General features: G+C 41.0%; 2 protein-coding genes across 2 annotated transcripts; both read left to right on the forward strand.

The window, feature by feature from the left end:
* Positions 1-3919: 3919 nt before the first annotated feature.
* On the forward strand, positions 3920-25873 carry LOC306992701 (sialoadhesin-like). Its single transcript, XM_079601829.1, has 4 exons — positions 3920-4037; positions 11291-11326; positions 15675-15890; positions 25074-25873. The coding sequence occupies exons 1-4, from the start codon at positions 4010-4012 to the stop codon at positions 25343-25345; spliced, it is 552 nt and encodes a 183-aa protein (XP_079457955.1). The 5' UTR covers positions 3920-4009; the 3' UTR covers positions 25346-25873.
* A 9223-nt stretch (positions 25874-35096) lies between these two features.
* LOC306988045 (Fc receptor-like protein 5) lies at positions 35097-58563 on the forward strand (the record flags this gene model as incomplete). The annotated part of the gene is made up of 20 exons (XM_079592746.1): positions 35097-35181; positions 40031-40282; positions 40379-40669; positions 42198-42452; positions 42549-42839; positions 47231-47509; positions 47608-47961; positions 48037-48315; positions 48404-48667; positions 52660-52905; positions 52999-53106; positions 53326-53406; positions 53709-53759; positions 53842-53904; positions 54012-54086; positions 54170-54247; positions 54433-54486; positions 54685-54744; positions 54849-54923; positions 55150-58563. 20 exons carry the CDS (start codon positions 35097-35099, stop codon positions 55155-55157), a joined length of 3249 nt encoding a protein of 1082 aa, XP_079448872.1. The 3' UTR covers positions 55158-58563.
* Positions 58564-71756: the final 13193 nt, after the last annotated feature.

The following is a 71756-nucleotide window of genomic DNA, read 5'->3' on the forward strand; positions in this document are numbered from 1 at the left end:
GGCAGCCATATTGCGCCAGAACGCCCACCACACACCAGCTGGAGAGGAGACAGAGTGATGAATCCAATTAGTATATATATAAATATGGGGATGGTTAGGAGGGCATGATGGACAGAGGCCACTGGGAAAATTTGGCCAGGATGCCAGGGTTACCCCCCTACTCTTTCAAAGGACTGGGTTTTTTTGAGAGAACAGAGAGTCAGGACCTCGGTTTAACGTGTCATCCGAAGGACAAATGTGTCCTCCGTTTTCCGTGAAATGAAGGATACAACAGATGGGCTGTGTCCCAATTCAAGTGCTGCATCCTCCGAAGGACCCGGACTTCAAAGGCCGCACATTGTCATTGGTGCGCAATGAATTCTGGCATAGGAAAGAGACGGTTGATACCGGGGCTCCTACGCCGTTTTCAAATCACTATCACACACTCCCGATCCTTGTATCTAAACGAAAATACCACGTGATTGATTACGTTTGAAGCTTTGAACGTCATGCAGTTTCGGAAGGTCGGGACAGCTGGTTTGATAAAAATTGGCGCTTCGCGACCTCATCTGATGATGCATACAAATGGAAATGATTATCAAGGAGGCATTATTTGAATGATTCAACACTATATTCCCTATAATATAAGAAAGTATATTTGAAGGAGCATTTGAAGGAACCTTCAAACTGGGACAGCCTTCATGAATGAATGAATGAGGCATTTATATAGCGCTTTCGTATGTACTACTGTACACCTTCTACAATAATATCAGTGAATCTCTCCTCAACCACCACCAGTGTGCAGCTTCCACTGGGATGATGCGACGGCAGCCACAGAACAACGGCGCCAGTGCGCTCACCACACACCAGCTATAGGTGGAGAGGAGAGAGGGTGATAGAGCCAATTCAATGGATGGGGATTATTAGGAGGCCATGATTGATAAGGGCCAATGGGTGGAATGAGGCCAGGACTGCAGGGTTACACCCCTACTCTTTACAAGAAGTGCCATGGGAGTTGTAATGGCCACAGAGAGTCAGGACCTCGGTTTAACGTCTCATCCGAAGGACGGTGCTCTTTGACAGTATAGTGTCCTCTTCATTACACTGGGGCGTTAGGACCCACACTGACCACAGGGTGAGCAGCGCCCCCTACTGGCCTCAATAACTCCTAGGAATTCCAGCAGCAACCTGGTTTTCTCAGGAGTCTCCCATCCAGGTACTAACCAGGCTCAGCCCTGCTTGGCTTCAGTGGGCAACCAGTCTTGGGCTACAGGGTGATACGGCTGCTGGCTTCATCGAGCTGCTGTAATGCAATCGGCCTTCAAGGATGCAGCCTTTGTATTGGGACACAGCCCACATCTCGAGCTCTCTTCTTCTTCAGTTTTATGGCTGGTAGCACCAACGTCAAGGTGTATTATCGCCACCTATTATTTTTTTTTGAATGTGGACCCATTTCATAATTATTATTATTTTTTAATCTAAATTCTCTTAATCAGCTCTGTTCTCTTCAAATATCAAAATACACTCTCTAATCCACAATTAAAATTGTGTTCTTTCACTCCCACCTTTCAAAGTTACCTCCGTTTCTCATTCATTTGAATACTTCTGAGAGACAAATAGCATGCTCTACAGGCTCTTCCATTCCACAATGCTCACATGATCTTTTTGGATGTTTATTTATTCGTTTTAAAGTTTTTAAGCTTGGTATGCCCAACCCCTAATCTTGTTAAAATATTTTCCTCTTTGGTGCTTCTTTTAGCTATCCTCACTACTCCTACTTCTTATTGTATTTCATAAAGTTGACGTAGCCTACTGTGTTTCCTGTATCCAATTTTTGTTGCCACTCTTTAGTGGTTTAAGTTTTAGTTATTCCTTTTTGTTCATATTTACTATGTGCTATACTCATGATCTCTTTCTCCAAAGCCTATCCCGAGGTCTCCTTTCGAGCGCCTGTTTAAAAACCCTCTAAATCCCGGACTGGCCATGCCCTCTACTGGTAACCACCTCACCGGCTATATATATCTACAGATGTTTAATAACTGTAAAAAATAATGATAGAAACATTGACAGCTCTTTGGATAATATAAACGACCTTAATGTTCGCAAAGCGAGTTCTGCAGACGTATCTCTCTGGTGTTGTGGTTTGTAGGCGGTCCTTGTAGCGGAAGTCAAAGCATTTGTTGTTTCTAAAAGTAGCCGTTCTTGTAAAGTGGGCCTACATTTTTGGAGGCTATTGGTGGTTGAAAATGAAAATACAGAGTCAGAGCAAATCACCTCATTTACAGAGGCTTCTTTCAGCTCATCATTGAAGATGTGTTGTTAACTATAGCAGCAGCTTGGAGTGAGAATATGACAGAGAGTGTCTTTAGTTTAAGCGGCGACTAATAGTCGCTCATAGTTGTGGTTTGACTTCTGCTCTGTTTCTGTTCTGTGGGTTTAACCAGAATATAGGAAACATTTATGCCTTTTTTGCATCTTTAGTTTCATAAACCTCAAAATATCTCCATAAGAGCACAGATTCGCATAACATGCCTGTCCTTTTTATTGACTTCCCCATCAGATCCATCTGTGTGTTCAGGAAGGCGTGAATGAAGCACTTCTTGTTTCTAAAAGTAGTCCTACTTTCATGATGTTGCGGCCGATCATCAGCCCATCTGACCTGAATCCAAATCACCTTATCTGTGTCACTTTGTGTGACTGTATTATTCACTTTCATTTGTAAGCTATTGGTGTTCATTGCAACTGGGGTCTCTGATATTTTGAAAGTAGTAAAATAATGGAAATATCTTAAAATGTATCTCTTGGTTTACTTTCTCATGAATTTAAATAGCAACAATCACACTGGGCTTGAAATGATGACAATTCGCTGCAAGTCTTCTGTGTGCAATATGATGATGCGTACAATAACAGCAAAGCGGTAGAAGATTTTTACCTGATCATTTTACAGAAATAATGACAAACGCATTGGATAACTTGTTAATTATGAATATTCCTTTTATTGCAGCAATATTTCAAATACATCCACTTTTTTAGCAGCAAGCAATGCGGCAGCGATATTTACCTGTGCAGATCAGCGCTGGTCAAACTGAGGTGAACGTTGTTCGACTCGACGACTCTTTTCTCCCTGATTTCTGCCACTCTTTCCTCTGCTTTCAACACGAGGCCTTTTGCATCTTAAATTACTCTAATTACAATGACTTCTTATCATTGAGGTCAGACACAGATTTATTCTTACATGTTAATATTGCTTTATACAGATTAGCATCTATCAATTTTCCATCATAAATTGCGATGTGAAGTGTAGCTCTAGTGCATCTGTTACCAAGCTGCGATTTTATGATTGGTCAAAATAATTCTAGTAAACAGCATTATAGCTAGTTTGTGTTTCTGGTGTAGTACCAATGTACAAAAGGCCCTTAATGAGTCAAACATGTATAATTAATCTGGAAACATTACTTTGTATGTCCAGTAGGAGGCCATCACTCAAGTTCATTGCAAGAATGCATCAGCCTTTTTTTTTTTCTTCAAAAGGGGAAGAGGTTATGAAGCATATGGAAAACTTATGAGATACATACACAGGAAAACATTTTTTTTATTGGTCAGCGCCACCTATCGTTGTAATTATCCGATGGCGATCAATTGTTTTGCGATTTGCATTCGGTGTGTGTGCGTCACACTCGCTCGGTGTGGAAGGGCCTGTACACCAGTTGCCCTAAACTAGATGTCACATAGTGACTTCACTATGCACTGTCTGTAGTGTGTGGCAGTGTGAAGTGTGAGAACAATTACTGAAAAAACTTTTTTCAAGTATAGATGACCAGAGCTGAAACAACTTGCACCAAATGAGTAGCTAAATATCTTAGAGTGGATCTCTCTTTTCATTTCTTTAATTTTTTTGTCATGTACTTCTGTGTAGAGTTTAGTCTCCTCCTCCCTCATCTCTTCTTGAAGTGTGAAATGACTGTTTAAACACAGGAAGTGTGTGTTTTAAGCACACAGCGCTGTTAAAACAGTTTATTAATGTGACAGCATGGGCTCCAGTGCACTGCCTCTCATCTGTGAGTCATTTATTATATTCTATTATCTTCTTTTTTCTGTTCCTAATGCAATGTATTCAGCTGAAGATGGGATAATATCATGATTGTTGTGTAGAAGAGTCTATGAATCCACAGTCTCACTGTATTCTTCATTGTTCAAATTCATTGTGATGATATGTTGTGTGTTGATCAGAGTTGGATGATGCATTTATCTGTGTGATAATGTTTGTAAAAGATGGGGGGCAATGTGCACATGTATTTTTGCTTAGTTTTGTTGTAATATTTCAAATAGTTAAGCTAAATCAGCTTTCTGACGACTAAGATTTCTCCTAAATAGCAGTAAAAGTTATTAGTTAATAGTTTTCTCTTAAAACCTACTTTACTAAGGAATACAGAAGCTAAGAGAAAAGGCGGGATTTTGCTATGGATGATGTCATCACGCTTACTAAATGACCACAGTGATTGGCTGATGGGGGAGGGGTCTCTGTCAGTGATATAATCATAGAAATATTGTAAGAACGAGGCAGGGCCTGAGTGGGACCCATTTTCAGCCCGGGATTTTAATGTCCAAGACCAGCATGTTACACAGCTGTATAATAACCTTGATATTGTCTTGATTCCTTTTTTTATTTACAAGGGAAAGGGAGGATTGATTGCTGTTCCCTCATTTACTTTTAAGAACAGATGGATAATTCAAATGTTTTCCATTATTTTGACAGGGGGAAAAAACAACATACAAGGAAGAACATAAACCTATCATCTAAACTTTTATTTTACAACTATTATCTGTTCTGTACATGGTAGATATAGGCCTATGCGGATTCCCCTTCTCTCTCTGGGTGGGTATGCGCGTGTGTAAGAGAGAGAGAGCATGCATGCTCTCTGCCAAATGACATGAGATAAATATATTAATGCATAAACTGATCCGTTGCTTTAAAGGTGCAGTGTGTGAATTTTAGCGGCTGCTAGTGGTGAGGTTTGCGAATTGCGAACAGCCAGTCACTTACGGCCTATCCCTCCTTTCTCAAACTCGAAGGAGAAGCTACGGTGGCCGACGTAACCAGCACATTTCTCCCCACATAGCAAACCCACAACACCGCGAGGGAGAGGATTAGTAAAAGTTCAGCTGACTAATATGAGCTGTTATGCTGTAGGCTAACGTTAGTGTTTTACGGTCAATAGTACTAATCAGCTGATCGTCTCACGAACGTAACCGGCACATTTCTCCCCACATAGCAAAGCCATAACACAGCAAGGGAGAAGAACTAAGTTATATGAAACAATATAACTACATATTTTACACCAGGGAAAAGTCACTTCTCACGGTGTCTATGGCTAGCTTCTAGGTAATGCTAACATTATGAAACAACAGTTTTCATTTGCATTGTTAAAGTTGGAATACCTCGGCAGAAAACAGGACACTTCGGCGTCGCTTTGAAAGCCTTTTTCCCTCATAAGACCCTTCCATCGGTGAAAAGCCACACCGATGTTGACCCGTGATTTTTGCCTTCGTTTCTCCCTTATTTTTCTGGCTTCATCATACTTCCTCTTCTTCTAAGCAGATTTACCCTCCGTCGGCTCTTGTCCTAAACAATATCTGTGGTGTGTGCCCGCGGTTATGTAGATATAAATGACTCATTCTAAGGTAATAAAAACATAACGGTTCATTAAGTAAGGTCTTTATACACCACTGAAAACATTATGGATCTTATATTGCATTTCTGTCAATAGATCCTTAGAAATAATACACAGTGCACCTTTAAATGCAAAGTAAATGTGTGAATAGAGAGAAAGCGGACGCAGAAGTGAAGTGACTCGTCTTACGATGTGCGTAACGCTATATAGGTCTAATAATAGGCTAATATGTATAACCGCTGTGAAGAGCTGTGCACGCGACGGAATTGCGGGTGTACGAGCATCGCTTGCGCGGTCTTCGCCGCTACAATCGCCTGCGATTTGACGCTGTGTCTCTCATTGAAAAATAACTCTGACTTGCGCTTTCTGCGTCCCGTGTGAAACTGCCTTTATGTTGAGGTCCAATTTATGAGCGGCCCACCGGGAATTCTCCCGATATCCACTCTGGGCCTGGAACGAGGTATCATGTTGCCATATTCAAATAAAGATGTTAAAATATAGGCTAGGGGTCACTATTCATATCTTCAGTTAATTGTGAGCCTCTTAAATGTCTGCATCTCTAAAGATTGCTGAATTCAACCAACAAATGGTGCTTTATAAACAATTCGGGAAGAGCATGTTCAAACGGTCTATATAATCCTCTCGAGAGGAGGTATATATATATATATATATACAGCCGACTCACCTAGTTACCTCGACAGTTTTCTGCATCCCTCCATCACTCGACTCCTCACTCTCGGCTGGTTCCTTTTCCCAGTCGGGGATACGGGGCAGTACTCTGGGTTTGGGATAAACTATGAGCTCTGAGCCCTCGATCCCCTCGGACAGCACGCTAAATACACTTATTTTACTCGTTTACTCTATTCGCCTTCGATCGTTTGTGTGAAGATGTGAAAACAACTGCCACAGGTAATTGGACATTGTTTATTTATTTATTAATCATTTATTTTTGCCGTTTTTGCTTTTTATCACGATAAGACAGTGACAGGAAGCGAAGTGGGAGAGAGAAAGTGGGAGAGAGAAAGTGGGAGAGAGAAAGTGGGAGAGAGAAAGTGGGAGAGAGAAAGGGGGGATCGGGAAAGGTTCACGAGCCGGAACTCGAACTCGGGTCAAGGCTATCGGTGCAGATGATGGGACAATGACTACGTTTACATGTGCACCAATAATGCGATTATTTCTAATCCGTTTTTTTTTCTAATTTTTGCCCTCGTGTTCTTCACACCATCTGGATTAAGATACGGAGCAGAGACTGTGCAGTGATTTGTGTTGACAGAGTTTAGCGATTTGGAGAAGAGAAAACTTCAGAATAATGTCACAGAGTTCATTCATGAAGTTGTGTGTGAACAACACACGGCATCTGTGTGGACGCGAGCACAAACGCATTTTGGCCCGAGCGGTAATAATGCGATTAAAGGAGTAGTTCACTTTAAAATGAAAATTAGCCATTGATTTACTCACCCAAGCGTATATCACGACTTTCTCCTTTCAGACGAATCAAAGTTATATTAATAAACACCCTGACGCTTCCGAGCTTAATTAATAAGGTGTTTATTAATATAAATCTGATTGTATATGTCTGAAAGAAGAAAGTCATATACGCCTAGGATGGCTTGGGTGAGTAAATCAAACTAATTGATTATGTAGCTCTCTCCACAACAACACAGACACAGGTCGGTTCCTTGAAACGGCCGTTTTAATTCTTTGGCTCATCTTGTTTACGCCATGAGAACTGTATTCATAAATGAACATAGTGCAAACACATCAGCATATTATACAATATAGTCTTAAAGGAAACGAGATACACAAAAAATAATGCTTTCCACACATCAAACAAATCTACATGTGAAACAAATACCTCGTTGGCTGCTTGTCATGAAAAGAGGTCCTTGAGTCCTTAACTAAATCTTCTTTACTGTCCCTTTTTGACTTGACAACACTTCATTTAAACTTAAATTTCAACTTTCAGAGCCTACTTAGGCGTCCGCTCATCATCAGTCCATCAGGAGCGCCGTAATACTTCGTCATTTCCGCTAAAGTGACGCATTCTCGCGCCTTACGTTTAAAGAGACATAAGTGAAATTACATAACATTATATCAAATACACATTTTACATTGTACCTCTAATAGATGAATGCATGAAATGATGGATTTAATTATAAATGCATTAATTATGAAACAAACGCATAGAACATCTGTTAACAGCAATTACAGATTATTTTCAAATTGACCGCACTGATATTCTCCATCATTCAATGTATAATTTTATGTTAATTTTTAACAATGTCATTGTAGATTAAAATCTATAAATCAAAATATTTTTTGCATTTATGAAGAAAAGGCTCAGTTTCCAGAGCTCAAATGGTGTTCAGTGTCGTTGGGCAGATTTGAGGCAGATTGCCAGCCACAGCCGTTTTAGGATTGTTTGTGATTTGGTTTTAGTGACAGGAGACCTCTTGACTAAGCCTGACTTCTCACATATTTAGAAGCTGGTTTTAGCGCTAAAAACCTTTGTGAAACTCTTAGAGCAAAAATGTAGGATTCCTAAATATTAGGACTGACTATTAAAATTAATGCCCATTAACGAGTTTGCTTGCCCATAAAATCTTTAAGATATTAGGTTAAACTTATTTGGCTTGCTGTCCACTGGAGAGGGGCTCGATGAAGCAGCGTCAACTCGAGCTCTGATATAGTCATCCAGGCCAAGGGTCAAAAATCCATACAAAGGCAGTTCAAAACAAGAAACAAAACAGGCAAAAGATCTCAGAAGTGCAAGTGACATTAAACAAGGACTCCATGACAATGAATGAAACAGACAGGGTATTAATAAGCAGATACAAACAATGTGAGTGGAAATAGCTGTGTGCAAATGACCAGTAATGAGTACAGGCAAAGTCTTATGGGAAATGCAGTTCATTATGTGATGGTGACGGTATGGGGAAGAGACCTCTAGTGGACACCCAGGGAACACCAACCAGACAATGTGACACTTTTAGCCTTGGGATGTTTTGTGAATACGGCCCCTGGTGTATTTGTGTTGATGTGAGTTATTGTTGAATGATGCTGTATCTTTAAATAAACTCTCCATCAGAGACTCAGAGAGTTTGAGAACAGAGACCGAACACACAATCAGCTTCTCGATCACTTCTCTTTCTCTCTGACCATCTTAAGAAATAATTGCCAAAAGTATTTGGACACTTAAATCACTCATAGATGTGTCTGAGTTGCATTACATTTGACACAGTTTATCACACCAAGTGGAATCTTCCATCAAATGACGCTCAAGCTTTTCTCAGAACTAACTTCTCTTTTCTGAGACACTGTTCAGTTGTTAATAAGCTGATCTCAGTGTCATTTTTTATTGGATGTTTAAAGTCAGTTCAAACTGGCAGAATAACCACAGGTGTATGTGAACATTTGAACTGCATTTTTTTAAATATTCTGAATACTTTATTTTGTTAAATGTTTGGAGTGAAAACTGTGCTTGTGCTATATTCATTTATATCACTTGTTTTGATAGATTGCATGTTTTACAACAACCTAAATGATCTCAGATCAGTCGCTGATCCCGTGGAACCTCGAGCCCCCGGCAAAAACACACGATAGTCTCCATTCATTCTATCCAATCAAAAAATCAACAGATTCGGGAACCTCTCTGATTGGTGGATCTCACATAGAGTCCGAGCGCATCATAATACACACACTCAGTTATATTTAGCATTACCACATAACCTTACACACAAGATTGTGCATGTCTGTTGTTTGTTTCTTTCGCACAATGATGAATTTTAAGTAACTGCATAATCATCAGGTTTATCAGCTAGAAAGCAATGTGCAACAACACTCATGGAAATAATGTTTGTTTTTATTTGGTTTGTAATGTACTTGGAGTCAGTATGTTTCTTCACGAGACACACATAAATGTTGTGTAATGCAGAGTCATGCACAGGTCCTGTTCACTAAAAACCACAGTATAACTAAACTGAACACCAGACCTGTTATCCGACAGTTCCTTACCCGACCCGTTTGACATAAAGACCGTGACCCGAACCTCACCTGCTTTAAAATGCTGTTGTCTCTCCTAAAGCTCTGCAGTGTTAAAGTTGGTCCTCAGCTTGAAACATTGTGGAGTCGGGAAACCACCGGCAGAAACATACATCTATGTCTCAGGACCCCCTAAAAGGACCCATAAATAAGCTACTCAGACCACCCCATTTTCTGTCCATTTACATTATGAACCTCAAAAGCACTGAGTCATGCGCCGGGTTCTCTTTCTGGTTCTTGTTAAATTCCAGTTCACACTAACAAACGCTGACCAATGCGGACAATCACCAGATTACAGTATGTCACTCTTCAGACATTTAATAAATTCATTAAAGTGTTGTATATGTGAAACACACTAAGTGTTCAAATTCTTGTGTGGCCACTATAAAGTCACAATGAAGCTGATGGTGTCAACCTCAAACAGGAAGTGATGTTGTGTCTCAAACACTTTGACCTAATTTGGTTTGGACTTCTGAAGCTTGTTTTGTCCCAGTGAAGAATCAGCGATGTGAAACTTTAACGATAACACTTTATTTTAGGGTTATTTTTTACAAAAACTACCTTAATAACTATTAATAAGCAGTAAAAATATGAGTTTAGAGAGGCAAAAGTTGTAGTTAATAGTGAATATGTGTTCCCCTGTTACCACGTTAATCAAATTAATTTTAGCTTGTAATGTGTGTATGCGAGTGTCTTAAAACACACACACACAAAAAAACATATTGTCCTTTTAAACATATTGATTTATTCATGTTTTGCTAAGCTAATAATTTTTGTCTTTGTTGAGAAATGTCTTGACTGAAAACTTGAGCTATATTTACTTCAATTTGACTTTTGATAGATTGCAAATATATCATTTTTAATGTGGTTTAAGGGCTTTTTCACACTCGTTTGTTTGAGAGACTGCAAGCGGTCGACACATTCAAATACTGTGGTGTGAATATGGTTTGTTTTTTGGGTCATTTTAGGAGGAACTGAGATCATTCAGTGTTGATATATGTATTATTTCTGGCCGAGGCGAGAGCTCTTGAAGTGCTGAAGCAAACGAGGTGTGAAAATGCTCAGACCAGAAGCATGAGGTCACTTGCAGCAGGTTTTCTTTCTGGTTTTGGTTCATTTCATCTGCAGGCTACTCTATGTCCACATTATTTTACTATTTAGTCAAAATTAGTGGTGTGCACGAATATTACAAACTGTTATTATTATTCGAAAAAGAAAATACTAAGTATATACGGCCAGTAAAGCAATTAATAACATTCTCAGTGAATCCATGATAAATCCCAAGCACCAACTCACAGTTATAATTAAATGCACTGGGTGGCGCTGTGGAGCGTGTTAACAAATGGATTGTATTTGATCACATCATTGAATCTATCAGTGAATCAGTGAATCGACTCTCGTATCAGTTCACGAGTCCTGTGACGTCATTGTGTGTGATGATGTTAAATGCTGGAGAATCAGTTTTCATCTGAATGAGTATCAGAACAGAAAAACACTTTCAGTTCATGTAGAATAAACTCTAGACATGTGTCAGTGTGTGGTTTATATTGTGTTGAATGAATGGAAAAGCTTCATATCTGTGTTTCTTCTGCTTTTAGTGATGATGTCCCTCGTTCACTCTGGACTCAGTCAAGGTACTGTCCGTTACTGCAGTAAATTATAATGATGTTTTAACTAATGTGAATTGTGTTGTAGTATTTACATGATACATCAGCCTATACAACTAAATTAACAATATCTTACATATTTTGTAAACTTTTTCATTTAGTTTCATGAACATTTTTATAAAACATGGGCCTTTATTTTTATTTGAAGGCTTATGTCTGCTATGTTAGGCTAATTTTTAAAAATGTAAGTAACTAATTTAAACACATAAACTGGTTGCCGTTGTGATGAGACTTTCATGCTCGGCCAGACTCGGCTCGAAGTCGTGCATCTTCAGATGCGGAGTGCACGCTGTTACAAGAAAAGCCGCATGACACAGTCAATAATTACAATAGCAGCAAAAACTCAGTCGCAAAATTCGGCACGGTTGCTAGGGTGTTTCTAGTGGGTTTCTAAGGTGTTCTGGGTGGTTGCTAGGATATCCTGTTTTTTTTGTGGTTGGTAAGGTGTTTTGGGTGGTTGCTATAGTGTTGCTATGCGGTTAATATGGTGTTCTGGTTGTTTGCTAAGATGTTGCTAGGTGGTTGATAAGGTGTTTTAGGTAATTGCTATGGTGCTACTATGTGGTTGCTAGGGTGTTCTGGGTGGTTGCTAGGCAGTTGCTATGGTGTTTTGAGTGGTTGATATGGTGTTACTTGGCAGTTGCTATGGTGTTCTGGGCGTTTGCTAGGTGGTTTCAAAGGTATTATGGGTGGTTGCTAGGGCGTTGTTAAGCTGTTGCTAGGGTGTTCTGGGTGGTTGCTATGGTGTTGCTAGGCGGTTGTTAAGGTATTCTGGGTGGTAGTAATGTGTCGTTCATGAATCTTTAATATGACTCGGGAATACCAAGTTGTCTCAGAGAGTGATTCGTTCATTTTGACCGCGCATGTGCGCAACATCCCATAGGTCCTGTACATGAAACAGAAATGTTCATCTCTCGAGTCTCGAGTCTTCGGCCAGGTCCGAGTCTTTCGTTTTTCCTGTCAGTCCCATAGAGACTATGCAGTCAGTAACGGAAAGACTAATTATTAGTTTAATTATATTCTGCTGAAATGAACGAAATGACTCGAAAAAAGATTCATTCTTTTTGCTGAAAGAGATTCAATGATCCGAACTTCCCAGTACTACTGGCTGGCTTCTGGGCAGTTGCTAAGGCGTTTCTAGGGTGTTCTGGGTGGTTCGCTATGTGGTTGCTATGGTATTCTGGGTGGTTGCTAGGGTGCTGTAACTGGTTGCTAGGGTGTGGCTAATAATATTTTAGGTCATTGCTAAAATGTAATAGAGAGAGAGGGAGAGCCGCAGGGTTGTCAGGCCCTTTGGTGTCTGTGTGTGAAAACGTCGGTTTGGATTTGAATTTCTGAACATTCCGCAATGTTAAGTCAATGGGACTTTTTTGGCCGAGTCGGAGGCGGAGGTGAAAGGCCTAGGTAGCCTCCCAACCTAGGAAAGTAAATAATAAAACTAATTCCACAAAAAGAAAGTTAAACCAAATGATAGGTTTGAAAGACGGAGGGGAGCACGGAATAAAACACAGAGCCTATGATATGTGAGTTATCACACCAGCAAGAGTGACATTTATACAACAGTTCAATAAAGTTACTGAGTAACAGTAGATCGCCTACAATCGGTTTCTGCTCCGGCAAAGAAAACAGAACAAACAGCAGAACCGCTGCGCCTCCGAGCAACACGTGTTTTGTTCCTCAAAATATCTGCTTTTTTGACAGAATCAGACGAGTAAATGATCCAATTAGGCTGTCAATTCATAAATACAGTCGTTTGCTTGGATAAACGAATTAGGATGTTTGAACAAATCGGTTGAATAAATGATTCAACTCCTTCATTAAGATGCTGGAGACTTGCTGCCACCTACTGGCGGTGTTAGTTTCATAGTGAAAAAGTTTTTATTTTAATGACTTATTTCATTGTTTTCAATCATTCCATATTTCTTTCATTTAAATTTTTACATTTAAAACATTAATCTCAACATAAGTTATGCAATTATAATTTGCTGTGTAAATTCATACGTACATGTCATGTCTAAACAGCCTGTGCCGATCCAAAAATGGATTTTATTGATAATTGAAATTGTTTACCAATTTTTAACACCGCCATTCTCAATCTATTGCAGCGTTTCTATTTTCCTTACACTTTGAAAAACAACTATGCTGATAGAAATTTCTTGCGTACGTCTATCTCACACCGATCGTATAGGTGTCGTCTGCACCGCCTAATCTACACCTAAAGAAAACATTTACAAGAGTTGCGAGTGTGCGTTTGTATGTCGAAATTTATATTACAACATTCAAAATGCCACGAAACAAAGACAAGAAAACTTATTTCTGTAAGCGACCCTCAAAATCTGTTACTTTTGTCGCTTTGTTTGAAGAAAAACTTAAATCAGCAGGTGCTTAATAACTATTGAAGTCTATTAAACAGCCCTGAATTCGGCGATGACGTGTTTTACGCAATATTTATACCACGTTTTAATTTAAACTCAACATATTTGAATGCGATAAAGGTCTATAACTGAACTATAAAATCTTAATATTTTGTAAAAGTTGACTTAAGGCCTTACTTTCTAAATGATTTTTACGGAACTTGTTGCAAATTATTCACCCCCTCATAATCTTTAATGAAAATATTTGCCTTTGTCATCTCCCCACTTTGTCAGGAAAACTATGTTTCCTACATTAACCCGTGATGCTAGCAAGCTCCTGTCATCTCTTTGCTTGTATACAACACTTGATATGCATTAAACCGAGCTATTCGCACGAGTCATTTAAATTGTATATTATCCTAGTTTATGACTATATTTTGGGGGCGGTAAGTGTTTAATTTTGTAAAAAAGATTTCAAACGCTATTTTAGATTGTGTAATAGCCTACCATTTTTAAATGAGATCAGACATTAATACTCATTGGCCAGAGGAGAACTGGCCCCCGACTGAGCCTGGGTTCTCCCAAGGTTTTTTTCTCCCTTCTGTCCCTGATGGAGTTTTGGTTCCTTGCCGCTGTTGCCTTACCTTCTGTTGGCTTGCTTAGTTGGGGGCATTTAATATTCAACAATATTATAGATCTGCCTTAAAGGTGGACAATGATGAAATTGTTTTTTTTATTTATTTTCATGTTATCACTGTGAAGCTGCTTTGATACAATCTGTATTGTAAAAAGCGCTATATAAATAAAGGTGACTTGAAGACCGACTTCAAAACCCAAACCTTGTGTCAAAACACAAACACATATATTATACCCCAATTCAAAACCCCAAACCTTATCTCAAAACCATTCATCAAAAATAATTGGAAGATCTTCTGTCAAAAACATGATATATATATTAGGGAGGACCAAAAGATCAAACTACATATCACTTGATTGATGGCTAGCTAGGTCACTGGGTCAAACCAGCTGTCTGATTTACATGATTGATTGATAGCAGGGCAAAGGTCAACCCTTTGATCTCCTATACCGGAGGGAGTGGGAACCTCCCTAAGGTCAAAGGTTAGCCTTTGATCCCACATACCGGAAGGGGGCGGGGTGGGAAACCTGCCAAAGGTCAAAGCCATTAATCATTTTGACATAAGCACCAGCATAACACTACTGCGGCCTTTGAAAGACGCAGCCTCTGAATTGGGACGGGGCTAATGAGATTTGTTCTAGAGCGTCTCACACACACACACACACATGCGTTCAGCTTCATGTTTAGCATATTTTATGCACTTTTGAAACAAATCACTCAAAAGTCATTTTTAGACCTTATTCAGAGCTGCGCCATGACAGGTGAAAGCGAGGCTGTGAGGGATACATTTACCGTTTTCAATATCCGCTGAAAAAGCTGTATAAAGCTCATAGATCACTTATAATTTTCCACAGATCATATTTTCTGGGGTTTTTTGTCCACTGAAATTTCTTGGAAAGATATTTTTAGTGTTTCGTCAGCAGAACAATCCAAAACTTGTCCCAAAACTGACATATTAAAGTCTAACAATTTGACATGTTTTTTTGTTTGTTTTTTAACACATCTTTTCTAAGAGTGTGTAAATAACATTAATAGGACATTTCATAGCATCATAAGACAACTTAGTCTTATTGCAAATTAATTTCACTTATGTAGAGTAAATAGTGTAAATATTGGAACAACTGCAATTAGAACGTGCTTCTGATTCATTCAGGGAGCATATAAAAATATAAATATAAATATTTTATTAAGTTTTAACAATAAATGCAAACAATTTTAATGTAATCAACACAAGAAAACTAAATCTTTAATTTAATAGTATTTTTCTCAGTTTTGAGTTCATGACAGTGATCTTGATACTGCAATACTTTTTCAATGTTAACAGCTGCAGTGAATCCAGCTCCGCCTCAGCCAGTCACTCTCACATGTGACATACAGAGAACAGGCATTCAGTGGAGATACAGCTGGACTAGAGATAAATCAGTCATCTCACACACTGAGAGAGTCATCAACATCGCATCTGTGTCTGATGGTGGTCAATACAGCTGTAAAGCGACGGGATCAGACATCAGTGATGCTGGTGTTACAGTGACTGTATCCGGTGAGTCTTCATATTCAGCTCTTCTGTTTAATGATCATTTAAAATCTGTATTTGTGGTTCAGCACTTCTTATATTCTTCTGTATCAGCCACATCTGTTCTTATAAGAGAACTAAAGTAATTCACTTTTAGTCATGATTCGGAGAACTGCTTTCTGAATACAGCTCAGTATCGGTTTTCTGCTTATTTCTGTAAAGCCTCATTATGCTTTTTTGAATATTACCTTTCATGCAGTGATGTCGCTGTTTTTTAATGTAAAAGGTCTGCAAAGTTTTAAAGATCAAAGTGCAGATAAATAAAGTTATTGTCTCCTAAAGAAATTGATTCTGATTACGCAACAAAGTAACTAATTTGCATAAAGCCAGACTATGATCTTCATTATCTGCCCGTGAACAAAGTCTGATTTGACCCTCAAATACTTTAGTTCAGGGGTCAGGAACCTTTTTGACTAAAGAGCCGCTACTTTGCTCGTCCGTGTTTCACTCGAAGCGCACAGAAATCATCCTGTCAGTAGCAGATTCAGTTCTCTCTCTCGGCTTATTGTGCTTCTAATATTTCTTTAATGACTCAGTCCCGCCGACTGAAAGCTGTACTTGGATTAACAGTCATAAATACAACATTTATAGGAGAGGAAATGTCTCCACAGCAAAAGCTAAAGTATTCACGGGTGAAATATTTCGAAATGTCTCTTGCACAGCAGTAGTTTTAGTAAAATGATTTTCAGTACAAAAAAAACAAAAAGAACAGTTTCAGTCCAGTTATTTTCTCTTATATACTTTTACATTTTCAGTGCTGTTTTAAAAATAGTTATTTTCACCATTACCACAAACAAGTGACGGAGCTTCTTGAATCTGAGTGCAGGAGCTCTAACTGGTTATCATAGAAACACAAGCGGTGTGCGGATGATTTCTGCGCGCCAACAGCACTGAACACACACTTCGGCCGGTACAACTTTACTTGTTTCATTATTCTAAACTTTTCATCAACTTCGGTACATAAAAAATTATAATATTACATGTAATCGGCTGCTTTTCTGCAGAAAGCTGATCTCTAGTGATGTTTATTTTTTTTATCGATAATTTGTTGGCAAAGGGTGAGAGATCAGATCACATGATTTTTGTCAAAGAGCCAGGGGTTGCTCATGAACCATACACTGTAAAAAACGAAACCTGAAATAACAGAAAATAACTGTCTCATAAACATACAGTCGTTTTCTGTAAATAAAACACATTTTGTAACAGTTCTACGTCAGAACGCCGGCTCACTATTGGCCGACGCTGGTCACGTGATCACCACGACACATGCGTGTGATGCTGACGCAGAAGATGGCCAATAATGAAACGCCGTTCTGACGTAGAACCAGGAAGTGCTTCACCATTTACACTACGCCAACAGTGGAGGAGAGCGACGTGGAAGAGAAGAGTTGGTTGAATAAAGTCGTTATTTGTGTGTATTTTTAAGTATTAAGTATTTAAGTATTATCATTGCTTCATAACATTAAGGTTGAACCGAGTCACGTGGCCATTTTTAAGATGACTTTACCTGTCTGGGCCTTAAAAGTGGTCATTGTATTGCTAATTGAAAATCAGATAGTTATACGACCAGTAAAAGCACATTAAAGCTACAGTATGTAAGATTTTGAGCCACAAGAGGGCGCTGTTTCCAACAATAACAAAGGCAAAACTTGATGACACTATGAAGGAGAGTGGAACGATGGGAGATGTCGTTTTCAACATCCAGAGACGTATGGAATTAATGAATCATGATCACGGATGAGGTAATTTATTAGTTTTTGTATTACCTGTACGTCTGAACGCGAAATTTTATGTCATGATAATGAATTAACTATAAGGAACGCGAAATGTTATGCTATATTATCCTGTTACAGCTATTTGTCAAATGATTTGTTAGGTTGATGCTGTGTAGTTTTAGGATGTTTATAGTTAATGAAGTGTTGTTTTACGTGTTCAAACCAATCGTAGTAAAATTAAATTTGAACGGACATTTGCAAGTAATGGCTTCATATTTTTTAACAACAGATATCCGATTGTATTTAATTGCACTCCCATAATCTCGGTCACGGACTGGCCGGTGGTAACGTTACACAAATATATTAAAATAATGACGGAAATCATAATAGGCTATTATATGCGTGGGTGCGGGGACGCGGCCGACAATTTTGTATAATTTAAAATGTTTATTTATTGCATCATGATAGTGTCGTGGGAAAGTGTGCCATCATATAACGTGGGAGACCCGTGTTCGTGTCCCAGCTAGAGGAACTTTACTGATTTTGTCCCCCTTCTCTCTCTCACTCGCGAAGCTCTCTCCATCTCGAAAACGCCACACCGATATTTATCCTTGTTTTATTCCTCTGTTTGTCACAAATTCTGCGTGTCTCCCCATATGGACGCGTATGTTTTGTTGGCACTTCAATACTCGCCAAAGAGTAATCGTGATCCATGATGTACACAACAGCTATAACCACCACTTCCGCATTTGTCCACGTGATATTGCGGAAACCAAGGATATAGCGGATATTGCGTCACTGACAGGCAACATTTTTTTCCGGGACGGACAATTATTTAAAATAGGAATTTCTCTGAAATAAAAAAATCTTTGGAGACTTTTGGGATATTGTAAGTACATAACTGCAGGAAATATATCACTTTCCAAGTGATTTTTGGATCTTTTATTACAAAATTGTTACATATTGTATCTTTAAAGGGGTCATGACATGAAAAACCAAATTTGCCTTGATCTTTTGGTATATAAGAGGTCTTTGTACCATTAAAACGTCCTGCAAGTTTCATAGCTTAAGACTTCCTCCCCATTATAAACGAATCATTTATTTAATCAAGCTCTAAATACAGCTCGTTCTGGATCCATGGTAAGAAGTGACATCACGGTACGAAGTGACGTACCAGCGTTTGCATATGACCGCCTCCAGCACAAGACAACTAAGCTTAAAGCGCAAGGCAACTACGCTCCTTTCGTATCATCGCCGCGCCCGCGCGCCTCACAAGTGTTCAGTCGACGGACAGCGAGTGGGTCTGTGTACAGGGAAATTACGATGCCACAGATGTGCTGTTCCTGGATGTGGACAAACAACATCTTTGAATACGCTGCGAAAGATCCAGTCGTCAGGGAAAAATGGATGCACTTTATTTTTTGCGAATGTCTCAGTCACGGCAGTGTTAGTTTAAGCGTTTGTTCTATACATTTGAAGGATGACTGTTTTGAGAACAAATCCCAAAATGATGCTGGCTTTGCCAGAAAACTGTTGCTCAAAGATAAGTCCGTGCCGACTATTCTGGGCTCAACAACGACGACACAAACTGTAAGTAATGTATTTAAAACTTTAAACTACTTTTTAAATACGCTGAATCCGCACAGGTTCTGGCTGGGGCCGTTAATAATTGATGCATAGGCACTGACGTTAGCCAATCATAACAGTGGGCGTTAACACTGAACTCTTAAAGGGGAAACACCCCCAAAACAGACTGTGTGAATCAGAGGATGAGAAACAGGGTGGGAAAAGGTCATAAATCACTACATTTTAAAAAAAAATTGTAAAAAAAACTATATTAATACTATAATTGCACCTAAGGGAACATAATAATAAAATAAAATAAAACATGTCATGACCCCTTTAAATGACCAGGTGTACTGTACTGCACAGACGCACACACACACGACTGCTAAGAGCTACCAAACATGCTCTTAGCAATAGCATATCACACATGCCTGAGCTAATGTATGTATCACTGCATTGGCAACAACACAGTCACTGTCTTTAAAGCAGCATGCAGCTTATCATCAGTGTGTGTCGGTCTTCTCCTGGACTGAAGCACAGGCTCTACTCTTCAGCACAACGTGACCCACAAAACTCAGGAAACACTTTAAATCCCAACAGAACTTTAAACATTAACAGATCTCTCAAGATCCCAGCATCTTCACTTATTACAATCCAGTTTGACTATTTCTTTCAAACAACAGTTTTTGTTGAATTAACAAAAGTTTAGATGTAGCATGTTTTATTGAAAATAATAAAGAAAGATTTTACCATTATGGTGATCAGTGTTTGCTTTAGTTGGGCTCTTGACTTTTTTAGCATTCATTTCTCTAGCTGCTTTAACTTTGAATTTCTAAAGCACATTTATTATGGCAAAAATTGCATGAGAAAATCTGAACAGATGATCATGCAGACATGCAGTGTCTGGTTCACTGATCTCATCCTATTATATTGTTTTAATATGAAAGTTTTTAATTTCACATTGCTTATATAGCGCTAGAATACAACTGCTTAATTTCCTGCAGTTCTTTGATATTTTGAAATATTTTAAGTCATTCTGCAAAACATATTTTGACAGGATCATGGATCATGGAGACTCCCACGGACATCAAGAATCAGCATTATGATTCTCAACAATGGTGACAAAATCAACATCATATTCAGATTAACAGATCAGCACTGGGTGTAACAAAACAATTGACTGAAGTTACTGTCAAGTGTTTTAATCTGCACGGGTCCCACACTTGAAAAGGGGTTCCTTACTCCTGAATTGAACACTGGGTTCCACTCACAAGAATGAGACTTAAGTTGCCTTTTCTCAATTTATTGTAGAATCTCAGTAGTCAGTAGGTGAAAAACCTTTAAAACCACACAGAAACCAGTGTAAATATTTACAGCAATGCACAGTAATTAAACCACCACAATCTCACACTGTACATGCATCAATTTACACAGGTTTAAGTTGGTAAGCATCAACTCAATACTATTTCTTTTTACTAATACCATTTTACACCAAATCAAATAAGTTGAAAAGAAATAGCTTTTAATCACCAGACTTGCATTTTCATTAGAAGGAGATTTAACGAGGTTTACCATAAATATTCTAACTAATTAATTACACATTAAGACAGTGAATTTGACAGAATCAAAATGAGCAAATTGACTATGAATTACTTCATAATAGACTCTTAAAATGACACTTAACAATACTACACGCTTAGCTCAGCAATTTAAATCCAAATCCAAATTCACAAATACCGAATCTATAACAACTATAAATAACTTAAGTGCATAACATGCATATTTACATAAAGCCACCAAACGCAGTTGTTAGTGCTTAGCGCACCGCAGACATTTCCTCTTACCGGCAGTCTCTTCAGAAATCAACATGATCCCGTGCAGTTTAAATAAAAGTCTTTGACCCAACGTTCCACTGCGTCCACGCTGCTCACAGTACACAATGAAATGAGCGGTGCAAGCACCATTTCAAAGCCCAAGGTGCATGCCATGCTGATTGAGACCAGCTTCACCTGGCATTCATTCCCGCGTAACGAGGGGCGTGACAGCGGGCGTTTGCCGCAACAGTTACTAAAGTTTTAATTATTGCCACCATTGTTGAAATTCATACGCAATGTCTTTGTCTCTTGGTGTCTAGACAGCTCAAAACATTAAGTATAATGCATTTATATCTGATAGATTGTTATACCTTTGATGCCATGATATCACAAAGCTGTTGTAAATATGTAAAATAATGTGAAATTAACAGCTATTATACTAAAAGATTAGACTTTAAACACTGGGACAGTTGAAGCAAATCCGACACCTGTCTCCACAGGGACCCCTAGTGGTCAGAACAGTGTAAATGCAACAAAAACCCTGGCCAAACCAATCAGTTCAAATGGCGGAAAGACATAAAACATATTGTAGACAATATGCCACAGACATTTACCTCAGGCAAGTCCATCAGTGTCCACAGCTTGTTAGTCAGCTACAGAAATGAACTCGTTCGCTAAATATATGCACTATATTATACAATAGTTTTATTTTACTTAACCTGTTAGTGATGTCTTCATTATTTAATGTAGGCTATGCTTAAAATATCTGTCATGAAAATGCAGCCACTGTAAATTATTATATTTCAACAATGAATTGGAATAATTCGATTTAGAAGTTAATGCAAAAAACTGCCTTATGTGCAGTTTACATGTTTGAATACAATGTGTTATTTGAGTGTTGATTATTATATCTTAAAAATAAAAACTGAGTTTAGGCTCTGCTGATAACCTTTAATATTATAGTAATGGGCAAGTATGGGCTCCCGATTCTTTACAGCATTGGCATATATATATATATATATATATATATATATATATATATCCTTAAGATACTTTTAATTATATAACTAAATTTATTTAAAGACAGAGACACAATTTGTTCAGTAAACCATTACCATTACATCCCTAATGATGTTATATCATCACCAGTTAATATTGATGTATTTTATGTTGTAGGATAAAATGTGAAAATGTATTGACATTATTTCAGCCATTTAACAAAAAAAAACAAAAAAAAAAAAAATATATATATAAAAAAACATTGACTTCGGGATGATGAAAGTTGTGCTGAAATGCAACTCGCTTCAGTGTTTTGGTCTATACAGTGATGTCATCCCTGCACCTCTCTACAGTGTCACTGTCGCTTTGCACCATCTGGTGGTGATTTTACTAATTATTATCACCATGTGTTGAATCACATTTCTATGTTATATGAGACAACAGAAAAATACTGTATGAATAATACAGTAATTTTTCTGTGTAAAAAAAAGAATTCATGTAATTTGTCACTAATGGTATAACGGGTGTATAAGAGCTGTGTGTGTAAACCTCACTCTCCTGATGTGGATCTGGCAACACTTCATGCAGCGGCTTCTCAGTGTGCTGCAAGAGACTATATCATTGCACCTGGGCAGGGATTTTATTAAATATTTAAAATCTTCATATTTGTCATTTAAATGCCCACATATTTCAACAAAGAATGAATGATTATATGATATTATGATACAATATTAGGAGAAGAAATTCGTAACGAAACATTGAACGCAGCAGTTCTTTCAGATTCATGAGAAAAAAATATGAAATTTACAATTTGCTCCTCATTCAAGTCAACTGCTCGGTTCATGCAGAGTAACTGGAATGTTAAAGGGATAGTTCACCCAAAAATGAAAATTAGCCCATGATTAACTCACCCTGAAGCCATCCTAGGTGTACATGACATTCTTCTTTCAGACGAATACTATCAGAGTTATATTAAAAAATGTCCTGGCTCTTCCAAGCTTGATCATTTAATAATAATTAAAATTTTTGGGTGAACTAACCCTTTAATGCTGATGTAAAAGCATTACAACAACATCTCAATGAATGACAAAAAAACGTAGCACAGTGTCCTGCTCAAGTCGTGCTTAAGATGGAGGTTCGGGTTGATCCACTTCTTCCAAAATCAACGCCATCACAGGGTCTTTACAGTGTGAACAATCGCTGAGGATGGAGAAAGCCTCCGGAGCTGAAATTCAGATGGTTAATGTGTGTTTCGTTTCTGACGCACCTTGTAAGCGGTCGACCAATCACAACAGACTGGCCCATTTCACCAATCAGAGCACAGCAGACTCTGAGTTGTTTAGAGAGACTGATGCTGCGTCCCAATTCGCCTACTAATACTACGCCCTAAAAGTATGTACTCTTTTTGTGAAGAAAAAGAACATACTTTTGAGTGTGTAGCAAAAGAGTATACAAGCTTTTGGACATACTGTACTATACTTCCTCTTCTTTATCCTGTCACCGTAAACTGCCATGTCAATCATCTTGTCACATTTAAAATCCTCCATTCAATCTAATTTTGATTTCCTACCGTTTCGGAGAGAAATGTTGAAGCACGTTCATCTGCCAGTCGCGAGTCTTTTGCGGAGACTTTCCTCGTGTGTTTGCAATTTGAATATAATGATGCATTTAAAAGTTAATGTCTAAACGTGTCTTTATAAAAGTTCACAATGCTCCTGCAGATGAGATTTAATCAGCCCAATGCGTGTTACTGTCTTTCGTCGTGGCAGTAATTTGATTAAATTAAACACATTTTCTCATGTATTAACTCGTTATTTCATATGGCTCCATTTAATGAAAAGGTTTTAATGATATCTGAGCATCATTAAATGTGAGCGAATGTTTGACTATTCTTTTTAACTCTTTACTGAAAATAATGTCAGAGTCGATTAGAATAAAATCAAATGTGACCATGGACCACAAAACCAGTCACATGGGTACATTTTGTACCAAATCTAATTAATTTAAATGACAGTAATGTTTGCCTCGACATCTCGGCATGATGGGACCGTTCTGAAGCGATGTTGGAGATAGTGTGGGTTTAGTGTGTGTTAAGCTCTGCACTTTAGCATTTTTAAGACGGGACAGTCTTGCACACTATTCCTGTCGCGTGCACGCGCTCTCAAGTGGCTCAGACCGCAAGTGTGGGTATTTGGACAAGGCAAGTGTTCACGGATTTGCACTTCGGATTCTGACCGAATTGATGCGACATTTGGGACATACTAATTCTATTTTTGAATACTACTATCGACGGATATATGCGAATTGGGACGCACCGTGAATCTTTGGATGAGTCATTTTCAGACTCTGAGAAGAGATAAGGTGATATGTAATGTGTATTGTGGCGCTGACGCTGTTTATTCTCTGTTATAAATATGCTTACTTGATTCACTTATTGTTGGGGGGAGGTGTCCGGGAGGGAAATGGTTAAGGGGGAGGGGCTTAGGGAGAGGCGGGCGGTTTTTGAGATGAATCTGACAGGGGGTAGAGAAAAGTGAGAGGAGAGACATCTCTGTTTTTGGGAACAGTTAGGACACCTCCTGATACCCGTGTTTTAGGTTGTACACGTTCAGGAAATAAACCTCAGCCGTTTGGTGCTTATAAACCGGATCCTCGTCTGCTGTCTGTTTCTCTGGGAAAGTGCACGACGTCACAGTATTATGAGAAAATTAAAGTGCTTTGTGAATTTACATGCGTATAAACCTGTTGTTGGAGACTCCAAAACAAAATTAGGAATCTTAAAAATCGCATAATGGGGTACTTTAGTGTGAAATGGGAGACATCAGACATGCAATGATTTAAAGCTTCTCCTTCATGTTTTTCCTCGTACAGATGACAGTACAGTAGACTACAGTTTTTTTTTTGTTTTTTTGTTTTTTGTTGTTGTTTTTTTACTTTTGTCAAAAACACTAACTAGGTCTTTAATTTCATGGTGTTTTTCACATAAGGACATTTTGAGCTCATAACACAGATTATTATTCTGCAATACTTTTTCAATGTTTACTTCTGTTTCTTAGTACAACCTGCAGTGACGGTGACGCCAGATCAGCCTGTGTTCAGCGGAGAGAGAGTCACTCTCACATGTGACATACAGAGAGGAGGAAACATTCAGTGGAGATACAGATGGACAAGAGATGGTTCAGACATCTCACACACTGAGAGAGACATCACATCTGTGTCTGATGGTGGTAAATACAGATGTGAAGCAACGGGATCAGACTCTCACACAGACTTCAATGCTGCTGTTACACTGACTGTATCAGGTGAGTCTTCATATTCATCTGTTTAATGCACATTTAAAATCAGTAAATTGTGGTTCAACACTTTTGTTTTATATTCTTCTGAATCAGCCAAGCAGTGGCGGAGCCAGGATTTTTTCATGGGGGTGGCCAGGCAAGGGCCAGAAACCAGTCTGGGGTGGCACAGACATTTTTATTATTTTAATTTAAAAATGAGTTTGACTATAAGTATTGGACTGTTTTAGTGCCTACACAACTGAATGGTTAATTTATACTTAATTGTAATTGAGATAGTAGTGAATTAGGAATCATGGAATACTGAGTGAATTTTTATCTTTCATTATTATTATTATTCACCACCTCCAGGCATATTAATAAAGGGGCACACACTATAGCCTACCTTAAGTTCAACTTGCTCAGTTAGCTTGCTTCTGGTTCTCAAAACCCCCAATAGCTTGTTCTACATTGTTGCACCGTCATGAATGAGACATTCAGATAACTACTGTAGCTCAAAGATTAATCAACCTTCAGTGAATTTTATATAATCATTGAATTCTTCAACCAATTCTGAGTTTGTCAAAAAAAAAAAAATAATTGCAACAGTTCTATCATAGGCTACCTAAATTAAAAAGGAAAACAAAATGTCTCTTTTGAATCCCCATGTGCAAGAATGTGAACAAGGCGGAAGTCAACAGCACATAAATGCCAGAATGTAAAATTAGTTATTTTATGGGTTTAAAAATTATCCATTTTTGTCCTCTTTACAAATTAACACCAGCTAGTAGGCTACAAATGCACAGTGCTCACATTTATTTGTAGGCTACATTTAAAAATGACATCAGTTTGTGCCTTATATTGTGTTCTCACATAGCAGATTATTATTATTATTACAGACAGATGTGACGCATAACAAATATATGATGCATGGATGCAGTTTTGACACAGCTCTAATCGCCTTTTTGATTATTTCACGAGTCAATTGACGTCAAGACATTTGCGCACCGCGAGCACAGTACAACGGCTGACAGGACAGGAAAGTTAGTTTTACTGACATTTGGCCTGACAACATCTCATCTTACCGAAGATAGCCAACTGATGTAGGACAACACGCGCTTGTTGTTTCTTTGACTGCACACTAGTGACGGTCTTGCAACCCACTGTTGTATTTCCGATGAATTACACAGCCACTGCCATATGCGAATATAATGCTTTTTATTAACAGCTCTACTTGTCAACACGATCCCTATATTCCACTGCCCACATACGTGTGTGTATATCGTACATGCGCATCACTGCGGGGGGGAAACAGACGTTCTTAAAAAGCCTAGCACATTTAAAGTAACATGTTAATAATACACAAATTATATTGTTATTCTGTACAGATCATTTATCAGAATGATCTACACCCACCAGTTGAGAAACATTGACTCTATATTTACTATGCGTATATCACTGTCTGTTGTTCTGGTGAAGCGCGTTCGGCACCTGCACATTTCCGCACTCGTTTGACTTGCGCTGGCGCTGAGGTGCAGTTGGAGTGCGCGTCTCACGTTTTTTTTTTTTTTTGTGGTCTTAAAGAGACGGTTCTGCGTTTAAAAAACATAATTCTTGACAATAAAAAAAGAGACATAAACAACAGTTGTGAGAGGGGTGGCCAAAGGGGTGGCCAAGCTTAGGCAAAGGGTGGCCACGGCCACCCCTGGCCACCCCCTAGATCCGCCCCTGCAGCCAAGAGGACTGAAGTAATTCAACTTTAGTAATTATTCTGTCAGATGCACAACAGCATGAATTATATCTTTATAAGACAGATAATGTGTTATCAGCCATTTTGAGAGTGAAAACTACATTTCATAACTGAAGTGACTTTATAGTTTAGTTTATAACTCACAGGAATCACTCACATTATTGTAATATCATGTTTTGTGACTTTTCAGTTTTAAGGACGTCTCCATCTTTGAGATTTACTTTAGTCACTGTCGCTATGGTTACAGGAGATATTTACTGATATAAAAGATGAGTTTAGTGCTGAAGTCAGAGAGAATGACGTGACTCACTGATAATGATGTTAAATGAGTTCATGAAGTCTTCAGATAGTCTGATGAAGTGGATTCAGACTCAGTATCTCCTCATATGAGCTTGTAGTTGGAGATCTTCATCTCTCCTTCAGGAGCTTCATTCTGCTTTCTGTGGCGAGTCAGAAGTGTTTGTCTGAGATCGTGACGGAGCCTCGAAACAACTGACAAGACAAAACTAATGACAGTACAACAGCAAAACAACTAATATAAGGAAATATGAGATAAAATCATCTACAGTGCTATGCATAAGTTTAGACACCCATGCTAAAGTTGACTAAAAAGAGGAATAAAAAATTATCTTTTGGAAATTGAACTTAATGCCTTAATTTTAAAAAATAGGAAAAATCCAACCTTTAAGGACACCAATTTTCTTTGTGAATGAATAATGTATCGTAAATAAAAAAATGTTCTTCCTTAAATCACAGGGTGCATAAGTTTGGACAACCCTATGTTAAATTCCCATAGAGGCAGGCAGATTTTTATTTTTAAAGGCCAGTTACTTCATGGATCCAGGATACTCTGCATCCTGATAAAGTTCCCTTGGCCTCTGGAATTAAAATATCCCCACATCATCACACACCCTTCACCATACCTGGAGATTGGCATGGTTTTATTTCAGTTAGCCTAACAGCTGGTTTGATTTGCATTGAGAGATGATCTTATGGAAAGTACTCCATGCCAATCTCCAGGTATGGTGAAGGGTGTGTGATGATGTGGGGATATTTTAATTCCAAAGGCCAAAGGAACTTTATCAGGATGCAGAGTATCCTGGATCCATATAGTAACTGGCCTTTAAAAATAAAAATCTGCCTGCCTCTATGGGAATTTAACATAGGGGTGTCCAAACTTATGCACCCTGTATTTTAAGGAAGAACATTTATTTATTTACGATACATTATTCATTCACAAAGAAAATTGGTGTCCTTAAAGGTTGGATTTTTCCTATTTTTTTAAATTAAGGCATTAAGTTCAATTTCCAAAAGATGATTTTTTATTCCTCTTTTTAGTCAACTTTAGCATGGGTGTCTAAACTTATGCATAGCACTGTATAAACTATATAGTGTAATAAATGTTAGTCTGCCCCGACTCCGCTTCCACTTCAAGATATGTATTAGAATATGTTTCTCCACTAAAATAGTTTAATTATCATAGAGACGATTCCTCCTGATCTCAGTAATATGTAAATCCCACCGGAGTGAAACTCTATCACTTCTAGTGTGAAGCGGCAGCGGGACGTCACGAATAATCCTGTGTTCAGAAGATACATGAAGGATACATGCGTTCCCGTCTCAAACTATATCGAAGATGTGGGAACGGAAGGCTTTCACTTTCATTGTTATCCTCAATTTACTTTTAAGACAAAACTTCATTTACATGTAGAGCTGAAGACGAATGTAATACAGTAAATAATGTTTGATCAGAGATTATTCTGGGTTTATTCTGACTCTGATGAACACAGGGGCTTTAATGCACTTCTGCTGTCACCGCTGCAATACAACTTCATCATTGAGATCTTCAACATCCTCAAAACATTTACAAGATGTGATTATTTTACTTTGCACTGAAAGAGCAGTTTGAGTCAGTTTGTGTTTCTGTGTTTCTTCTCAGCTTTACCCACATCTACAGTGACAGTGACACCAGACAGTCCTGTATTCACTGGAGAAACAGTCGCTCTGAAGTGTGTGATAAAGCCTTACAGTGACTGGAGATATGAGTGGCATAAAGACAGTGTAAAGTTACTGACGTCTGATTATCGTTACACTGTAAACACACACACTCTCAGTATTGTTAAAGTTACTGGGTCTGATCAGGGTCAGTACTGGTGTAAAGGACAGAGAGATGGAAGACCAAACTCATCAACATCAGGATCTGCTGTTAATATCACAGTGAAGGGTGAGTTGAACATCATTGTCCTCTTAAACTCTCTCTACTATGATATATAATCGAGACACTGTTCAGACTGAACTACTGTCTTATTAAATACAGTAAACAGTGCCTATGATAAACACTTGCCAAGCGCCAAATGCGAGTAAATATCGACGAGTGTATGAAACGCTGTCAGTCGCTGTAATGTTCAGCCTTCTGTTATTCAAGTCACACATGAACCGTTATGCTGCTAGCTTATGGTAGCTGCAAGCTATCTTTTAATTTTTAGGCATCCACAACATGATGTCCAAAACATATGGGGTTATTATTGTTGCAATATTCCAAATAAATAGATTCATATTCACAAATAAATGTAAAGAGATTCACAAAAAATTATAAAATTCATAAAGAAATCAAATGAGATTTGCAAATAAATAAAATATTTACAAATGTTTTATAATTTTACAAACACAATCTGGCCAATCGTTGCACGTTCTCGCTTCAACCAATCACGTTTGGCTTTAAACTGGGCGATCTTGCTCTGAAATAACTGCTCATTCATCATTCATCTGCATGCATTTGCTCAAATAGTATGTGTACGCGTAAAGGCCCGTAAAATTGCTACAGCAAAATATGTTTAAAGTTTGGATTTTGTTTACACCATTAGACTGCTTGTCAAGCCAAGCCACAATTTTTAAGATCCTTGAAAAAAGCCAGAGAAACAGCACTTTACATCTCTGTTATGGAAACAACACGTTATGGACGCGTCACGTTATTCAAGATAGAACAGAAAAGCATCAAGTAGCTGACTAATGAATAACTGGGTTCAACCCATAAATGGCTACACTATTTAAACTCTGCTACACAGAGCTTTTAATTTGCATTGCAAGATTTTTATTTGCAGCATCGACCCCAGTATACACGCTGATGCTGAGGCTCTGAGGTTACATATTTGGTGGTCATTTGGGCTTATATTTGGTATTCTACATGACATTTATTTATGTCCTACTGCTATTTGTCACCGCGATTGTGCTTTAAAAGGCAAAATCGTATGTTCTGTAATTTCATGCATCGTGTCTAAGTTACCCCGTGCGAGGCTATCTACACTGGGCAAAGCGGATATGCAAAAACATTTGTCCTAATTGCGTGAAGTAGCCGCTACATCAGGAGTGCGGGCATCCGTTTACTATCAATGAATGCCCCCCGTCCAGTACAATATCACGAAATATGATTTTTCAAGTAACCAGCACTAGTCAATAAGTAAACTACGATCAGAGCCGTTAAGAGTACGATTATGCAGACATGTCTGCAGCTAAGCAGACGTCACATTGGGAATATGTGTTAACATTTCAAACATGCTAGTTTTACATTATTTGAAACTGCAGCGGCAGCAGTGAACAGACAGTGCCTATTTGCTTTTGACGCACTGTGTCGCGCCTCTTGCCGGTGTAGAGACTGTTCATGATGCTCAGGATCTCTGATTATCATAATTCCCTGAGTGTATCCTGATGGAAATATAAAGAGGCCTTAAACTCCAACAATCTTTTGAAAACAGAGTGTTTTTACCACACACAGTTCAGCGCTACTACTGCTCCTTTCAAGGATGCAAGAATCAGTTCCCGCCCCGAGTGTAAAGCCAAACGTGATTGGTTGAAGCTCGATGTGGCCGTTATCTGACAGGCTTGAGTACACGGTGGGTGGAGTCCACTTATTTGTGGATTTGTCTGCACGTCGACGCTAAAAGTGTTTCAAAATCCACAGATGAGTGAGGGGATTCACAAATGCACAGAAAGCGGTTCACAAATAAATGTCAGGCAGAGTTGTGTTTGTAAAATAATAAAACATTTGTAAATATTTGATTTATTTGCAAATCTCATTTTATTTATTTGTGAATTTTAATTTTTTTTGTGAAACTCTTTACATTTATTTGTGGATCTTAATCTATTCATTCGTGAATTCAATACATTTTTGTGAATCTCTTTACATTTATTTGTGAATATTAATCTATTTATTTGGAATATTGCAACAATAATAACCCCATAAAAACATAGTTCACTTGTTCGGCTGTTTTACAACATAAAACATCACACAGGATGAAAGGCTATACTGCCACCTTGTGGTTACTCAATAGAATGCCTATCATTTATCAATGCCAAAATCAAGGTATTAAACAGCTCTTTTTTTAAACTTTACTTTTAACTTTTGCTTGCAATAAAGTCTTACGAAAATGCAAAAAGGTCAACATGTTGCACGGTACAAGTACCTCATAAAGAAATAACAATAACAAGGCACTCTACTTTAAACAACAATGTAAAGCATCATACTTTTTCAATAAGTCTCTCAGGTGGTTTTCTAGGTCTAGTAGACCTTCTGATTGGTTCTGGCATTTGAGAGGCTGTGGTATGAGGCTCAGCTTGGTGTGCATTTGCTGTATCACTTTGTTTTTCAGCTTCAGCTTCACTGTGTTTGTCAGTGTCCTCATGAGTCTTTAACAGACTCCTCCTGTTTCTCCTCACTTTATGTCCATCCTCTGTTTCCACAACGTAAGATCTACGTCCGACTTCACTGAGCACGGTCGCTTTTCTGTCCCAGCAATTAGGTCCCTCGATTCTCACTGTGTCTTTTTCACAAAGAGGTTCCAGACTTTTTGTAGCTCTGTCATAGGCCATTTTTTGTCTGATTTTGAGATTTCCAGTTGTTATTGTTTCGTCCTGGTTGCAATTGCGGTCGTGTGGTGCGGAGCTTGCGACACATAAGTAGCTCAGCAGGGGACGCTCCACACTCCAGAGGAGCAGCTCTGTAGCTTTAGTAAAGCAAGGTGAGGATCAGTCTTACCGTCCTCGAAGTAGCCGATCTACTTCGAGTGAAACTAAACGAGCCAATACACATTGGCGTGCAATCATTTGCATCAGCTGCGCAGCCTCGCAGCGCGGGTATATAACGAGCAGCTGGTGATTGCACTGTAGCTTTTTGCTTCGGAGCCAACCGATGCTGTTTAATCTATCTAATATTGAGTGATCAAACAACGAGCAAGCTCTTTAGGAAGATCTCTCGTGTCTGGTGCGGGCGATACAGCGCGGCAGCGGGGTCGACTTTATTTTCTCTTTTATTTTTGTGTTACTAAGCAAAAAAAAAAAAAAAAAAGCTGTTTTCACAGCTGGTAACGGTGTGCCAAGAGCGTTAAATAGCCGTTCTTACGGCTGGTAAGACCGCCGTGAAGAGAGACAGCGCACGACAGGTTGCACATTCCTGTCTGTGTCCGCTGCGACCGTTCCCCTGCGTGCTTCAGTACCAAGAAGAGCATTCACCTGAAAGAGCTTACATGGGTGTGAGTTGCGTCTTTCTAAAGATGACATTCCACCCGTGTGTTTCTGGTTGCGGTCGTTTCCTGTCCTCACTGACGGCCACGATCACTCTCTCGCATGCCTGGGAAACATGTGAGACTGTGTTCGTGGGTGGTTCATGTTTTCACGGGAACATGACCACGTCGGCACGCCGGTTGACTCTGCTTTCTCCGGAAAGCTTGAGTCCCCACTGTTGTTGGCCAGCCGCTGCTTGTGTGTGAAAGCACAGCTGCAGGTCTGCTCGACACTCTGGGACACCAGCGTGTCGTGTGCCGTCGAGCTGCCGGGCTGCAGCGCGGGTTGTCACGGCAACCCAGCGCTCGCTCGGCGCTCTAGGTGCGCGGTCCCCATGTCTATTCTCCGTTGTAGCGCCCTCCCTGGTGGCCACCAGGAGAGGTCTACTTCAGTAGAATAGCTTGGGTGATCCTGAGAGCTGAGGGCTTCTCCTTCGGGGAACCAACCCCCTAGGGCCCCTCCCTCTCTAGCGCATCACAAGCTGTGCAGCTTCTGGATGAGATTGCTGGTCCTTCAAAAAAAAAAAAAAAAAGATGGAGGAACCTAGCGTTTCATTCAAGGCTCCAGCTGAGGGCAGATGTCGATTGCTACATCGGAGAGAGGGGCTGTTTCGTTCTGGAAATGAGGATGATGTTAAGTTCCCACTGTAATAGTGTGTGTGCTTATGCTGAATCAGATTCAGAGCGGACAGCCATGCTTTCCCGGGTCTTTCTCGGACGTGCATTGAAAACTTAGCAGTATGGAGCTATATTGGTGCCAAAAATATGGAACGCCAAAAGTGCCAAATTCTGCATAAAGTTTTCACCTCTCTCACTACCCTCGATGGTGGGGTGGTTGTGCCTCTGGCAGGCCACCTCTACCCTGCATGCGAGGCCAAGGCACTCTTATTGCACGAGGGTAGTTCTGAGCCGGGGTTGAGCTGCGCTTGTCGACTGACCGTGTTCAAGTCACAGTGCTGGCCCTCGATCAGACGAGGTCCACCTTGGTGGTCCAGAAACCCCCCTGGCTGTCCTTGTAGAGGTGTGAGAGCTCGTCAAAGTACACTTTCTCGATGCTCCATCTCATAAGGTGGCCTTTTCAGCGACACTGTTGAGAACTGGCCCAGCAGTTCTCCACAGTCAGCAGCAGACTGAAGCGGTTCCCCTGACGTACCACCAGAGTACCTCGTGGGCTGCCCCTCAGTCTACTCGTCGCCAAGGGTGTCATCCCCTGCAAAAAAGAGAAAACTCCGGCACAGCCTGCTCTACTGTGTCCGCTGCAGGAGGATGACACCACCCGTCTCAACCACTGTTTAAGTGGTCGGTGAAACAATCACTGGAGACGGGTGACCCGGAGATGGATGGAGCTGCTCTCTCCCAGTAGAGGGCTGGGAAACTAATCTTTTGAGTCAAAATTCTGTTCCACCACTGGAGTCACAGTGGTTCCCAAATTCTCTAAAAAAAAAAAAAAAAAAGGAGCAGATCCTCTATCTCTGGGTCTGAAGAGGGTCTGGAGAGTAGTGGGAGGAGAAAATCCTCACCACCCTCATCCGCCTCTTCTGTCGCCAGCGGGCAGCGCAGTGTGTGGTTCGAGAACGCAACCAAGCCGCCTCCTGCACCTCCTGCCTCGTGGAACCAGGTAAGTGCTGCACAGCACACTTAGACCACGCTACGGACCGCCTCCCCAAGAGAGCCTCCCGGGCCGCGTCCCTGTGTTCCACCTCGCTGCCCCACTCCGGGTACGCCTACGGTCCCTTTGGTCCCGCTTGTACGGTCCCTTTGGTCCCGCTTGTACGGTCTCTGCGAGCCTGGTTAGCGCTCCCCAGTCCGTCTCGCTGGCTCATTCGGACCATCAGGCTCGGCTATGCGATTCAGTTCGCCCGGCATCCCCCCAAGTTTCGGGCCATCCACTCCACTACAGTGAGAGCAGCCGATGCCCATGTCTTGCGTGCGGAGATCGCAGTCCTACTGGCGAAGGACGCGATAGAGCCGGTCCCTCCAGCCGATATGAGGTCAGGACACTACAGTCCCTACTTCATTGTACCCAAGAAAGGTGGTGGGTTACGACCGATCTTGGATCTGCGAGTTTTGAATCGGAGCCTCCACAAGCTACCGTTCAAAATGCTCACGCAGAGACGCATTTTCGGATGCATCCGTCCCCAAGATTGGTTTGCAGCGATCGACCTGAAGGACGCGTACTTTCATGTCTCGATTCTTCCTCGACACAGGCCGTTTCTGCGCTTTGCGTTCGAGGGTCGAGCATATCAGTACAAGGTCCTGCCCTTCGGGCTGTCCCTGTCTCCCCGTGTCTTCACGAAAGTCACGGAGGGGGCCCTTGTTCCCATGAGAGAACAGGGCGTTCGCCTCCTCAACTATCTCGACGACAGGCTCATACTAGCACACTCTCGAGATCAGTTATGCGAACACAGGGACCTCGTGCTCAGGCACCTCAGCCAGTTGGGCCTTCAGGTCAACTGGGAAAAGAGCAAACTCGCCCCCGTGCAGAGGATCTCTTTTCTCGGTATGGAGTTGGATTCGGTCGCACAGACAGCGCGCCTCACAGAGCAGCGCGCTCAGTCGGTGCTGAACTGCTTGAACACGTTCAAAGGCAGGACGGCGGTCCCACTGAAACTTTTTCAGAGGCTCCTGGGGCATATGGCAGCGGCAGCAGCGGTAACCCCGCTCGGGCTGCTTCATATGAGACCACTTCAGCACTGGCTTCACGGCCGAGTCCCGAGATGGGCGTGGCATCACGGCACTCACCGGGTGGCAATCACACCGGCGTGCCGCCAGACCTTCAGCCCGTGGTCAGATCCCTCGTTCCTACGGGCAGGAGTGCCCTTGGAACAGGTGTCCAGGCATGCTGTGGTATTCACAGATGCCTCTGCCACCGGCTGGGGCGCCACGTACAACGGGCATGCAGTGTCAGGGGTGTGGACGGCGCCCCAACTGCATTGGCATATCAACTGCCTCGAGTTGCTAGCAGTACATCTCGCTCTGAGCCGCCTAAAGAGGCCGCTACAGGACAGAGACGTGCTGGTCCGTACGGACAACACAGCGACCGTTCCGTACATCAACCGACAAGGTGGTCTACGCTCCCGTCGCATGTCGCAACTCGCCCGCCATCTCCTCCTCTGGAGTCAGAAGCATCTGAGGTCGCTTCGAGCCATGTATGTCCCCGGAGTGCTCAACCGTGTGGCCGACAAGCTATCACGAGCTGTGCTCCCGGGAGAATGGCGACTCCACCCCCAGGCGGTTCAGCTGATTTGGAGAGAGTTCGGGGAGGCTCAGGTAGACCTGTTTGCCTCCTCAGAAACCACCCACTGCCAGCTGTTTTACTCCCTGACCGAGGGAACACTCGGCACGGACGCACTGGCACACAGCTGGCCCCGGGGCCTCCGCAAATATGCGTTTCCCCCAGTGAGCCTACTTGCACAGACTTTGTGCAAAGTCAGGGAGGACGAGGAGCAGGTCCTTCTGGTGGCTCCCTATTGGCCCACCCGGACTTGGTTCCCGGAACTCATGCTCCTCGTGACAGTCCCTCCCTGGCCCATTCCTCTGAGGAAGGATCTTCTGACTCAGAGACGGGGCACCCTGTGGCACCCGCGTCCAGACCTCTGGAAACTCCATGTCTGGTCCCTGGACGGGATGCGGAGGTTCTAGGTGACTTACCCCCAGAGGTACTTAACACCATCACTTCTGCAAGGGCGCCGTCCACGAGACGTGTGTACGCCCTGAAGTGGAACCTGTTCGTCGAGTGGTGCTCTTCTCGCCGAGAAGACCCCCGAAGATGTTCGATAGGGTCCGTGCTTTCCTTCTTGCAGCAAGGGTTGGAGCGAAGGCTGTCTCCCTCCACCCTCAAAGTACATGCTGCTGCTATTTCAGCTTATCACGACCACATAGATGGCAAAACAGTTGGAAGGCACGACCTGGTCGTCAGGTTCCTTAGGGGGGCGAGACGATTAAATCCTCCTCGACCCCCCTCCATACCCTCTTGGGACCTTTCCCTGGTGCTTCGAGCACTTCAGGATGCTCCCTTTGAGCCGTTGCAATCAGCAGACTTGAAGCTTCTCTCCATGAAGACTTTGCTGCTGGTTGCACTGGCTTCGGTCAAGAGGGTAGGGGACCTGCAGGCATTTTCGGTCGACGAATCGTGCCTAGAGTTCGGGCCGGGTGACAACCATGTTGTACTGAGACCCCGGCCTGGCTATGTGCCCAAGGTTCCTACCACTCCCTTCAGGGACCAGGTAGTGAACCTGCAAGCGCTGCCCCTGGAGGAGGCAGACCCAGCCCTGGCTTTGCTCTGTCCCGTTCGCGCTCTGCGTATGTACGTGGACAGAACTCAAAGCGTCAGGACCTCAGACCAGCTCTTTGTCTGTTACGGAGGCCAGCAGAAGGGAAGGCTGTCTCCAAGCAGAGGATGGCCCACTGGATAGTGGATGCCATCGCCTTGGCTTACCAAGTTCAAGGCGTGCCCTGCAGGCTCGGGTTGCATGCACACTCTACGAGAGGCGTTGCATCCTCCTGGGCGCTGGCACGTGGCTCCTCGCTAACAGATATCTGTAGAGCTGCGGGCTGGGCGACACCTAACACGTTCGCTAGATACTATAGCCTACGTGTAGAGCCGGTCTCCTCCCGTGTTCTCACCCTAGACGGGTAGAAGCACTGAGAGGCCCGGCTCTGTCGGCTTGCTGCACCCTACTGTGCACCCTTATTCTCCAGTGTGAAAAACCTGTGAGTCCTCCAAACACCCTCGGGCCGGACATGGCGGAGCGTCCGGTGCCAGGCCTGTATCCGCTGAATCCTTGAGAACCGGATATAGGCTGGGTCCCATATGTGTGACCCTACGGGGATCCCATATGTGTATATTCTCCACGGCTGCTCCTAAACGGAAGCCTGTGTCTTTCCCTTGGGCTAAGTCACCCATTACTCATATGCTGTACAACCCTCGGGTTAGTCCATATGTTATCTCCACTTAACTCCTTGAGAATGTGGCTTCCGCAGCGTTCCCCTCCTTCAGTTCGGGCACGCTTTCCCAGTGTTATCCAATAATATCACTGTATGGGTTATCACGGAACAACAGTGACAGGTTCACTCTGTGTAAGCCGCCTCCTATCGTCCTTCCAGGCAAGAAGGTGTAGAGGCTTGCACAGGGCGCTGGATGGGGTGCAGCAGCTGTGGCGCTTTGGTAGGGATTCCTATTGGTCGGTCACGACCTACGTAGTAGTGACCGACTGATAGGGAACGTCTCGGTTACGTATGTAACCCTCGTTCCCTGAAGGAGGGAACGGAGACGTAGGTCCCGTCGCCACATCTGCTGCCGCCCGCCGGGGCAGCCAGCTTATCGGCTTGGCTCCTCAGCAAAAAACTACAGTGCAATCACCAGCTGCTCGTTATATACCCGCGCTGCGAGGCTGCGCAGCTGATGCAAATGATTGCACGCCAATGTGTATTGGCTCGTTTAGTTTCACTCGAAGTAGATCGGCTCTCTAGCGAGATTCCTATTGGTCGGTCACGACCTACGTCTCCGTTCCCTCCTTCAGGGAACGAGGGTTACATACGTAACCGAGACGTTTTATAGGCTCACAAGTGTGTGTGTGTGTGTGTGTGTGTGTGTGTGTGTGTGTGTGTGCACGTGTCAGTGTAACCAATTTATATTTGTGGTGGTTCTGCATTTTGCATGATTTTTTTTTTTTACAAATTATAAGAGAGCAGTTGTTTTATAGGCTCACAAGTGTGTGTGTGTGTGTGCGTGCGAGCGTTCCCATTTTCAATATGTCAGTGTCACCAATTTATTTTTGTGGTGGTACTGCATTTTGGATGATTTTATTTTACAAATGGTAAGAGAACAGTTTTTATAGTCTCAAAAATTTATTCCTGTGTGTGTGTGTGTGTGTGTGTGTGTGTGTACACATGTTGTGAGCAATATAATTTAGCATTGTGGATGTTTTTGCATTGGTGGAAGTGTGCCACTTTATTTCTATCATTTCTGTCGATGTGTTGTGCGTTGTTTCTGATTTTGATGATGAATTTTGTCAATTTTTTCCCCGAAGACCACAAGTGTCTCAATTTTTGTCACGCTAACATAAAAACAGATATCATTCCAATTTTTTTATTTTTTTTTGTAGATCTTGAAAGTGTTGAGAGCCGTAGAAGGTTTCATACCATTTGGACAAAGGGAACATATTTTTTAATTTGAGCAAAAATCATTTGTGGGTCAATAAGACCCCACAGAACATCAGAGGGTTAAATAATATTCACAGCTGCCACTTTTGATTTAATAGTAAATGTTGATAATAACATGGACTAAGATTAATAAATGCTTTAAGAGTATTTTTCATTGTTCATGTTAAAGTAACTGGCTGTATCCCATCACTGTATCAACATCGAGTCTGCAGATTTATTTTATTTATTTATTTGGAATATTTTGCATGTTTTAAATATATCCAATGCTGCAATGAAATGCATACATGCATACAGAAAAATGACTAGTTTTTTTTATAATTATTCATAGTATATGAGATGTGGGATAAACTGATATTTTGCCTGCATTAATGTGCACATTGAAGCGCAAATAGCAACTGGTTATTCTTTTATGATAATTTCAGCCTTATGTCAGTGATTATTTTTTAGGAGATTTTAACTCCTGTCACTAGTTAAATGTGTCACCACAGGGGCGCCAATAGTACAATTTCATATAAATAAGCACATAAATATATACTTAAAATACATACATTACATAAAATATATACGTAAATAATACAAAAATAATATAAATTAATTCATATTTATCATACTTGTAATATAAATAACTCCGTTCTTTCAGGGCAACATTAAAATTCTACAATAAAAACGAAACCCTAAAGTGTCCATTTTAGGAGAAATGTAAAGTTCAAGTCTGAAAATCTCACATTAACTTCAGCTTTCAAAATTATTAGAACTTGCATTCTTTGTATTTCTTACAATTATCTGCATCTTTTTTTCTTTTTGTGTGCAGACATTTAACCATCTATAGCCAGCAATAGCAAAGTGATAGAAGTGAAGTGGCCTTAGACCTGAGCTTTGCTGAGCTTTTAACTTTTGGCTATACCTTGAAATAATGTCACATCTTATTGATTCCTGTTCAAGGATGTTTTGATCCGGTCATGGTGCATGTTCTCACTTGTTTACTTGGTTATTAAATATGTTCCTCATCTGTGTTTAAGTTTAAGATCAACTGTTTAGTTTGTGGTTTTCCTTCGATGGTCTCCTTGTTTTGCTTTTTGTTCTGTAGGCCTAAATGAAGACTTCTCAAAGTCAATATTTTTGCTATTCTATGAAGTCGTGTCACTAGTGGGAGCAGAAAGGAAACATCCCTTTAAATCAAAATAAATGTCAGTTTACAGAAAAAAGACAAGACAAGATATGAGCAATAACTCTATAAATGAACTCAACACTGCATCTCTGTTCACTTACAGATAAACCGACTCTGACAGTAAAGCCCCAGAGTTCAGTGTTCACTGGAGACAAAGTTACTCTCAGCTGTGACGTGGGAAGCTCAACTGGATGGACGTTTATCTGGTGGAAAAACTTAAAGTGGGAATCCAGAGATGCAGGAACTAAAACAATCAGTTCTGTGAGAGACTCTGATGGAGGAAAATACGACTGTAGAGCACAGCGAGGAACATACTACACACAGTTCAGTAATGCAATACAGATAACAGTGAGAGGTAAATGCTCTTTTACTTTGTAGATTTTTTTATTGAATGCTAATTTTGAGTTTTAAAAGATTCAAACATGAAGTGTGTTGTTTGCTCATTTCACAGAGAGACCCAAACCTGTAGTGAAGGTGAAGCCTTATGTTCATGTGTTCAGAGGAGAGAGAGTCAATCTCACATGTGTCATACAGGAGACAGGAGTCTGGAGGTACAGCTGGTATAAAGATCAAGATAACAGCAGAAGAACAGACCAGATCTATAACAGCGCAGGACAAGACCAGATCTATATAATCACATCTGTGGATCGGTCTCATGCTGGTCTGTACAGCTGTAGAGGAACTCAGACAGAAACCCCACAGTCCTCAGAGATCAGTGATGGAGTTACACTGACAGTATCAGGTGAGTGTGTTCATGTGTTCCTCAGACAGAATTACTTGTTTGTTTTTTTGTTTGATTGATTTGTTGGTAACACTTTACAGTAAGGTTCCATTTGTTAATTTTAGGTAATGCATATGAATACATTTATATTATTTAATAATCTTTGTTAACGGTCCCATATTGTACACCTTTCTGAAGTTTTATTTTAGGTTTTGATGTCCTTAAGAATATATATTTGCGGTATAAGTACCAACATACATTTGTTATTTAATAATCTTTGTCAAGAAACTAAAAATGCAACTATTAATTTTTAGTTCATGTTAGCTCAGGTCCATTAAATAATATTCACAGCTGCCACTTTTGATTTAATAGTAAATGTTGATAATAACATGGACTAAGATTAATAAATGCTTTAAGAGTATTTTTCATTGTTCATGTTAAAGTAACTGGCTGTATCCCATCACTGTATCAACATCGAGTCTGCAGATTTATTTTATTTATTTATTTGGAATATTTTGCATGTTTTAAATATATCCAATGCTGCAATGAAATGCATACATGCATACAGAAAAATGACTAGTTTTTTTTATAATTATTCATAGTATATGAGATGTGGGATAAACTGATATTTTGCCTGCATTAATGTGCACATTGAAGCGCAAATAGCAACTGGTTATTCTTTTATGATAATTTCAGCCTTATGTCAGTGATTATTTTTTAGGAGATTTTAACTCCTGTCACTAGTTAAATGTGTCACCACAGGGGCGCCAATAGTACAATTTCATATAAATAAGCACATAAATATATACTTAAAATACATACATTACATAAAATATATACGTAAATAATACAAAAATAATATACATTAATTCATATTTATCATACTTGTAATATTAATAACTCCGTTCTTTCAGGGCAACATTAAAATTCTACAATAAAAACGAAACCCTAAAGTGTCCATTTTAGGAGAAATGTAAAGTTCAAGTCTGAAAATCTCACATTAACTTCAGCTTTCAAAATTATTAGAACTTGCATTCTTTGTATTTCTTACATTTATCTGCATCTTTTTTTCCTTCTTTTTGTGTGCAGACATTTAACCATCTATAGCCAGCAATAGCAAAGTGATAGAATTGAAGTGGCCTTAGACCTGAGCTTTGCTGAGCTTTTAACTTTTGGCTATACCTTGAAATAATGTCACATCTTATTGATTCCTGTTCAAGGATGTTTTGATCCGGTCATGGTGCATGTTCTCACTTGTTTACTTGGTTATTAAATATGTTCCTCATCTGTGTTTAAGTTTAAGATCAACTGTTTAGTTTGTGGTTTTCCTTCGATGGTCTCCTTGTTTTGCTTTTTGTTCTGTAGGCCTAAATGAAGACTTCTCAAAGTCAATATTTTTGCTATTCTATGAAGTCGTGTCACTAGTGGGAGCAGAAAGGAAACATCCCTTTAAATCAAAATAAATGTCAGTTTACAGAAAAAAGACAAGACAAGATATGAGCAATAACTCTATAAATGAACTCAACACTGCATCTCTGTTCACTTACAGATAAACCGACTCTGACAGTAAAGCCCCAGAGTTCAGTGTTCACTGGAGACACAGTTACTCTCAGCTGTGACGTGGGAAGCTCAACTGGATGGACGTTTCTCTGGAGGAAAAACTCAAACTGGGAATCCAGTGATGATGCAGGAACTAAAACAATCAGATCTGTGAGCGTCTCTGATGGAGGAAAATACGACTGTAGAGCACAGCGAGGAACATACTACACACAGTTCAGTAATGCAATACAGATAACAGTGAGAGGTAAATGCTCTTTTACTTTGTAGATTTTTTTATTGAATGCTAATTTTGAGTTTTAAAAGATTCAAACATGAAGTGTGTTGTTTGCTCATTTCACAGAGAGACCCAAACCTGTAGTGACGGTGACGCCTGATGTTCATGTGTTCAGCGGAGAGAGAGTCACTCTCACATGTGACATACAGGAGACAGGAGTCTGGAGGTACAGCTGGTATAAAGATCAAGATTACAGCAGAAGAACAGACCAGATCTATAACAGCGCAGGACAAGACCAGATCTATATAATCACATCTGTGGATCGGTCTCATGCTGGTCTGTACAGCTGTAGAGGAACTCTGACAGAAACCCAACAGTCCTCAGAGATCAGTGATGGAGTTACACTGACAGTATCCGGTGAGTGTGTTCATCATTTCATCACTTTAGCCTGAAGACATCGAGCAGAACAGAGTTTAGTTTGTCTCACACTCAGTCAGATTATATTAGTTAAGAGTTTGCAAACATGTCTGAATGAATACAGTGACAGGATGATTATGATCACAGATCTTTTCAGAGTTCATTATCTTTATCCTCCAGACATGTTCAGTTCATTCATGAGCTGCTGCCCTTCAGATTATCTGAGGTGACTGAAACCGTCAGTGGCTACTCTTCTTTTCTTTTACTTCTGTGCCGCCACATCTGTTATGTACAATCTCTTTATGAACGGATTTAATTTGGGATTACCAGCAAGCACAGTACATCAATGTGACGTCAGGAAGATGTTGGACTCCAACTAATCCAAAGCCAGTCAGACATCATATTTTGGTTGAAAATTAAATTTGGGTTTTTAAGATTCTGTTTAAGATATGCTGATCCCACATCCTGATCAGAGCCGGCTCTCCCTATACGCGAACTAAGCGGCTGCTTAGGGCCCCGCCGCCACTAGGGGGCCCCCAAACTATGGTCCGACCATAGACCCTGCTGCGACCGTGACCTGTAACTCGACGTACATTCGCATCACATGTTAACGCAGCGGTAGAGTTACTCACGGGACACTGCACTTTTTTGCAATCACAAAAGTGTATTATTTTTGCGTTTTTTTCTGAGAGCTTAGTCGCGTACACACCGAAAACACTAAACTAAACCACACACTAAAAACCTGTCAAACGGCACCCAATTACTGGACTTTATCTAAATCGCGTCTGATTGTGCTAATAGTTATTATTCGATCTACGTCAGCAATGTTCGCAGCGGCCATGTTGTTGACATAGAACCCACGGCAACTGTCAGTCTATCAATTGACAAGCGAGGCAGGGTCGGTATTATCCATGGTATTATCGCTGTATTTTATATATATTTTTTAAAACAGCGCGATGGTGTGTTGTGTAATACACTGCTGTTCTAACAACAGCAAGAAGTTAGTTTGTATGCGATACCGACTGTCAGAAAACGTGAAGGGAAGGAGACAGTGTTGAGCCAGCGCAGGAGAGACTTGTGGCTTGATTTAATATCGACTCATTTGGATAAATATTAGGTAGGCTACACAAGATAGGCTTTCATTTTTCTCAAGAAAAAAACAACTCACCTAATGCTGTAAACATACAGAGAGAGATATGCGTTTTTTTTATTATAATAACTTTAATGATATAAGTAAAAAATATAAAATGTAATAAAGTACACATATTTAGCAAAATACTCTCTATAGCTCTTTTTTCTGTAAGTTGTACTGTATCTTTCAACATTGTTCATTTGTGTTTATTTACTAGCTAACGTTAGAGATGATCGGTTCACGTGCCGCTAGGGATCTGTCGCGTCACGTTTACAAGCGCCAAAGCGGTATTTATTGTTTGAATTTCGTGATAAAAGTGACAGAACCTGAGAGCTGAGATTTTTTAGATCATAAGTAACTGCTCTGTCTAGTCTGTCGGTCTCCGTGTCCTGATTTTTCTGTGCGTGAGAAAATGGATGTGTGGCGTGAGAGGCGTATGGAAAGTGTGCTTCACGGTGAATGCGTGAGAGTTGGCATCTCTGAATAAATATCCGGATAAGTTACGGCTGGCAATAAGGACGAATCTTTACTTTACTTTACTTACTTAATTGGGTCTACTTGATATGGGTCCACGCCAATCAAGCTTATCTTCTCTTGATACCGACGAGATGAAGTCATTAGGCTACGGCTCCCCTCAACTAAAATCTGCGTGCGGCTACGGGCAGGACAGATGTCATGTCAACAATATGGCCGCGGTTAGCTACTTCCGGTGTTTGCGAATAAGGCCTATACTGTCAAATACACACAAGGTTTACATAAAAACAGTTGGTTATGTCTAAAGTGAAAGTGATCAGTTGCATCTGTCACTGTGTGTTAGAAGCATGCTGATCTTCAAGGGACAGCAGCCTATAGCTACACATGGATATGATAGTTAAAGGGATAGTTCACCAACAAATGAAAATTCTGTTATTATTTACTCACTTTCCATGTATCAATTTCTTTCTTCTGCTGAACACAAAATAAAATATTTTGACGAATGTGTGTAACCAAACAGTTGATGGACGCCATTGACTTCCATATACAGCCAAATCATCATTTAGCCTCTTAACTACAGCCAGCCCCAATTCAGGCACTACATGCGCCACTCCCTCTATCAGTTATTTTAGAAGCATCTGTAAATATGATCATGTCCTGTCTGTGGTGTTCTGCTATATATCCTCTAACTCTCTTTTTGTCCACTTCATTTTTCTTCAAGCAGTCCTAGATCCCCTTTTAATTCCTCAAAAGTCCAAGGGGGAACCGTAGAGCTACTGTAGTGCAGATATTAAGATCACTTAACCCCATATTCTCAACTTTTTGTTTGATAGTCCACCCAAAGCTTTTTACTCCCTCAATCAATTGCTCTTGACAATTTATTGGGACCGGCTGTGCAATGTGCTCATCATTATGTCCCATAAGATTAGCCCAATACACCAGGGCAAGCTGATCTCTTCTCAAATACAAGAACATCTCCCCCACCTCCACTTGGATGGCTGCCACTGGAGAGGTTTTGACAGCGCCACTGCAAATTCTCAGGGCTTGGTTTTGCATTACATCAAGTTTATATAATAATGACTTGGAGGCTGACCCATATGCTACACATAATCAAACACTGATCTCATTAGACCAGTGTCAATTGTTCTCAATGCTGACCCAGACGCACCCCACTCAACCCAACACAAGCACATCATTACATTTAAAATTTTCTTACACTTATCCATCATCTTCTGGATATGTAAGGCCCATGTCAACTTCTTATCCGCAGCGACATTTCTCAAGAATCTCCTGTTTTAAGAGAAACACATGATCAATACATTTACATTTACATTTATTCATTTAGCAGACGCTTTTATCCAAAGCGACTTACAAATGAGAAACAACAGAAGCAATTAAACTAGCAGTAGGACAACAGTATGTAAGTGCTATGACCCTTCACAGTACAATCCAACGCAATATTATTATTACTTTTTTAAAAGTTAGAATAGAGAAGAAGGTGTTAGTACACTGTAAAAAATAAAACATAGATTTCATTTATATTTAATTAATTAAAATGAGGCAACAGATTACAAGCAATATTATTAATTAAATTTTACAAATTAGAATTGAGTAATAATTAATCAAATTAATTCCTTAAATGTTACACTGTAAAAAATAAAACATAGATTTTATTTATATTTAATTAATAAAAATGAGGCAACAGATTACAAGCAATATTATTAATTAAATTTAACAAATTAGAATTGAGTAATAATTAATCAAATTAATTCCTTAGTACTGGATCAAGTGCTGCCGAAAAAGATACGTCTTCAGCAGTTTCTTAAAGATGGCTACAGACTCAGCAGCTCTGGCTGAGTTGGGCAGATCAGTCCACCAGCAAGGAACAGTCATGGTGAAGGTCCGAGAGAGAGATTTCGTGCCTCTTTGAGATGGCACCACCAGACGCCGCTCGCTTGCAGAGCGTAAGTTTCTGGATGGCACATAAGTCTGAAGTAATGAGTTCAGGTACAGGGGAGCAGTGCCAGTGGTTGCTCTGTAGGCAAACGTCAGTGACTTGAATTTGATGCGAGCAGCAACCGGCAACGGGCAACCAGTGCAATTTTGTGAGATAAAAATTAAAGCTCCACTTTCACATGAATGTTTTAATTTGCGTGTCAGAATGTTTGAATCTATGTGCTAACAGTAACACACTATCACTGTAAAGCTGCTTTGAAACAAAAAAAAATCTGTATTGTAAAAAGCACTACATAAATAAAGGTGTTCATATATTCTGCTATAAACAGCATAAAATAATTAGAGCACCATTTACTTGCCTCAAAGTCTGGTATTATTATTATTATTTATTGCTACTTCAATATGTGAATTATTACATCAGAAAATTAACACTTTTTTTTTTAGCTTTGTCAGACTTTAAAACAACAGAGCTGGCCGCTCTGGTTTATGGCTGCTACACGTTTGACCACAAGGTGACGCTGTTTTCAAAACTCCCGATGCTTAGAATCTTGTACCGGAACAATCAGAGAAAAGTGTCAAAGCTTCAAAGAGTCATTATTTCTCCATCCCTCCTGCATCCAACTGCAAGTTCTGACGTTTGGGGATTTTTTTTTTTTTTTTAATTTTTTTTTTATGAAGTTCATATTCATATCTGTTTAATGCTACTATAAGATCCATATTTCAGCACTTATTCTCTGTTGTATGAACTGTTGCAGACAAATACTCAATTTGTGTGACACAGGTGAACTCTGACTCTGGAGGATCTGAATCTGTTGTTGTTCTCCTGCAGATCTACAGCCGAAGCCTGAACTCACATCAGATCATGCAGGAGCTGCACTGACTGGAAACACAGTGACTTTGTCCTGTCGCATGGATCCGTCCACTGGAGACTGGGACTCTTACTGGTACAAACACACACTGAACCCTGAGACAGAGAAGAAGAAGACAAACTCCTACAGCCTGAATATTGACTCAGTGTCTGATGGAGGCCAGTACTGGTGTAGAGCTGGGAGAGGGAAACCAGTCTATTACACACAATACAGTGATGCACTGTGGGTAAATGTTACAGGTGAGAGAGACTGTAGTGTGTGACGCAACAAATACAGATCAGAGACAATATCTACACAACTTCTGAAACTATAAATGCAATAATCTGTGTGTGTACAGAGAGTCCTAAAGCTGTGGTGACGGTACGACCTGATGAACGAGTGTTTAGAGGAGAAACAGTCTCTCTCAGATGTGATATAAAGTGGGCAGGAGACACTGAGTGGACGTACAGATGGGAAATAAATGGAACCAACAACTGGGATAGAAACTCTGCCAATCGATGTACAGATCAAGACTGCTGCACCGGTGGAGCTAATAAACAGAAACACAGAAATGCTGTCAGTCTGTGCTCAACACAAGAGTTAAACATCAGTAATGTTAAATACTTTCACAGCGGTAACTACAGGTGTAGAGGAGAGAGATCAGGCTCACAGAAATCAAACATCAGTGATGCTGTTACACTGACTGTATCAGGTGAGTGTGTGTGTGTTGTGATCAGCTTCTCCATCAGTTTCTCTACGGCTCTGTAACTCATGTTGTTTTGTTCAGCTGAAGCTCAGGCGTCAGTGCGAGTGTCTCCACAGCCGTGGCTGACTGAAGGAGAATCAGGGACTCTGATCTGTGAGGTTTCAGGCTCCTCTACAGGCTGGACGTTCAGCTGGTTCAGAGATCATGATCATCTGTCAGACAGCAGCAGAGGAGCTGGAGGATCTTACACTCTCAGTCCTGCCGCTCTACAGCACACAGGAGTGTATACGTGCAGAGCAGAGAGAGGACGACCAGCCTATTACACACACAACAGCAGCGCACACACACTGTGGATCACTGGTGAGGGTTTATGCTGGTGCTCATCCGGATCTGTGTGTCACTGCAGTCTCTGTGCTGTCCGTTCTGACTGAGATTTTCCTCTTTTCAGGAGTTTCTGCTTCAGTGTCTCTGGTCCTCAAGCCCAGCAGAAGTCAACACTTCTCATCTGACTCTCTCTCTCTGAGCTGTGAGGATCAGAGTAACTCTGCTGGATGGACAGTGAGAAGATACACAGACAAACACACACACACTTTTGCAAAACAAACAGGATCTTCATGTGTAATCGACTCTCTCAGCACATCTGACACTGGAGTGTACTGGTGTGAGTCTGAGTCTGGAGAGAAGCGTCGTCCTCGAAACATCACTGTACACGGTGAGTCCGGTTCATAATCATGACATTTGCACTCATTCTAATGTAAATTCTTACATACAGACTGCAATTGTACAATTTGTGGAGTGTTTCCACACGTATCTATTATTTTGATGTTAGATGAACCTGCCCTGAATTGCCACATCAAAGCAAATCAATCAAGCAATTCACGTTCATCAGACAATCTCTTCCCATATAATTTGGCAGATTAAGCTGCAAAATGGACCTGATTTTATGCCAGTGGTTAAAAATCTGATAAACAACTAACTCTTATGACAATTTTTATCTATTTTACATTTTGGCAAATTGGTGGCTAAATAGTTGCTTTCCGTTTTGGGGATTTTATTTTGGTAAGGCATATGAAGACATAAGGCGTTCAAACCGATGCAATACTGTCAACAGAAAGTTTGCTCCTGCTACTCGCCCCTCTCATGAGAGTATGACCACGTCGGCATGTTGTTCATCTATCCTTTCTCGTAAGGGTTTGAGTGTTCAGCGTGTCGTGTGTTGTCATGTTTGACACTGGTCATTCAGGGCTCCAGGGGAGGATCAGATGTCGCTCGCTGCATCGGAGAGAGGGCTGTTATGCTTTGGAAATGAAGATTGTGCTGAGCTTTTCCATGTGTGCTTTTCCATGTGTGCTCATGCTGAATCATATTTAGAGTTGACAGCAATGCTTTCCCGGACTGTAGCACAAGGGACCCGTTCTAAGTGTAGGTTTATTTACTCCAGTAGTGTTACAGCCCTTGGCTCCTTAATAATGGCAGAGAGTCTCTAACGGGTGCAATCTTTTTATTCAGATTCAGCATGAGCACCGTGAAAACTAGAAGTAAACAAATAGCAGGTTAATGAACCTTTGGCATGACATTTACAAATAAATTATCACGTCCTTTACAGTGCATCATCATGCATTTGTGTATATGTGCAATACACATTCAAAAATAACACATAAAACAATAATTTGCTCACTTAACACATGTAGCTTTCCTGGTACAAGATACACAACAAAACAATTTTCAGTAGCAGTCAATATAGACATTTTACATCTAAAGTCTTATACATGGAGCCAAATAATACACACCTCGCTCCACTCACCAAGGGTGCAAACTTTAGACTTGCTGCTTTCATGAATTAGCCGCTAGCTTCAAGGTCTCTGAACTAAACAGCACACAAATGTGTAAGATAAGACAAAGCAACGTCACAAAAACATCATGAAAACCAAATTACATAAACTAATTAATATTGCAGAGTGAACAGCACCAGGATTCCACAACCTGAGTTAACTTACATATGTTCCTGAGCATCTGAGATGAGAGAACTTAGGAGAGAGAAAAATGTTGATCAGCTATACAGGTTTCTGGCACACAGTGTCAAAACCCAGTCACATGAATGACCTGACTGTGAATGCATTACCTCTAGCGACCTCCAGTGGCCACTTACAAGTAGAGTTCCCCAGAAATGGCTAACCCTGTTGAGTTCCTCCGTCACCCCCGGCAGTCAGACGTGGTGGAGAGTCTGATGCCAGGCCCAACACCCGTATGCATTGTGGAACCTGTGTTAGGCTGGGTGTCCATATGTAGTGATCCCTGTGGCGATCCCATATGTGTATTCGGTTACAGTTTATTTCAATAGTCCACTTTAGACATTTTACTAACTATAAGTAACTTTTCAACTACATGTCAACTAACTCTCATTAGAGTATTAGTAGACTGTAGTACACTGTTAGGGTTCTGGTTAGGAGAATAAGTTGACTTGTAGTTGCCAAGTTACTTAGTGTCAGTGAATGTCTGTTGGAGGACCGACAAAATAAAGTGTTAGCAGATATTAAGCAGACAGTCTACTAATAATCTAATGACAGTTAGTTGACATGTTGCTGCAAATGTATTTATAGTTAGTAGAATGTCTAAAGCGGACTATCGAAATGAAGTGTTATCGAAATTATAGTGTTACCGTGTATTCTTCCACGGTACGGGTACCCCGTGTCTTTTCCTCGATAGAGTCCGCTCTGTCGTCTCTGCTGTTGTTCTTTGCCCCCTAGGATTAGGCTGGAACCACCCCAGAGACTGCCATATTTTGCACTACCCTGCTTGGCTAGTCCATATGTGTAACTCCCACATTTCACCTCCCTCTGGGCAGGATGTGGTTCCTGCAGGGTTCCACAGTTCCGACGTACAAGTGAACGTGACCGACTGAAAGTGAACGTCTCGTTTATGTATGTAACCCTCGTTCCCTGAAGGAGGGAATGGAGATGTATGTCCTGTCGCCACAGTTGCTGTACCTCCGCTATGCGGCCCTCACTAAACTCGGCTCCTCAGAGGATAAACAAAGATGCAACACACCTGCTGCTCGTTATTATGAATGAACCGAAATTTCGGCTGCCGAAAATTATCGGCCAAAAATGGCATTTTAGGTTTTTGGGCGAAAGAGAAAAAAGGCTGAAAATATAAGACGAAAATACACCAGCCCTCCCCTCCCCTCCCCTCCATGTTCAGCAATCAGGTTTCACTCTGGCTCGGCATGTTCTAGAACCTCTCTTCGTGTGTCGATGCGAGCGTGTCGCTGCGAGCGTGTTGCGAGCTCTGCTCAGTCGCTCATTGCCCAAACCCATGTACCATGGTCGCCGGAAAGGCAAAGTCTGCTAAAAACGTGCCGACATGAAATTTCTCTGGACTTGTTTCTGTTTGCAAAAGCCCCACTGTGCTGTTACATGTGGTGTAGCCGTGCTGGGCAACGCTGGTAAAATGACGCTGTCCTCTTGTTCACTGGTCCTCTCCTGCTATCTGCTCACATGCTCTGATAATAATAGCTTTTTAGGACTACTTTATTTTTATAATAGGTCAAAAAAATAAATCTGTTAAATCTGATTCTGCTGCATAGAACTGAACGAAGAATAATATTGATATTAATATATTGATATTTAATATTATTTTAATATAGGTCTATTTTCTGTCTAATTTTTGTGTGGTTTTATTTTATTGGCCTTAATTTTTTTGTTTAATTGAGATTAATTAAAAAGTTTAATAATAATAATAATTTTAATAATACAATTATACAAAAAAACAAAAACAAATTAAAAATAATAAATGAATAAAACATTTTTTTTAAGTCATTTTCGGTTTTGGTTTTCGGTCAAGGGCATCGAGAATTTTAGGTTTCAGACCAAAATGTTCCTTTCGGTGCATCCCTACTCGTTATAACCGCGCTGTGAGGCAAAGCAGCTGATGCAGCTCGTTTAGTTTATACTCAAAGTAGATTGGTCTCTCAAAGCGATCCACAATTTGTCGGTCAGTTCCGTCGTATGTATGTCTCCGTTCCCCTCTTCAGGGACACCGTATATCACCGTTCCTCTACACCAGTGGTTCCCAACCTTTTTTTGTCTGAGACCCCCTTTTTCCCAAGAAAATATTTTAGGGCGCCCCTTCACATTTAATGATATTATCGCTCTTGTAAGCTTGCAAGAATAATGCGTCTTTCGGAAGAACATTGTAACCGGAACTACTTCTCTCTGTGTACGTCTGTGACGAGTCACGCAGGTCCTGGGCTACTCCGCATCCGAACCAGTGTAAAATTGTCCCAATGTAAACACTTATTATAGGAGTACCAGTGGTTCAGGATAAGACAAAAACACGGTTTGGAAAATAGATTCATGATGAGCTCACTCATTATATAAATTTTGTACATTTTGAACAGAAAAAAGTTAAGGACTTTTATTTAATGCTCAAAAGTTGACACGAAAAAATATGACACAACCCCCCATAGAGCTCGCTGAGGCCCCCTTGTGGGCCGCGACCCCCCTGTTGGGAACCGATGCTCTACACGACACCAGTATAAAAAAGCTCAAGAGGGTCTAACTTACACTTTAAAAGTGACGCCACTAAAAAAGCTTGAGAGGTATAAAGTACAATTCATAATATCAATATTTTTCTTATGTCTTGTTTTGCTATATTCTTACTACAGTATTTACAGTATTAAACACGCATGTCTTGTGTTTGTAGACGGCGAGGTGATTCTGGAGAGTTCTGTTGATCCTGTGATTGAGACAGAGACTCTGACTCTACACTGTTTACATCGATCTACAAACTCCACGATCCTCAGCGCTGATTTCTATAAAGACGGATCACTGATCCAGAATCAGACGACAGGAGAGATGAGCATCACTACTGTCTCAAAGTCACATGAGGGTTTCTACTACTGTAAAACAGAGAGAGGACAGTCTCTCCACAGCTGGATCTCAGTCAGAGGTCTCTGAATAATCAGTGATGATATTATTGTAATATGATCATACAATATCACGTCACTCACGGACAGATCTGTGTGTTTGTCATGTTCTTCAGTCTCAGATTCATCTTCTCTTCTGGCCGTTGGTGTGTCTGTAGGATTGAGTGTTTGCTTGTTGTTCTTCATCTCACTGGTTCTGCTGTGGAGACACAAACACAAGAAAGGTGAGGAAAAGTTCATCACATGTTATGAATTATTAAACCACATGAACAGCAACAAATAGAAGATACAGTTTTTGAAGCCTAGACAGTCACTGCATGTTTATTAATAAATTAATATTGGTTATTATTTTTTTTATTAATAAATAAGCAGTTAATGCATGTAATCAGATAATATGTGAGTGACTCTTAAAGTGACCATAATGATCTTTGTCTCTATTGTAGATCAGCACCGTAACATTCAACAGACATCAGTCCCGAATCCATCTGGAGAATCTCAAGCGTTGAACTCTCCTCTGCAGTCTGGTCAGACGCAATAACTAATGATTTAAAGGGATAGTTCACACACAAAAATGAATTATGTCATCATTTACTCACGCTCATGTCATTACAAACCTGTATGACTTTATTTCTGCTGCTGAACACAAAAGAAGATGTTTTGAAAAATTTCTGTCTTTCTATGCATTAAAAGTGGTCCGATGTTGTTTGGAACCCAACATTATTCTAAATATATTTTTGAACTATTCCTTTAAGTTTTAAATATATTTATTTTTGTTTTGTTACTTTTTTTTTTAAAACTTTTGTCCTCAATGTTTTCTGTCCAGCAGATTCTGATCACATTTATGATGACGTGATTCCAGTGAATAAGAGAGGCAAAGGTTGAGTATTAAACTTTATATAAACACTTATAATTTAAAATCAACAAATATCATCAATGTCGACTTGACTTGTTTGTTTTAGAGCCGCTGGAAGACGTCACATATTCAGAGGTCACTGTTAAGAAAAACATATCAGTGGATAAAGGTTAAAACCCCTCTTTAATAGAGTCATTAACCAATAACATTTATGGTGTCTGTTTTTATATTGCATAAATATGAATAGATATTTTAATGAATTCACTATTTTTCTAGACGATACCATGGCGAAGTCAAATAATGTGACGTACTCAGAAGTCGGAACAAAAGGAAAGAAATGCAAAAGCAAAGGTGAGATCCTGTTTTTCCTGAAGTACAATATTATTTGTCCAGCATATTCTGAATAATCTGATGTATTTTCTGTTCTGTATTAGATATTAATACTGCAGGACCCATTGATTTGACTTACGCACAGATCCATATACAGGAGAAAAAGAAAAGCAAGAGCAAAGGTGAACGCTCAACAAACTGCATCTAAACACAACTGTGTGAATGAACCATTTTACAATCATAAACAGAACTGATAAAATCACCTTCATTTTAGAAATGTAACAACAGTCTCAACAATCACATCTGTGCTATAATGAATAAGACTGAACATAAGAGTCCGATAATGAGCTGCTGTTTTTCATGACAGGCGCTGGACTTGGTGATGTTCTGATTGAAATGAAAGCTAAGGAGAATCAAAGAGGTAATAAAGAGATGCTCAGAAATATAGATCATGGGAAAAAATATGTAAAATAATACAACATTTAATCAGAACCTGCTAATAAAACGTTCATTGTGGTTTGAGAGGTTCTGTTCTCTCTTGATATAATCATGTATTATCCGTTATTATTGTATTGCAGATGTAAAGTGTTTATTCTCTGCTTCTCTTGTTCACTATCAGGGAAGAGCAGCGAGTCTGGAGACACTTTATACTCTGAACTGAAGAACAACACAGATAGAGGTGAGAGAAACACTGTTAAAGTGAAACTATTAAACAGAATGATTCATAAAGTCATGTGGTTTATTGAGGAATTGTGAAAGTCGTATAACATTTGTGTTCTTCAGGGGATGATGCTGGAGTCGGTGATGCAACTTATGCTCAAGTTTTAAGGAAGAAAGGTCCCAAAAACAAAAAAACACGTAAGATTTTTCTTACAATGATTTTACAGTAACTGACAAGAAGTTCACAATTTGCTCTTTCATGTAGAATATAAATCAGTGTTCAGTGATTCAGTTCAGATATTTGTGAGGATCAGGTTCATTGTGATCTTAAAACTATAAATCATCAACAGCATGAGCTCAAATCAGAGGTTTTTATTGTCCACATTACTTGAATAATGAATCAAACTGCGTTCTCTTTCTAAAGGTCCCTGAGAACAGAGAAGAAAACAGACGGCAAAGAGAAACCCCAGCAGAAGAAATGAATCTGAGTCACTTGCTCATGCTTGAATGAAAGCGAACTGCCCTGTATTATCTGCACACATATTATATAATCGAATGTAAAACATGTTCTCTAGTGATGCCATTTTCTCTATTGTTGATGGCAGTCTTACATTCGATTCTTTTTTTACATATTTTTTATCTCAGAAATATATCCAGATTGCGCCCTATGCTAAATTTCTCTGTAGTTGAGAAGCTGATGAACTCATTCGTTGTCTCTCGGATAGATTACTGTAATGCCCTTTTAGCCGGAGTTTATAAATCCACATTTAATAAGCTCCAGTCAAGCCCGGATTACCCAATGGGCATTATGGGCACTTGGGGCCCAAGCGAGGGGAAGAAAGGAAAAAAAAAGGTGGGTGTCTTTTAGCAAAAAGACACCCACCACTAAATGTCTACAGTGGCGTAGGTCGCTGGGCGTGAGGAGCTTGAAAGCAGCTTTTGACCCGAGTTCGATTCCGCCTTTTGCCGAACTCGCTCTTCTCCCTTTTCCCAACACATATGAGATGTAAAATTTATACATAAAGGTCTCGAGCGTTATATTTGCCAACAAACTAAAATCGAAACCGTAATATGGCTTTGTATCTTTATAAAACAGCACAAGACTTTAATTAAGTCTGTTTGTGCTGAAGTGCACACTTTGCTCACGCGATCAGAATTGTGATCTGGTGTTTTCTCCAAAGTTAAAGCTCAAGGGTTTATTTCTTACAAGTGAAGAAATTAGGACAAGTATAATTGTCCTATACTATAGTGTAATGTACTGTAAAATATATAAATTTTCATTTATACAGTACATTTATAGGCTATATGGATTTTACGTCATAGGAATAATTATATAAATCATTATTATAATATTTGTTTGGGATCCTAAAACACCAGTGATAATGTAATGTAGACGGGGACTCTATATCATAACTAAAAATATGTTTGAGCCGTCTTTAATGTCCAGGCACAAGTCAATGCTTTTTCTTTGTTCAATCCGTACAGTTCATGGGTTGAAGCTCTTTATTCTGAGTTCTCACAGTGCACCAGATTGATGCATTTAACCTTAAATGTACAACATTTTCTCTGGGGGAACATGCCCCTGAACCCCCCTAGAAGGACAGAGGTCCACCCAACATAGTTTTACTAAATCCTGGGAAAGAACGACCATTTAGGAACTTTACTCCAGCATAGTACAACAAAGTTCATTTTTTAAAGTCAGTAAAACTGTTAATGCCAAATTAAAATGTCCTTGGATAAACTAAACATTTGGCCTGCCTAAGGGGGACCCTGCAAGACACTGTGCCCAGGGTTAATCCGGCCCTGGCTCCAGTACAAAACTCTTCCGCAAACCTATGACATCTTTAAAGCTCAACTCAGGACACATTTTTTTAAACTAGCATTTGTTGATCTTTAAACAAAGTCCAATAGAAGAGAGTGTATCTTATGGAAACGTGTACAGTTAAAGGCACACCGCAGAACTTTTGGCCACTAGGGGCGCTAGACCTGTAACTTTCACGTCGAACGCCCCTTGAGGCCACAAGCGCTGCAGCACTGTCGCAAAAGTCAAGACGACATCCAAGATCACTCTCGCGTTTTCTCTTTTTTGCCTCCTCAGAAGCAGTTTAAAACTTTTTCCTTGCCTCAGTCATGGCCAGGAGTCGAGCAGGCGGAAGAATAGTAGCAAAAGCTACTCAGCTGTTAAAAACTTGGGGGTTACTTTCGACTGTAACTTATATTTTGACAAACAAATCACAAATGTTGTAAGAATGAGCTTTTTCCAGCTTCGTCTTCTGGCTAAAGTTAAGCCTTTTCTTAACAGGCATGATCTAGAAAAGGCAATTCATGCTTTTATTAGTTCGAGGCTGGACTATTGTAATGCTCTCTATGTTGGTTTGAAGCAAACCTCCATAGCTCGGCTTCAACTGGTGCAAAATGCGGCTGCTAGGTTTTTAACTAACACATCTAGGCGGGCACATATCACGCCCGTCCTTTTTACTCTTCATTGGCTTCCTGTGCGTTTTAGAATAGAGTTCAAGATTTTTGTTTGTTTTTAAAGCCTTAAATGGCCTGGCACCTGAGTATTTAGCTGAGATCTTAGCCGTCCGTGACCATGGCAGAGTGTTGCGGTCCTCTAATCAATTGGTTTTAGAAGTGCCAAGGTCACGATATAATCGGTGGGGTGGTCAGGCGTTCGGAGTTGCTGCACCAAGACTCTGGAACAAATTACCGCCGGACATGCGTATAATTACAGAGGAGACTACCTTTAGGTCTAAACTTAAAACATACCTGTTTAGAATGGCATTCAATACCCAGTAGTGGTGTGACATTTTGTTGTCGGAGTTTTTGTTGTCATTGTGTTGTTTTTATCCTTTGATGTAAAGCACTTTGGATACCTGTAGGTTGCTGTAAAGTGCTATATAAATAAATGTTGATTGATTGATTGATTGAAAAGCGTTAGCTCCTTGAGCATATCAGAGCTTGTGGTCACGTGACGGTCGTAAAGTGATTCGTTCTCCGGCATTCTCTAGGTCACATGACCTGGCTAAAGACGGTGCGTCTTCTCCAAACTTACAGCGGTATTTCAAGAGGGCATACCCCGCTCGGAGCATTGATAGTGTCAAGCGCTGTATATTGGCCTGAGGAATCATTTAAAATAACTCATATGCTTCAACTCTTTAGGTCACAAAGTCTGCGGTGTGCCTTTAAGGTGCTCTATAGAGTTTGTAATAGTCCATCAAGGAGAATTTGAGGATGACCATGGCACAAATTAAAAAGCATTAATTCAAGAAGCCAACAATGGACGTTTGATTTGAAAGAGTGCCATGGTCAAACTTAAGTTTTCTTTGATAGCATTTGTTGATTTTTACTTTTATTTTGTATTTATTGTGCTGTGTATTACTTTTTTTTCTGTACAGCGCTTTTGAGAAGCTGCCTTTAAAGTCGCTCTTTAAAATAGTTTATTATTATTACAATTGGCCATTTATGTTTAACATGTTACCGTCTTATCAAATTGGGCATTATTTTGCAAAGACAATATGATTTTTCTTAATCTTTCATATATGCTGTTTTCTTAGTTTTATACATTTTGTTTTTTGCTGCAGTTAATCAAGTGTGAAATAAAGATATACACATTTTCTTCGCATGAGTTTGTCACGTGTGTTAAGGTCACAAGGTTTGAAAAATTATACTTAGATTGCAAGTTCTGTTCATAAGAATAACAACAAAGTAAGACCATATTTTAAACAGTTCAGTGCAGGCCATGAGTGTTTTCACTGTATTTTCTGGGAAATAAAAACAGATAGCAATCAAAAATCATTGAAATCTTAGTTTTTATTTGACTTTCCAGTGCATTATAAACTCACAGTGAACACGGTGTCGTCATTAAAATAATATTCCATTCTTGAGGATATTTACCGGTAGTATTTTTAACATCCGATCAGCAAACTATATGCAATCCCTTTAATGAATCATCAGATACTGACGAGGAAACCATGTTTCGTTTGTTGGTTTTAAAGTTCTTTAATTCCAGAGGAGAAAATAAACTGCTTCTTATGCTATATAGTGTATTGGGGGTAAAATGCATTTTCTGAGTATATTTACATTTTTTGTGTTCATTGTAAATTAAGTATCAGTATCAGTGTAAAGAGGAGAACGTTGCATTATCTCACTGTCTGGAATTTACTGGATAAGGATTCATGTGCATTCATAAAATGTATATAGAGTTATTAGATTGTCTTATTTCCCATTACTTTCCCAGGTCTATTTAAAAAAAAAAACCTGAGTTTTATTAAAAAAAGCCACCTCACATACGGTAAAGGGGTAAACAAAACAATTAAATGAAAATAGGAAATATTTAGATTTTAATTGTTTTTATTATTTCAATGCTTGTTCTGTAATTTTAAATCATCTTAAGTCATCTCGAGGCTCTCTTCGAAGTGTGCTGAGGACCCCTAGTGGACAGCCTGGTTAAGAAGCACTGGACTAAACAGCCCACATGTGGAGAAAAGACAAGAGTCCTGATCAAACACATGCTGGAAGAAATGCCATCCCGCCTCACTTTATAAAGACATGTAAAAGGACAACAGCTTGCTTTATCTTGCTTTTCAGTGTGAATATGGACCATAAAACCGGTTCAGAAAAGTATCCACAGCCTGACTGCCGTTCAGTTAATTTCACTCATTTGTGGATTGTGCAGTCCTTTTTTTATTGTGTTGTATCTCATTGAGCGTTGTATTAGCTCAAACTGTAGAGAGTGGCGCTTACAGAGATACAAGCAACTCATGGCCTCTGCATTGCATTGCATACGTTGTTCGTTCAAAGCATTGGCTTCAGTATGATAAAGAGGCATCCACACTTGCATTGCGTGTTTGTGCATTTTGAGGGTAAAGCAATGAAGGGAGGGGTGTGTGTGTGTTTGAGTTGATTTCAGATATCATCAGCGTTGAACAACGATTTTGAGAAATTGCATATTGCTCTTCAGTTGTTCAAAACTGTGTTGACTGTGTATCATTATAATGCAAACATTTCTGCGTATAAATAGCACAACAAATACATTGCGTGCTATAGATATGTATAGGAGATTGTGTTGGTCACACACCAGCATTTTATCCCAAAGCAGGAGACTATACAGGTGAGGACTGCATGCTGAATATTAAAAAAACAAATATTATGGGATTAAATACATTTTGACAAAAAACAACAAGCCGGTCGGTCTGTCTATCTCTCATGAATCGCTGTCTCTGGCGTTCCTGTGGTGTGGCAGTGCAACTGTTATTTTTCCTCAGTATTGTCTGGAGAAATGTCCGAAGGCCTGCTGTGCTGTTTCTGTTGGACTCGGGCTCTCTGTTGAAGAGCATCAAGAAAAGACAACACTTCTTAAAACATGGTAAAGAAAGGAACGTTTTATCTTGTAGAGTAAACAGTGTCGTTACAATATTTCTATCCACAATATTCGAAGAATACAACCATCAAGCAGTGAAATATTACTTAGAGAAGTTGGGTAAAATATTTGTTACATGCCTCTCTTTCCAGTCTTCAAAATAACACTGTATTGCTGACTATTTAAAATTGTAACTACTGACATTACAATTTCTGCTTTCACAAATCTAAACCTAGCGTACACCGACATGCACAGCAAAACATGGCTCAGTTATAATAGGCAAAACAATGAAAACCATGACTTTAAAACGCAATCAAACTTTTTGCTGTGTGCATGTAAACACATTAATATGAACAAGGCTGTCCTCTGGCCATTCCATAAATGTTTGATAAACCGCCGTAGCATCGATGCAGGACAGCGTCAGCTCCTCAGAAACCTGCAGTTGATGCTTCAGCTTGTGATGGAGGACATGATGAAGCACATCAGCAGAAGGACCAGGACCCTGCAGAGACACTCATATGATCAGACGTGATGGACAACTCATGCGTATGCACTTCAGAACGAACAGAGAGTGTTGAGTTCATATCTAGACAAAGAACAGCTTTGATTTGTGCATTTTGTGGTCCCTACATTAATATTATCCACCATATGTTTAACTTGAAGGGGCGGTCAAAATCCCTTGTCTCTTCAGTCAGTTATATATATATTTCATTCCATATCCTTTTGAATGCTTACATTACTTTTATACAAATCAATAATCACATATATATATGCATTATCACATAATCATTTCTATATTCTTTTGTGCTTGTGAAATTATATATTTTCTCTAGAGAGCAATGCCATTTCTCTGCCTTTCTTCCTGAGGAGCTATGTTTGGCTAACTGATAATACGAAGCTCAAGCACTCTTCGGCCTTGGCGATGTTATTTGGTGGTGTTCTGTTTGTGTGTGTTTGACTTTCTACGTAGGCATTTGGGACACAACGCTCATCCTCATCGGCGCTATCCTCTAACAGTTAGGTCAACTCTGACCTAAATCTAAGGATTGGCGACAGCTATACTGACTAATGGCGATAGGCACCTTTTATCTGCTCACATGTGTGAAATTGTTTATGGTTTTATATTCTCTTAGCCAATCAGATATATGATGATGCGATGCTTGCCCTTGCAAAATGGTATAATTGGTGTTGTAGTGAATGTGACATACATAATTCACCTTTGTCATTAAGTGTAGTTCTGTACACTGTGTTTCTGCATAAATGTTCAGGGATCGCGGTCCCTTTAAAGGTTCGGTATGCGTGATGACGTATGACGCTGGTCAGCGCCATTGCTCAGTTGTTTTGTTTACTTTCTAAATAAACGACACACTTACTTGTGTGCTCAAAGTGAGAAGTTGTCTCTTGCAAATTACTGCAATTTCCACACTGGTGACCCCGACATTAGTCTGCTGGACGCATCCAGAGACACAACGCGATCATGACCGCGAACGCTGTCACCCTCAAACTCCCCGAATTCTGGGAATCGTCTGCATCGGCATGGTTCGCCCAGACTGAAGCGCAGTTCGCGTTGCGTGAGATCACCGCGGATACAACAAAATATTACTACGTTGTGTCTGCTCTCGGAAATTCAACAGCATCCAGAGTGGTGAGCCTTCTTACAAATCCTCCCGAAAATGAGAAGTATACAGCTCTTAAAGCCCACCTGTTGAAAACGTTTGGACTGTCGGACACTGAGAGAGCCAGCAGGCTTTTCTCACTTCAAGGACTGGGTGACAGCAAACCGTCCGAGCTCATGGACCGTATGCTGGATCTTTTGGGTGAACACAGACCTGATTTTCTTTTCATCCAGCTCTTCCTGCGTCAGCTGCCTTCCCAAGTGAGAGCTGCATTAGCCAACACCACAATCACTGACTGTCGTAGACTAGCTGAAGAGGCTGATAAATTTTTCCTGGCGAGTCAGGGACATTGTGCGGCTGCGCTGTTTCCCGCGCACATCTCTTCGGTGACGGGGGACGACTCCGCACTCATGGCTGCGACTACTGCTCGTCGGCAGCAGTTTTCTGGCACCCAACAGCCCTCAGGATTGTGTTTCTATCATGCAAAGTTTGGAACCAAGGCTAACAAATGCCGTCCACCATGCAATTTCAGTGTTTCGGGAAATGCCAGGGCCGGCGCTCAGTAGTGGCCATGAGTGTCGGCCGCGTAGGCAGGCTGCTTTTCATCCGCGATAGCATCTCCGGACGCCGTTTTCTGTGCGACACGGGAGCACAAAGGAGCGTCCTGCCTGCATCCCGTTTGGACATGGTGACCGACAGCCACGGACCCCCTATGGAAGCTGCCAACGGTAGCCCCATCCGCACATATGGAACGAGGTATGTCGAATTGTGTTTCGGAGGACAGCAGTTCGGTTGGGACTTTGTCACTGCAAAGGTTGCCGTTCCCCTCCTCGGCGCTGATTTTTTGTGTGCACATGGGCTGTTGGTGGATGTAAAGAACCGCCGTCTGATTGATGCTGTCACGTTTTGTTCTTATACGTGCACGCTCAGCGAAGCAGACTCCATACGACTGTCTAGCATGCTCTCAGCTTCCGATGATTTCCACCGTCTACTTGCCAGTTTCCCAGCCCTCACTCAGCCCACTTTCTCTGCATCTACTGTAAAGCATGGTGTGGAGCACCATCTCACCACTACTGGTCCACCCGTCTACGCCCGCGCTCGGCGCCTCGACCCGACCAAGCTTGCCATTGCAAAGGCTGAGTTTGCAAACATGGAACGCCTGGGCATAGTACGCCGATCCGACAGCCCGTGGGCATCACCCCTCCACATCGTCCCTAAACCTGGCGGCGGCTGGCGCCCGTGTGGCGACTACCGGCGGCTTAATGAGGCAACGGCACCTGACCGGTACCCAGTCCCGAACATACTGGATTTTTCAGCACATCTGGCTGGCAAGGTAATTTTTTCCAAGGTGGACCTCGTCCGGGGATATCATCAGGTGCCGGTACACCCACTGGACATTCCTAAAACGGCAGTGATCACGCCGTTTGGTCTGTTTGAGTTCCTGCGCATGCCGTTCGGCCTTAAAAACGCAGCCCAATCTTTCCAGCGCCTCATGGACTCTGTTTTGCGGGACCTGCCTTTCCTTTTTGTGTACTTGGATGACATCCTGGTAGCGAGCACGTCCAAATCTCAGCACCTGGCGCACCTCCGAACCCTTTTTGAGCGGCTTAGCCACCATGGACTAATTGTCAACCCCGCCAAGTGCCAGTTCGGTCTCTCCACCATCGATTTCCTAGGTCACAGAGTCACTAAGGACGGGGCAGTTCCTCTCCCATCAAAGGTGGAGGCAGTCATACAGTTCCCACGCCCTCTCACTGTCAAATCCCTGCAGGAGTTCCTCGGCATGGTGAATTTTTATCACCGTTTCATCCCTCGAGCCGCTCAGCTCATGGGGCCCTTGCACGAGGCCTTGAAAGGCAAACCCAAACACGTTGTGGACTGGACTGAGAGCAGAGTCAAGGCTTTTGATGCCACTAAAACAGCACTAGCGAACGCCACCATGCTGGCGCATCCTTCTCATACAGCCCCCATTGCCATCACCTCGGACGCCTCGGATTACGCTGTCGGTGCTGTTTACGAGCAGTGGGTCGGCGGGGCCTGGCAGCCGCTGGCTTTCTTTAGCCGTCAGCTGCGCCCTTGTGAGCGGAAGTACAGCACTTTCGACCGGGAGCTGCTGGGTCTCTACCTCGCCATTAGACACTTTCGTTCCCTGCTGGAAGGCCGACACTTCACTGCTTTTGTGGATCACAAGCCGCTGACTTTTGCCATGGCCAAGGTGGCTGAGCCGTGGTCCGCCCGCCAGCAACGGCATTTGTCTTACATTTCAGAGTTCACCACGGACTTGCAGCACGTTGCCGGTAAGAGCAACCACGTGGCGGACTGCTTATCACGGGCTGTGGCAGGGGCGGTCCATCTTGGTTTGGATTACAACCGCATGGCCACGACTCAGTCCACAGACCCAGACGTGCAACATCTGAAAACCTCGACTACAGGGCTGCAGATCGAGGACGTGGTTTTTGGCGATGCTGGCACAACGCTCCTGTGTGACATCTCCACAGGTAGTCCTCGGCCAATCGTTCCCTTGGAGTGGAGACGACAAGTTTTTGATGCCATCCATGGTCTCTCCCACCCAGGTGTGAAAGCTTCACAGAGACTTGTTGCAGCAAAGTTTGTTTGGCACGGCCTCAAGAAGGACGTTAGGGACTGGGCTAACACCTGTGTTGAGTGCCAACGGGCCAAAGTACACCGCCACACTAAAGCCCCGTTAGAATTGTTCCCGGTTCCTGAGAGGCGTTTTGACCACGTAAACGTGGACCTGGTTGGTCCTCTGCCCTCCTCTCAAGGTTTCACATATCTGTTAACCATGGTTGACAGGACCACCCGCTGGCCTGAGGCTGTGCCTCTGACATCGGTGGCGTCTGTTGAGATGACACGGGCATTTATTGGCACCTGGATTGCCCGCTTCGGCACCCCTTCGGACATATCCTCTGACCGAGGCGCGCAGTTCACGTCTGATCTTTGGGGCTCTGTCGCACAGAGCCTCGGGGTGAAACTCCACCGCACGACTGCATATCACCCGCAGGCTAACGGACTCTGTGAACGTTTTCATAGATCGATGAAGGCTGCCCTGCGTGCCAGCCTCAAAGACAGCAACTGGGTCGACAAGCTCCCGTGGGTGATGCTGGGCATCAGGACTGCACCAAAGGAGGACCTTCAGTCCTCATCAGCGGAACTTGTTTACGGACAGCCGCTGCGTGTGCCAGGGGATTTCGTCCCTAGCACCACGGTTCCCTGGTCTGCTACTCTCCAGCGGTCTACGCTACTGGATAATGCTAGGTTTTTTGCACCTGTTCCTACTTCCCGTCACGGCCTCCCTCAGTCGCACATCCCCGCTGGGCTTCAAACAGCTGACTATGTTTTCATTCGCCACGATGCCCACAGGGGACCGCTACGTCCGCCCTACGAGGGCCCATTCAGGGTTTTGGAGACAGGGGACAAACACTTTGTGGTGGACAGGGGTGGCAAACCGGAGCGACTCTCCATTGACCGCCTTAAACCAGCTCATTTGGATGTAACCAGGCCCATTGACCTGGCTCAGCCCCCACGACGTGGACGGCCTCCTGCTCTGCCCCCACCCCGTGCTCCCATCCCACCCAAGCCTCTCACGCTCCATGACCCTCATCCGTGTAATGACAGTACACCGGCTGCAGTGGGGTCTCCTCGACCTCTGGTGCAGCGCAGTCGTTGTGGCCGGTTGATACGCCCACCTCCCCGTTGACTGTTTGTTTTTTCTGATATGGTGAATTCTGGGGGGACGTGTGTAGTGAATGTGACATACATAATTCACCTTTGTCATTAAGTGTAGTTCTGTACACTGTGTTTCTGCATAAATGTTCAGGGATCGCGGTCCCTTTAAAGGTTCGGTATGCGTGATGACGTATGACGCTGGTCAGCGCCATTGCTCAGTTGTTTTGTTTACTTTCTAAATAAACGACACACTTACTTGTGTGCTCAAAGTGAGAAGTTGTCTCTTGCAAATTACTGCAATTTCCACAGTGTATTATTTTGTGTAAGGTAGAGTTGGCTTGCTACCTCCTCGTGAGACTTTGACGCTCGCTCTACCAATGAAACTGCAAACTATTCTTCAGTAAATTTTTATCTTTTTGATTGAACCTCACAACTCCTGGTCATCTTTTCTACATATCTGGTCTCGGGTCTTATAACTGTTAACCCCTAACAGTTTTGGTGGAGGATTGGCGGGAAACCATTCTGTGGTGACATCTCTGGCAAATCAGCAAACAAGGTAGGAAGATTTGATTAATTATTAGGGCTGTCTGATTGGAAGAGATTTTGAAGGGGAACGGGAGAGCTTCACTCCGACGAGGCGAGTGAAGATTATTTATACTACGAGAGTATAAAGGGTTGCTGTTTTGGTTAAAACAGCAAAAGTGAAACGCACTCTGTGGGGGCCCAGTGGGGCAATACGGGTGTGGTACACCACCCCAGCAGAGGGCGTCCCTGGATTAGGTCCAGTGGCACCGCAAAACCTGATCAATCTCTTCCATCTCAGATAGGGGATCCCCGAAGTTAGTGATTCAGGCAGATAGGGAACAAGATGTTAGTTAGATTAATAAAATAAAATAAAAATAGTAAAATATAGGGTTGTTTGCCAGGGATGCATCAGGAACGGTCCCAAACGAATAAAATATATATAGTGTGACCCAAATTGGCATAGACCAGTATATGTGACTTGGGAAGCGAAACATACTTTGTAGTTTCATTGTGTAGAAGTCTCACTGTTGTTGCTAAACGTATTTTTCCGCCAAATTTATTGTTGTTGCTGCTACATTTTTTTTCTGTGGTGGTTTTTCATCTGTGACCAATAAGAATGACTGATAAAGAAAATAGTCCTGACCAAATGGAAGAGAGTGAACGCTGTAAACAGCTCTGCTCTGACGAGCTCAAATCAAAGAAATACGCACAGCTCATTAAGAAAATGGTCAGTCAGGGGTTTGATTCTGATTGGAAAATCACACAGCAGTTAGACTGGCTGCAAACAAAAAAGGAAGCTGATAAAGTCAAATTTTTATCCGTGTTTGCCTATTCATGGATTTGTAAGATGGGTGGTATACCAATAACTCCTGAAAAAGCAATCCCTGACATGATTAATGGGTGGTCCAGCTTGATAGGATGACAAAAATTATCGGACGAGAGATAGGATCTGATCTGTGCAGTTTGAGTGAAGGTCTAAAGGCAGTGTGTGATCAGGCTGAGAGAGCTGCGAAATGTGAGGCGGTCTCTCGTGCTCCCTCCGCCCCCACCATCTCTTCTCAGACTGTTCAGGCGGCAGCTTTAGCCGGTCAGACTGAGAACCAGTATGATGGACCCTATGCTGAGGCTCGCGGACTGTTGAATGTGGCTGTTGTAACCCCCCACCGTATAAAATGTCAGTGATTCCAGCTATGCAAGCAAAGCAAACTGAGTTAAAATCGGGGGTCAGAAATCTTGAACTTTCCCCCATGGAAAACCCACTAGTAAATGCAGAAATTGTGGTAGGGATGGCCATGTTGCTAGACACTGCCATAAAAAAAAAAATCAGGGAACTGCGAAAAAGGAAGGTCCTAAAAATGATGCTTCCAGCAGCAATAGCCCCAAAAACGCTCCCCACCAGCTGTCTCAGTCTGAGCTTGAAAAGCTGAGACAGCTGATCGGTGACGCATAGGGGTCAGCGGCCTCCGGTTCATGTAATTATGCAGACACCCGCCCATTCATAAACACGTTGTTAGGAGGCCGGCAATGCATTGCTTTGATTGACACTGGCGCAACTGTATCAATTACCGATCTCGATCTTGAAATCACTTCTGAAACTTTGTATATAGAAGGTCTAAATGGCAAACAGGTGTTTCACAAATCTGTTTCTGTCCCTCTAACCATTTCTAACTCTGAAAATGTATATTAGACTGAATTTTGGGTAGGAGAATTATTATATTGCTGTATTGCTGACTATTTAAAATTGTAACTACTGACATTACAATTTCTGCTTTCACAAATCTAAACCTAGCGTACACCGACATGCACAGCAAAACATGGCTCAGTTATTATATGCAAAACAATGAAAACCGTGACTTTAAAACGCAATCAAACTTTTTGCTGTGTGCATGTAAACACATTAATATGAACAAGGCTGTCCTCTGGCCATTCCATAAATGTTTGATAAACCGCCGTAGCATCGATGCAGGACAGCGTCAGCTCCTCAGAAACCTGCAGTTGATGCTTCAGCTTGTGATGGAGGACATGATGAAGCACATCAGCAGAAGGACCAGGACCCTGCAGAGACACTCATATGATCAGACGTGATGGACAACTCATGCGTATGCACTTCAGAACGAACAGAGAGTGTTGAGTTCATATCTAGACAAAGAACAGCTTTGATTTGTGCATTTTGTGGTCCCTACATTAATATTATCCACCATATGTTTAACATGAGAGTGAGCACGACCATTTTTAACTTGAATGTGCAAGGTTTCAGTCATTCACCTCCAGTTATTTTAACTACAGCAACAGTTCATTATGCTGCAAACTTTTAGTTGGTAGGATATTATTTTAAATTATTATCATAAACACTCTGGACTGTTGCGCAAAATGTTATATAGTTTATGACACATTGTTATTCTTAGTTATTTACTTGAGAAATAGCTTTGTGGTATTGCATAGTTTTGAAGACTTCATTGTTTTGTTATAAAATGTAGAAAATAGTCATAATAAAGGATGAGCAGGTGTCCAAAACATTCAAAAACATATTTTCCCCAAAGCATCTTGACCAGCATCATCACCCTGAGTCGCTCTCTCCGGTCCGGTCTCTTGCTGTCCGGAGAAATCCCGTCCAATGTTGAAGCCTGGGTTTATTCAATGGACTGGATCACAAAACTGGCCATCGTTTCTTGAAGACTAATGAAACATCATACTTACTGTATGTTACCTAATATCATGCTTGTCCAGGTTAGGGGTTCAATAACCTGTAGCAATACACACAATTCAGTATTTTTACTCCCCATCCAAGAGCAACGGCAACAGAGAGCAGCATCTGCGACTGTAAAGAGATGAAGGATTGTTTTAGTCAAGCATTTTATCATACATCATGCACATTTTAAATACATTATTAAATAGAATCCAGTATTAAAACATTTGAATGCACAGCAGAAAATATGGATTAGCATTAAATGCTTGTAAACCTGATAGAATATTTCTGACTTTATAATTCTCTCACCTGTGTCGGGTTTTGTCTCCTGAGTCTCTCGAGCAGAAGATCGGTCTGTGGATCCCTTCAACTACTGCTGGGAAGAAGTATTAATACAAATGATCTATTGTTCATACCATTTACCTGGTTTAATATAGGAATAGATCTGAATTTATAAGCATTTAACAAGTCAAATCAAGCATTGTGCATTATGAGTACAGTAGAAAAGATGGAGAAGTGCTTTATCTTTCTCTGTGACGGGTTCAGTGTCCAGGGTCACGGTCAACAACTCGACTCTTTCTGTCTTGAGGATCCGTTGACTGTGGATGAGGAGGAACCGACTCCAACTTCTGCTGTGAAGACATAATAATAAAGATTTTACTGGAGACATAAACATATGGAAATCTGGGCATGTTTTTTTTCAAACTTCAAGAAGTAGATACTAAAATATCAGACACTGAAAGATTGTTATACAGCAGGGCTGTGTCTGAAAGCTTACACAGCTGATCTGTTGCCTCGCCGCCCTATCAGGCAAATGCACTCAAAAATACCTCATTAAAACTGATTTCGGACAGACTTCCCTCAGCTATTCTCCTGCTGACTTCGGCTACGTTTACATGTGGACGGCTATTTTCAAAAAACGACATTTCACCCCTCTCCGTTTAAAAAGTACCGAGCACACCTGCAGTTTTCAGAAAAGTGTTTGTTTACAGGAACCCGTGTATATGGCGTGTAGAGCATGCCAAACCTGTAGGTGGCGGTGTAACGGGAAGCTCAAGCCCAAGTTAGTCAATCAGAATCCTAGAATATTAGTACCAGAATATTCAGAATATTATTACTTCAGAATCCTAAAAAAATAGTCTCATACTGTGACGTCGGCTGCCTAAAATTCAGTTTTTATCAGTTTACATGCAAACGTGCAAACAAAGTTTTCCAAAATCTCCACTCTGGCCGGAGTTTTTAGAAATAATCGTTTTCAGAGGCGAATTCTCCATTTGCGTTTAAAGGAGAACTCCGGTGCAAAATGAACCTTTGGTCTAATTACACATTGTTACCTAGTCAACCGTTATCTGAGATTTGTTTTCATGATTATCGAATGTAAATAGTTTTATCTCTAAAAACAGTTTAGCCTATAACGCTAGTATAACGCTAGTATATGGGGCGTAGAGTAATGACAAATAAAAATCGCTTGTTAATACCACTAACAAGGCTCAAAATAGCCCCACACTAACACGGTAGCATAATGAAGGTCCCTACCTTCAAACCGAAGCATTGAGAACTTTGACAGTGTCCAGACAGTTTAATAAGAAGATATTTTATACATACAGTCAACTTCACGTATATAAGCAGAATCCATCTTGGAAAAACAGACTCTATCAATCGATCTACGAACCACCGATCCAAATGCGCTGAACTGTGTAGAATCTCATATGGTCCAGCGCATTTGGATCGGTGGTTCGTAGATCGATTGATAGAGTCTGTTTTTCCAAGATGGATTCTGCTTGTATACGTGAAGTTGACTGTATGTATAAAATATCTTCTTATTGAACTGTCTGGACACTGTCAAAGTTCTCAATGCTTCGGTTTGCATGTCGGGACCCTCATTATGCTACCGTGTTAGTGTGGGGCTATTTTGAGCCTTGTTAGTGGTATTAACAAGCGATTTTTATTTGTCATTACTCTATGCCCCATATACTAGCGTTATACTAGCGTTATAGGCTAAACTGTTTTTAGAGATAAAACTATTTACATTCGATAATCATGAAAACAAATCTCAGATAACGGTTGACTAGGTAACAATGTGTAATTAGACCAAAGGTTCATTTTGCACCGGAGTTCTCCTTTAAACGAGGGGCACAAACGAAGGGAAATGTCTCCATTTTTCAAAATAACCATGTACGTGTAAACGCGGCCTTCAGTTTCAGCCCTGCTCCACACTTAACCCTGAACACCTTGATAAACTGCTTCAGGTGTGATACATCAGGGTTGGGCTGGAGACATGCATTACACAGTATAAAACCTTGATATTCTCTAACCTGTTGCTTCTTTCTCCTGGATTGCAGCCTCAAATGCCTCTTCTTTCTCCTCAAATGAGCCGTGGACTGAGGTTGAGGAAGAAGCATCAGCTTTGGTCTTCTGGATGGAAGATGAACTGTCCTGCTCAGAAGAAGAGGACAGGTGTGGCAGACAAAAGGATTGCGTTCAGCTAATAATGCGGTGCAGAGATCGAAACCTGCATTTGTGTGAAGAGTTGGGCAGTTTGCTGCCGTCAGCAGGAGCTGTAGTGGACGAGTCCATGCAAGACCCTTTTTGGTCTTTTTAAGCACTTTCTCATCTGCCTAATTAATATCGCTCACCACTTTTTAGAGAGATTAACAGAAATCAGAATTAATACTGTATGCATTAATATTTATGCTTGGTAATCTTTAATTAGTGGACATCAGGGCTAGATGTCACAGTGGAAGTCAGTCACAGTGTTTCTCTGGCAGTGGTTATACAACTTAATTTGTATATATCAAATAAAAAAAAACGTTTTTTTTTTTTGGTAATGTGTTTGACAAGCAAAAACACATTGACAAATGCAAGAGCAAGAGTGAACAACAAATTGACGCATCTGTTTTTACTGGACAAAGGTATTTATTCCCCCATAAATGTAAGGTTGGGGCATGTTGTCACATGGCGTGTAGGCTGTTCATCCTCAGCATTAAATGCTATACAGTCTAAGTGTGCATGGCTACATCACACATGTTCCTCCTGCCCACAGTTTCAGGATAAGAATATTATAACAATTCATTTTGGACAAATACATTAATGCAATACAGTGAATGACACTCGTCTGTGGTCTCCCAGTGACATTACTGGCAGTTTAGTGTTAA

The sequence above is a fragment of the Phoxinus phoxinus genome, assembly GCF_949152265.1.
Source record: "Phoxinus phoxinus genome assembly, chromosome: 2".
In the NCBI taxonomy this organism is placed as follows: Eukaryota; Metazoa; Chordata; class Actinopteri; order Cypriniformes; family Leuciscidae; genus Phoxinus; species Phoxinus phoxinus.

Bases quoted from the DNA above. Each gene is read 5' to 3' on its own strand.
- LOC306992701 (XM_079601829.1), top strand. From the start codon at position 4,010: ATGGGCTCCAGTGCACTGCCTCTCATCT. The intron at 4,038-11,290 runs GTGAGTCATTTA...TTCTGCTTTTAG, and splicing joins CAGTGCACTGCCTCTCATCT to TGATGATGTCCCTCGTTCAC. The intron at 11,327-15,674 runs GTACTGTCCGTT...CAATGTTAACAG, and splicing joins TCACTCTGGACTCAGTCAAG to CTGCAGTGAATCCAGCTCCG.